Raw genomic sequence first — 68,944 nt, 5'->3', positions numbered from 1 at the left:
ATGATTCAACCCATCCAAAATAAACGGCGTGATTAAAAAGTAGTAGAGAATATAATAATACACAAATGATAAGAGAATCTATAGTAATCAAAACAAACAAAAAAAAGAACGAAAGATAGGACGAGAGAGCAATCGCCACCCATGGCGTTAGCGTCACGTGATGAAATTAAGATTTCTATACCTTCGGCTGTATTTTCCCAACAATGACGACAACATTTTCATATATTATACAAATGTATATAGTTATTAGTTATCATGTTATATCACCATTTTTTTTTCATGTTTTATCACCATTTCTTACCAAATTGCATTACTGGTCCATGTTAAGCTGATACATAAATTTTGTAAATAGTTTTATTAATGAAACTGGTCCCAATAACACAACATCCAAACTATGGAAACTAAATCGCGAACAAAGTGAAATTTTGACTTAGTTATATTGACTTATTGCTGTTAAAAATAAATATATACATATATTGATATCTTTAGAATTTTCTTAATTTCATATGTCTAAATAATGGCCAATGCGACCAATCCTTTTGCTATATAGCCTATTATATATATCAAGCTGGTAGGAGATAACTGTTTTCATCAAAACAATATGTAAACATTTAACTAATGACTTCTCTCCAAGTAAAAAAGGTAAAAAGGAGAACTAGAGTGTAGTGTTCTTTCTTATTGTATATAAAAGAGAACTAGAGCTGTTCAAGTCAATGAAAATGGAACTTGCAACAAAACTAGGGATACCATAATTTCCGGAATTGTCCGAGATCAGACCACAAGCCACAACTAGCTTTGCTCACTCTTCACTCCTACAAACTGATTATAATATTTATAGTTTAACTAAACGTCACTAAACAACTCTCTAATCCTACGCTCAATAACAACACTATTTTAATTACATTGCATGTGACTACAGCTTCAATCTGGCGATCATCGTGGCCTTTTCTCATGATATCAACTGCACTGCAGAGTAGCCCTCATTAATAAACATACAATAAAATAATATTAAAAACATTACTATAATATTAAATTTAGAAACAACAATGCATCATTCTATTATTTACATAGAAGCCAAAAGACTCATACAAAACAAAAGAGTAGTAGAGAGAGAGATAAGATCACAATGAGACGTCAACCACCACGTCCACGTCACTCACCACCGCAATCTTACTCGTCTCCCTCGTCATCTTCGTCGGAATTCGAGTTCAACGTCTCGATCTCGCCTCGGAAAGCTTCTTCTTCGCTTTGTCCCGCCGATGAGCTCTTCTACAAAGGCCAGCTTCTCCCTCTTCAGCTCTCTCCTCGTCTCTCTCTCGTCCGTACGCTATGTTCCACTTCTTCTTCGGAGTACACTTCTTCTTCATCCTCCTCAGCCGCAACCTCCGCAGCACGTGACTCCACTGAATCTAACTCCTCCACTGATTCCACCGCTTCTTTCCCTCTCCTCCACCCTCCTCCGCTTGATTGCTGTGACTCTTCTCGTCCTAGCTCCGTAACTGACGATGAAGACTTCTTCTTTAAACCTCCAAAGAACAAATCTTCCGGTGGTGGCTTCTCTCTCGCTAGATTCTCCTCTGTTTTCAAGAAAGACCCCAAAACCAATCTCCACCACTCATCCTCCTCGGCCGCCGCCGCAGCTCCGTCGTCAGTTAAACGAATGAGCTCCACCGCGAAAGAAGTTATACGCAAATACATGAAAAAGGTCAAACCGTTATACGACAAGTTCTCTCAAAAACAGAGCTCCGCCGTTTTAAAAACAGAGTCATCATCATCAACATCTCTCAAAAATTCCGGCAACAACATACGTGGAACCACCACCTCCACAACCACCATTACCACCGCCACCACCGCCGCTCCAACCGGTGTTTTCTCCAGCGGAGGTTTATCGATCTCTTTCTCAGGAAACCTAATGAAGTCCACGAAACGAGGACGATGCGCGGCGAGTTGCCCATCCTCGATGAGGTCATCTCCGAGCCACTCCGGCGTACTGACACGTGGCGGTTTCCCGGTACATCAAGGAGCTAGCTCTAGCAGCAGCAGCAACAACAGCAGTATGTCTTCTTCAATGGAAGAGTTACAAAGTGCTATACAAGGAGCTATAGCTCATTGCAAGAACTCAATGTTGCAAAAGAACTTGGTTAGTAGTCTCGAGATCTAGCTAGCTAATATCTTTTGGATCCATTTATCATGTTTTTTTTTTAAATTACATGTCTTAATTTTCTAGTGATCGTTTTGAAAGATTTGATCTACTCTTTTGTCTTAGTGTGAGGATCCAAATATTCGATTTAATTAACGATGTTATTGGTTGTTTTATACTCTGTTTGATTAACTTAACTCATAATAATACGTTGTAGTAGGTGAATCATTTTATAGTTTCATCTTTGTTTCATTTTCCTTTTCCAAATTATAGTGTTGTATAAATGTATACAACCAACATTGTTTCTTTTTGTTCCAATCTTGTTATTTTGTTTGATTATGAATTTATGGTTAGTAGATTTATAAGTAAATTTAGGGTATATAGTATATAGACGTTGTGAAAATAATTGAAGGAAACAAGAAAACGACGGTGGGGTTTATAATTTTAGAAAAATAATTGAAGAGTTGGATTATTGAGTACCTTCATCAAGTACTATTCTGCGAAACTGGTTCACTTCTTCGTACCTACCTTATCTTCTCTCTCCATCTATGTTTATTGTCGGTGTTCTATGTTGATGATGATTAATTAATGTACTTCTATATTTTTAACAACTCAACTGAAAAATATCTTGTATCAAACTATTATTTGTGGTTTTTGTGTGGACAAATGGCTCTCTAATTTGTGACATTGAAAGGAAAAAAAAGTCGGGCTAAAATGTGACGAGTTGATATAAATGATGACATTTGTATTCCAAAACATATATATTTTAGTCAATGTTTCTAAGAATGCTTTTAGATATGATGTAACATACGAAACGCTGAAAGTTATTGAAAGTCATGTTACTAGCTTATTGGGTGCACATAATGTACTTTTACATATATTTTAAGAAAAGAAAAAATAACACTTTGCTCGAATTGATTGATTGGAAATATGACATATATACAAAGAGATCGAAATAGGTACGATATTGTTTGCCATCTATGGTTTACAATTAGAAATTTTAAATTTACAAATAAGGAAAAAAGACATACGAAATTCTTATCTTTATAGTCTATAGTTATAAGAATTTTCACATACGCAAATAAGGAAAAGCTTCGAGAAAATATTTAAATCACCAGGTTTAAACGGTGACTAGGAAAAGACAAAAAATGTGGAATGATCAAATTAAAGTAAATGTAAACTTAGTTAAATAGGTGAAGATTCGGATGTTGAGTATGGCCAGTGTGATGATCATTTACAAAAAAAAAATACTCAAAAGAAATTTCTTTTGTTTGAACCCAAAATCCGTACAAAGTTTTTATATATTAATAAACAAAACAAAAAAACTGTTTGAATCTCTATAAATTAATACTTAATAAATTAATATATGTATTTATCTAAATAGTTTTTGAATTTTGACTCAATATATATACATTAATAAATTAATAAAGTTTTACAGTTCCGTCGTTATTGATTTATAAAAATTTCGCGGCAATAGAAATTTATTGTATATAATAATTATATCGTAAAAACCGCATGTCGTCACTATTTAAAACCAATCTATAGTGCTGTCCTTACCAATACCATAAACTCAAATATCCCAATGTTAGTGTGATTTGCATGACAGTACACATGTTTCTATAGATTTTGTTAGGGGTTATTGAAATGATATTATGATCTGCAGGTAGTACAATAAAAATCGTATACGTGGAGTAGAAGCTCAACAACATTAATCACATATGCATCTGTCTGGTTCTAATTGGATCGATGCATGTGCTCTTCTTTGCATTGTGAAGCGTTGGGTACGTAATAAAGATTCTAATTTGGTCAAAAGTCAAAGCTTCTATACACTTTGTTTATCTTATATACTGTACAAACTTAAATATTTACTTCTATGATTTTAATCATAGCTAATAATGTCTTCATTTATGGATGGGGGGCTCTTCATATTTTGTTTCTTGACCATCTTGATGGTATAAATACAAGCACAGTGAAATTTAATTATTGTTATGAATGGGGACCTCTTCATCATTTTTTTATTATTATTCAACATCGATCTTGAGTCTTATTTCTTATATATGTATACATTTTAATATTTTATATTAATAATTAGATATATATATATATATATATGTATAATACTAATTGTAAACACAACACCATTTAGTCAATGTTTTCTATATTGGTGCTAATCTTCAAGTTTTTTACATATTGATTTTTTGTTAAACTGCATCATGTTAGCAAAACGAATTAAAATTTCACAAATATTTGTAAATAGTCTCTCTTTCAATTTGTGTTTAGTTCCATATCTTTAGTTATGTACAATCACAATCATGACGTTTCACTTTGTCCATGTATGTAGTTGCCAATAATGGGATAATTCATAATTGTATCGTTGTTTTGGTTGGACCAATGCTCTAGTTAATCTGTTTAAATCAATCATTCATCTCTTAACTTGCAATTCCAAATTTATATGGATCTGTGTTTTGACACAACACGTCAGTATTTAAGCGTTTACACCAACTGATGTGCTGCGTTAACCGAGTTAATTCTATATCAGTTTTTGAAAACCATAGTATAACTTAATACTCTCTCTCTCTCTCTCTCTCTCTCTCTCTCTCTCTCTCTCTCTCTCTCTTACATATAGAATGATGTTTTGGAGTATATAGTTAGTTAATAGGGTGATTAATGATTAGTCGAACACAAGTAATAAAAAAAAAATACTCAGGGTAGGTTAGAAACTTGGAACAGTACTGTCTTTGCGATGCATGGAAATAGACAGTGACATGTGTTTAGTAAGATCTTTGGTACCATCGCCGTCTCAAATTAAATATTTGCAACCCAAAATTTAAAGAGTATGAGACTGATCGTCACTGTGTCGCTGTATAAGACTACTTTCGGCGACCAATCGCAAGAATTAATGAAATCGATCAGCTAACTTTAATTCATTTCAATTCCTTTTTTTTTTTTTTTTTTTGACAATTGTAATCTATTTTGGCAACAACTTTTATATTATCTTGATGAAAACAGTTCAGTTACCGGAAACATATATCTTTAACCACCGTTTCCATTGTTTTGATCGGCTTTTATATTTTTTGCTGTTGCATTCAGTCGTCGTCTACGACACGGTGCTGCGCTACACATGCCCTACACTGACTATATATAAAGTGTAAGTGAATTATTCTTATAAAAATGAACATATATATACATATATTATTTTATGAACTAACATGTTTAAGAAGAAAGGGAAAAATAATATCACCAAATTTTACTCTAACCAACATGGTATTTTCTTTTAGATTGATATGATTATCTAGCAATATTTAACCAAAATTACAAGATTAAAATATATAAAAAAGAAGCATTATAACGGTTGTGTAAATAGAAAAAAAATGAACAAGTTGGAGTTAAAAAAGAAGAAGCAATAGCATTATAACGGTTGTGTAATTAGCAACTTGGAGTTAAACATTACTACTAGATCGAATACTAGTTATAATAAGATTAACTCCTTGTTGCTGTTGAGTGTTGACCCTTGTCCCTCGAGGCCTCGACTGCTGATCCATTGCTAACTCTCTTAGTACATCATAGATGCTGATTTCCAAATCCGGACCTTTAATTTTTTTATTTTGAGACAATAGTTGTTTCATTCGTTCAAATTGAAACCAAGTATAAAGAGGACAAGGATTCAAAGAACATAGAAAGGCAATCTCCAATGCCACAATTAAATCTTAAGGTACATTTTTCCACCAACAAATCGATGGATTACATGATGATCACTTTCAAAAGACGAGGTGACGTTGATGAAGGAGTTGTAAGAGAAGCGATATATAAATTGTATTGGTTACCTAATGACTACTATATATACATATGTGGTAAACCCTCACATCTAATACAATTTAAGCATGCTATTCTCATAGGAGTCAGGGCCATGATTCTCGCCGAAGAGCTACTTGAAGTAGAGCATACGCCAGGATTCGGGAGACTTCGGTTTCATAAATGGCCAAGCTAAGGATCTTCCATGACCACAACCAAACCTTCCACAATTTGGAAGCAAACACAGGAAACAAAGGTTTGTTCATTATTTTCTGTATTAGTTCTGTGGTTTTTTTTTTTTCTTCGGTTCTGTCTCATGTCTATAAAACATGTATAGATTTTAGCTAGGATAAAACAGATTGATATTTTGATCCATGTAACATAGTAATATACACTCAACAATCAAAGGTAAAGACAACACATCATTGGTCATGCATTTATAGACATACTTCTCCGACGAAATTAAAATCATCAAAGTAAGTTTGGTTGTCCATGAAGTTAAACCACTCGTCGTACTCATTGTTAGGACAAAATATAGGTGAGGTAGATTCAGCCATCTGTCTCCACAAATCGGAATCTCTGTTTGCGTCTTCAAATCCGCATGGTATATCCTGTTGAGGATATTGATCAAATGTTTGTGATTTGGTTACCTCCTGAGTCACTCCGCCCGTGGTTGAGATGTGAGTTTGGTCGTTATTACGAAGAAGAGACTCTAGAGGAGATAACATATCGTTGTTCTGAAGAAACTTAGAAGTTATATCATCAAAGTCATCATGGTCGAGAAAGAATTGGATCTCGTCGAGTTCATTAACCTCTGGTTTTGTGTGCATAGACTGATCTTGGGGATGTGACCAACTAGCTGAGTCATGGTTGTCTTTTAACTCTGAATGCACTTCTTCGTGAGCTCCTTCACAGTTCTTTTCATGATGATCTTCTGCTTTTGTGCTTTGGTCATGAGTGCTAGAGATTGATGAAGAAGAAGAAGATGGAGTACTACTGAGTCGTTTCTTGAGATGAGTGTTCCAAATGTTCTTGATCTCGTTGTCGGTTCTCCCGGGTAAGAAGGAAGCTATCTTTGACCACCTGATCATATATATATATATATATATATATATCAATTAGTCTCTCTCTACATACTAATGTCTAATATAAGTATATTATAAGGAAATTAGATGAGTAGGGATATATGTGTACAAACTTGTTTCCAAGGGTTTGGTGATAGTGAATGATAGCATCTTCCTCCTCTTTGCTTAAGTTGCCTCGCTTCACGTCCGGTCTCAAATAGTTTATCCATCTCAGTCGGCAACTCTTCCCACATATCTCATCAATCCTATATACATATATATATATCAGTCATTTAATTAGTTACTGAAAACTATAAAGTAGTAATACTATTACTGAAACTTGCATGAATAAAATACTAACCAGCAAGCTTGGGAAGAGATCTCCAATTCTGATGGCCATGTTTTTGGATAAAGGTGATGAGAATGAGATCTTCTTGAGGGCTCCATGGCCCTCTCTTCACTTTGTTCTTGTCGCAGCATGGTGCTCTTCCTTTCCCCATTCTCAATAACAACAGTTATTTCTCTCAAGCTATCTTCACTTTGTGATCTTTCTGTTACACTGTAAATGCAATTGTCATGTTTTTTATTATCATCCGGAGCTCCTATATATATTATATAACCTGGTTCTTTACGTCAGATGTTCTATAATTATTAATTAGAGATTAGAGTTTTCACTCCATTCAATAAAAAACAAAAAAACTTATTTAGTTGAGCCTTGACCTTGAGGCACTTCACTCGCAGAGAGAGCCCAAAACTCCAAAAGCATGGAACGTACGGAAGTGAACGGTAATTTAACTGTTGATTATTGTGATTAACCTCAATTTTGATTTTTTTTTTATATGTCGGTGTACAGATTACAATGTCCTCGAATAATTATAGTGATTTTTTTTTGCTTGATTCATTGATGAGTCACGGAAAAATTTGTATATTAGCTTCATAGCTTGAGCATCATGACGGAAATAGTTAAAAATTGTTTTAACCTTTCTGAATTATTCAGTTTAAAATTATTTTTATTCAAGAAGATTTTCGACTTTTAATTTTTATGCATTCATCAATGACGGCAATACTTTAGATTATGATATGAACCAGCATTGTAAACTTCAGAGGATGTTTGTGTCTGTGTAAAAGGCCACGAGGGCCATGCCACAAACAAACGTAGCACCAATTGAAGTAATAAATAGAATAAATATTTATTCCTAATTGATAGTATTAGTTTGTTTATTGTTTATTAATCATGACACTTTTAAAAACACTTAATTATTACAAAAAAAAACCACTTTGCAGAGAGTTGAAGTCAGACACGCATAGAATTGTACAAGTAACACGACGTCGCGAGGAAGAAGTGCTAAACACACAGGTTTCTCACAAGCTCTTAATTTGCTATTTTTTATTAAGTCATACATGTTGACCCCTCCAAAGAACAAACTTGTTTATCTTGTACACGATTGTATGTGATTGGCGCCAATCATTACAAGTTTCAAGTTTATGTTTTTTATTTATCTTTGAACCATATGTAAACGTCACGTTGTTAAATTTTACCTTATGTCGAAGTTCTTGTATATTTTTTAATTTTTTAATTTTTTAATTACTAAAAGGTTCCGGGCATAGACTCAGGGCCGGCATTGATGCGGTGCAGGTGCTTTTGCACCAGGTTTCATTTGAAAAAAAAAAAATTAAAGCTTTGAGCCCTTAAGGTTTAATATTTTTTGATAAAAATGATTCTAAATTTATAAAATATACAATTAACACCTTAAAAAAATCAATTTTTTTTTTGCACCAGGTTCAACAACAACTTGAACCACGTCTGCCTAGACCGTATATCCCCAGAACCATAACATTTTATATGGTATCTTCCCAAACGCAGAGTATTTTATTTCATATGTATGTGTATTGTATAATATATATACAGGACCCTTCATATGTATTTTATAAATATTTCTGTACTTGTATATTCGTACTTACAAGCGAAGTACCTATGCTGATTTTGTTTGGAAGTTGGGAATGGGAGGCATGGAGTATTCGTACTTCCACACATTTTATTAGTAACTTTATTTGCTAAGAAGATTACCTCACTATAACACATTATTTAACCTCACTATATAAAAAAAAGAGTTAAAAGTCTTGAGAGTCTTGCTTGTCTAACCAAAATAGAGGATGGTATTCCTATTTTAGTACATCATGCATGCATTAGACCGATATAAAATTGCATACTTACGTGTTTAAAATAAATTAGATTTTATACGGAATACGGATGATCGATAGGTTTTTGGCGCAATCTCACATCGAAGCCTATTGGCGTGGGTTTGAAGTCTTAGCCATGCCATATGTCATGCCATATTTTAAGTTATAGAATATTCTGAAAAACCTCATAGCAAGAAGATGTCTATATCTCCCTAAAACTGAATTGTTACTGAATTTTTCTTCTGTATTGCAGCATAAAATCATTGAGAGTGTTCTAAAACGTGGTAAGAAGCTGGGCAGCCTAGTGGATTACAAATCTATCTACCCCATGAATAATAATACTTTGATGAGGCCTAAGTTAAGGCCAATCATATCAAATCAAAAAAATTTGGGACATTTTAAATCTTACACGAATCGGTTATTCTACTATATTCATTGAGATCGAAAAGCATAAATATGAAACTAACTTTATAAAATATAAAGTATTACATTTTCACGCCATTGGTATCAAGAAAAATGTTTAATTTTTAAATAAAGGTAAAAATATAATTTTAATATTATACTAATAAAATCTCTCATATAATATTAATTTCCAAAAAAAAAATTCTCTCAAATTAATTATGGACAAAAATTACTAATTAATTTTAAAAAATTGTAAACCAATCAAAAATTTTTAAAAAGTAAGATTTATTTGTAAGTATCCAAATTATTATTTTAATAACTATATTTAGAAGATTTTGTTAAAATTTTAAATTATGATTCTCCTATCATTTTTCTTTTATTGCATTTACAAATTGTTTTAAATTATCAGATAACTAGAATTTGTACCCGCGCAAGCTCGGAATTTTAGTTGAAAACTTTTTCTATTAATATAAATTTTTGAGCTCTCATATAATCATTCAAAGTTGTGAGGGTAAATATATATATATATATATATATATATATATATATGTCATGTGGTAATATTAGAAAAAATAAATGACACTATGACTACTTTAAGAGTTGATTTCTTATTCATATTTCACTAAAACATTTTTAAAAGCTTTGATGTTGATCGATTGTTGATCTAATTGTATATATTATTTATTATAGATGTTGATACTAACATAACAATATTTCGTATAAATTTGAATATACCCAATCTCATGAATATTGTTTAGTGTAACGGTAAAATATAATTTTGTCGTCATTATTGATGATGCACTCCTTTTGACATCTACTTTTTCCATATTCTATTAGCTCACATATAACACATATTAGACTGTAAAATAATTTTCAAGATATATTATAACTATTTTCTCTTTAATTACTATCTTTCAATACTTAAATTTGGATTAGAAGCATTTGATTCAATTTATGAAATATCAAGTTTGTTTTCCTTTTGGATCATGTTATAAAATAATATTTCACTTTTAATTTTTATTTTCCTGTTTAAATTTTATAAAAAAATTACAGATTTTTTTTATTCTACCATAATTTTAAATTTTACTTCCATTCTAAAACTCAATAATACATAATTAAATTAAAAAATATATATATTCTACCATAAATTGAAATTTTACTTCTATTCTAAAACTCAATAATAAGCAATTACATCTATTTTTTATTCTACCATAAATGTAAAATTTACTTCCATTCTAAAACTCAATAATACATTTGAAATTTTAAATTATGATCTCTTTAATAGAAAATTTTAATGATATTATTACCCCTAATAAAAAATTATAGTATTGTTTTTTTATTTTAACATTTTATTTATTTTACATAATTATTTTTATTTAAACTTTCTATTAATTATAATTAACATAAATATGCACTAAATGAATATTTGAAATTTATTTTAAAGTACAAAATTGAATCCATGAGATTTAAAAATAGTGCTCGGTCTAGAGATTTTGGATGAAATAATGCTGAGCCTACAGATTTTTGATGAAATTTAGTTAATCAGTTTGTCATTTGAATGAATTTTTAAAGGTTTAGGTAGTGAATAGTTACCACATACCCAATGATTTTGTAAGTTACCATTCAGATTCTTTCCTCGTAAAGTGGACTTAAAAAATTATATATATTAAAAAACTGAAAAAACAAAAGTGGACAGATAAATAGAGGGACCGCATTTAGAAGCAAAAGTGGACAGACAAAGTGGTTTGCTTTTGACTGACCAATCAAAACTTTTTTTTTCTTTTGATTTTTTTGTATTTTACCAAACTGCTTCCACCATTTACTCTCATATTTTGCTACAAAATTTCACTACAAACAATACACAAAAAATCTTCTCAACATTTTTATTCTTTGTTCAGCTTGATCATTATAAAAAAAGGTTATGTCATTAATCAAGGTAAATAATATCTATTCAAATCATGTAAGTTTATCTTATATATTCACTTATTGATTCATTTTTTATTTTTTTGCTTCATTATAGTGATGTTTTCTAGGAGAAGAAATACAAACAATGGATCTCAACCTTCTACAAGAACACGGGTAAATTTCTATACAAAATATTGTTTGATATTTTTTTTTAGAAAACTTAAAGCTTGTTAGCTTATTTCATGATACATATATGCTTTAAATTATGTAAGTAGAAAAATTTACCAATTAGTAGCCCATTGTGAATATTTATATATCAATAGTTTATAAGTTTAAAATTTTAAAATATTGTCAAATAATTGATTAATGGTTCAATTTTTAAAAAATAAATATAACTAACACAGGCCAATAAATTTTCACTTTTTATTAAAAATATGATATATCTAGCTTCAATATTGAAATAAAAAATTATGTATTTTTAAATTTTTAAAATTAGTTAATTATTGTCAATTTTCATATTTAATTAGTTTACAATTTCATAAATTAAATATTGACACCATAATATTAAATAATTGATGCATATGTCTAATAGTATTTTAAGTTAATATAGCTAAAATGAAAAACTAGAGTTTAAACTTTTCAAAATATGACATATCTAATATTAAAAATAACCAAATAGACTTAATGATATATATATATAGATATATATGGAATTAATGATAGAAAATACTTTAATAAATATAACTAACACAGATTAATAGATTTTTACTTTTATTAAAAATATGACATATCTAGCTTCAATATTAAAATAAAAAATTATGTATTTTTGAATTTTTAAATGAGTTAATTATTGTGAATTAATTTTCATATTTAATGAGTTTACAATTTCATAAATTAAAATATTGATACCATAATATTAAATAACTGATGCATATGTCTAATAATTTTTTAAGTTAATATATCTAAGATGAAAAACTAGAGTTAAAACTTTTTAAAATATGACATATCTAATATTAAAAATCAACAAATAGAATTAATGATATATATATGCATAAAGCTGAACGTCGGTGGTCTCCTGATGAAGAGAAAACACTACTTAACCTATACGATGAAGCATTAGGAATGAATCAATATAGGTTTAAAGATCCTGGCCAAGCGGATAGATCATTTATAGTTCGTAAGATTATGGTAGAAGATGGATGGTGGAATGATCGTGAAACGATGGAAATAAAATTGAATTGATCAATGGAAGAAAGAGTTCAAATTGATTATGGCAGAAGATGGATGGTGGAATGATCGTGAACAGGTCCTTATTTTTTCCAATAATGGTTAAGATTGAAAATTTATAGAAAATTTTCTTATACAAATTTTTGATTTTAAGAGTTTAGCAAACTTGCATTGAACCGAGAACCACCAAAAGATTGGGAAACCAAGTCTCGTTGCTTTGTTTTCTTAGATGTGGGTTCGCAGCGTCAGTATTTTGTGCAACAAAAAAGAGCTGAAATTCGAAATGAACAGTCACATGACGGTGATAACAATGATGGTTCGGAGCCAAATGAGGTTCCAGAAACTCAAGAAAACGAGGAGACGTATCATGTGAACATTTATGATGATTCACAACCATCATATGAATTCTCACGTGAGGCTACCGAATCACAGTCACCAATTCGGATACTTGATCGTAGTGGGCGACAACATGCAAGAGCTGACCCATCATCTAGCCGAAGAACTGGGTCAAGGGGACCTAGCGGAACACGAGCACTGCGTAGAAGGCAAACTTTTGAATCGACCATCCAAGAGACAATGTCATCCATTAGAGACTTTCAAAGGGAAACCTATGAAAGACTACGCCCTGGTGCCTTTGACCGCGAAGATTATACCGAGTTTGAAAAGGCGGTCGAGATACTTGAGTTATTAGATATTCCAAGATAAAATGATTTATACATTCAATGCCTCTAACTTCTGAAGACTGATCTCTTTTGGCGTAATTACTGGATGTCATCAACTCGGTTTCAAACCAATGAGGATAGGATATTGTTAATGGAGTCTCTAACAAGATTTACAAGACATGGTGAACATATAGGAACCACTCGCCCACCAAGTGGATCGTCTACACCTCGATCATCTGATCCATCATCTGCAGGCAGTATGTCTATACATATAAGACAGAGAACTCCAATATATCAATTGATCCACCAACTACTGGTTTTCCACGGTTTTTGGCTCTCGGTATCCTAATAAGCAAGGATTTTTAGCTTCTTATAGGTCAACATAAAATAGAGTTGTGAGATATCAAATGTCACAGTTCTATACTGGTCCTCCTCCGAGAAATAAGGAAGAATTGTTTACTAGGTCTCATGCATCTCTTCGATCTATCATTGAACGCACTTTTGGGGTGTGGAAGAAGAAATGGAAAATTTTAACCGATTTTCCGAGATATGATATGGATATCCAAAAGAGAGTAATTGTTGCAACAATGGGTCTTCAGAATTTTATTAGAGTTTCAAATTTTACTGATGCAAATTTTTGGAAAATTTTACAGAAACTCTAAGTGAGGATCAAGACAATGCATCTTATGAGCTTGATGAAGCAGAGAATGCAGATGGACAACACATGGCGAACATTCGAGAAACTATCGCAACTATGTTATGGGAAAACTAGAGTATTTGATTTTATATTTGGGTTTGTGATTTTTTATATTTTCATATTTTTATTATGTTGTATTAAAAAAATTATATATTTTTTTAAAAAATTATAATCATATTTGAAGAATAGAATAAAAGTAGTCTAATTTGTCCGCCTTTTATCATTCGGTTCATAAAACCACCTTTTGGATCCGCTCCAACCGCTTTGTCCAGCTGTTTTGTCCACTGTGTTTGTTGTGTCCGCTCCGCTTTGACCGTTGTTACCATTCAGACCCTTATTAGAATCTTTAAGGTCCACAAAATTAAAGTTAACATTATATATATATAGATACATATGATATCATAAATAAAAATGTTGATTTTTGTTTTGTATATGTTGTGATTTGATATTTTAAAAACAAAAATATATTATTGAATTTATAAAGAAAAAAATAAATGTTTAAAATTTTAATGTTGTACCTAGACGGATTGGTAAAACTTGAATTAAGTAAATTTAATTCTGCAGTTATTGTTGTGATCTTTAGAAACTTCTAGTAGAAAACACAAAACGTGAAATAGAAAAAAAAAAAAAAAAAAAAAAAAAAANGAAAAAATACGATTACGGAACTAAGTTAGGCAAAAAAAAAAATAACAATATCCCTATATATATATATATGTAAATATGCTTTTTCTACTCTCTCAGTTTCTCTATTTCTCTGTTTTTCTATTTCTCTCTGTGGCTCTCTCTTATCTCTTTTGTCTCTCTTGGTAAGAAAACATTATGACGTCGTCTGAGTCCACAATGAAGAAAGGAACAAAACGAAAAATCGAAATCAAGAAGCGAGAAACCAAACAGCAACGAGCGGTGGCTTGCTCTAAACGCCGTCAAACTGTCTTTTCCAGAGCCGCCGATCTCTGTCATCTCTCCGGAGCCAACCTCGCCGTCTTCGTAACCTCTCCGTCAGAGATCTCCGACGTTGTTTACTCCTTCTCCGGCTACTCTCCTGCCCAAGAGATCGCTGATTGTTACCTAAATGGCAAGCCACCTCCTAAGATTAAACCCCAATCGCAAGCGCAAGGGTTCTGGTGGGAAGACCCTGATCTGTACAATTCTTGTGATGATCTCTCTGAGTTAAACATCATCGAGGATCGTATAGAGAGAGCGAAGAAGCATGTGATGGCTTGCCTTGAGAAGATTGAACAAAGAGGGTGTCGGAATTAAACGGATTGAGGAAACAGACTTTGTGGTTCCTCTTCTTCTTCTGTCTTCGTCTCTCCTTTGTCCTCATGGTGTGCGGTGGTGCTATTGCTTCCTCTTTACCCCTTAGAAGCTCTTTTTCTCTATAACTTTGGATCTAGCTCTTCTTGTTCCTCGGATTTGGAATTGATATGGTTTTGTTTATCTCTCTGGTGTCTTTGCGTGAGGATAGCTATATCCAATTGATTTGTAGAGAACTGTAGAACTGATGTAGACGATTATAATGCAAGTGCTTGTGAAAGCGATTGATTATGTATGTGCTTCCTCCAGTGTCTTGTCTAATGTGTGTTCCTTGCATATATATATATATAGCTTGAGACTTGAGAGAAGATCAATGTTGTAAGGTTTATTTCGCTTCTCTTCTTGATTTTCCTCATTGCAAAGTTTTTTGTTTAGATGATTTTACACAATTCAGTGCCTAGGCAAAAGCTGTAGCTGATATAAAATAACCAATCTCGGATTGGACAATAACAGAGAATTGTGAGTAATGCTTTTCTTGACCTTGATGTTTTAAATCTTGATTATGAACAATGACCTTTCGAACTATGATCATGTTGTTTTAACATTTATATCTACATAGAGACTCCTTGTTGGGTGTTTATAAAAAATACCAACCACTGTATTCTTGTTAATTTTGCTTTTCAGAGGCTATTTTGAAGGTATTTTATTTGTGGATCTATTATTATGAGCAGCTCTCTTTCTAGAATCTTCTAATGTTGACAGAAGAATCTTGATGGTTTAGTTCCCTCCGATCAGTATGGAAACAATGTTTAAAAAAAGATTTATTATGTTGGACGTGTATCTGTGTGTTAGTAATTTTGAAGAAATACGGTTAAGTTTCTTGTCTCTTGCATAGATTTACAAACCTTACTCATAACTGATTTACATCGTACAGGAAGCTTGGAACAAAGAGGCTGCCTCTATTTCAGGTTTGAGAACAGTTTGCTTCAGCTAGACCCTAAAATGGGACTGATTGCTTCTAGCAATGGATGATTAAGAGATAGATGCACTTGGTACTCGTTTGTTTAAGTCTGTACCACATAATTTGTCTGCGAGTTTCCTTCAGTCTTTCTTGTTTTTTTGACAGTGAGTAACTTGTCATCTTTCTGTACACTCAACCAAAGAAAAAGAAAAAGAAAATTCCATTGTATAGCCCCAAAACCTCAGTAGATTATATATATTGAATGTTCTTAAACCCTAGAAAAATCGCGGCTCCTGATAAGGTAGTCATTTAATCTATTTTGGCGTCTATTTAGTTCTCTGGATAACTGTTTGTTTGGTTGGTAACATTTGATAAATTATGGAACTTTTGGCATCCTTATTTGCTTCTCCAATATTAATCTCTGACCATTTAGTTCCTATGTATGTCCTGTGTTTTGTTTTATGTTGTGTTACTTTTCCTTATACCATTATTATTTTTGATAGGTGGATACCATGATTATCCAAGCTATTGGTTTGTTTGATGATCTTGACAAAGAGCTCAACACATACGCTATGAGGGTTCGTGAATGGTACGGTTGGCATTTTCCTGAGCTTGCGAAGATCGTACAGGACAATACCCTATATGCCAAGGCTGTAAAACTAATGGGGGAATCGGATTAATGCTGCCAAGCTAGACTTCTCTGAGGTTAATCCCTGTTTACCATTCTCTTTTGAGTATCTATTTTAGGATATGGCTTGCTTTTCCTTGAAACTAGTTATGCCTTTTTAACACATATTTCCCTTGTCCAATCTCATTTCAGATATTGTCTGATGAAGTTGTTGAAGCAGGCCTTAAAGAGGCTTCTGTGATATCTATGGGAACTGAAGTCAGTGACCTTGATTTGCTGCACATACGGGAACTCTGTGACCAGGTTCTTTCTCTTGCTGAGTATAGAGCTCAGCTTTATGACTACTTGAAGAGCAGAATGAACACAATTGCACCAAATCTCACTGCCCTAGTCGGTGCTTGCCTAATTTCTCATGGTGGTAGTTTGTTGAATCTCTCAAAGCAACCTGAGAGCACGGTTCAGATTCTTGGAGCTGAAAAAGCCCTATTTAGAGCCCTCAAGACTAAACACGCCACTCCAAAGTACGGTCTAATTTACCACGCATCTGTGGTTGGCCAAGCTGCACCAAAGCACAAGGGTAAAATCTCTCGGTCACTAGCTGCAAAACCTGCTCTTGCTATCAGGTGTGATGCACTTGGTGATGGCCAAGACAGCACTATGGGAGTGGAAAACCGCGTAAAGGTGCTCTTCAATAATTTGCCTCTCCTGTCCGACCCTTGAGCGTTTTTGTTCTTTCATTGATTGTTACCATGTGGTGTATCTTTTCTGACAGCTTGAAGCACGGTTGAGAAATCTGGAAGGAAGAGATATCGGACGTCTGTCTGGCTCAGCCAAGGGAAAACCAAAGGTTGAAGTTTATGACAAGGATAAAAAGAAGGGTTCTGGAGGTCTGATCACTCCTGCTAAGGTCAGATTACTCCCCTGCTTTAAGCGGTTTCCTCAGCTTGCTTTTGTAATTATGTTTGAGAAACTTGTAAAACGTGGATTTTTTGCAACTAAGTTTTTAGATTTAGTGCTTGTAATGTTGGCTTATAGCTTAAAGCTTTTTATGTTGTCTTCTGCGGACTTACAACGCTGCTGCAGAATCCCTTCTTAAAACTCCCACAGGGGATTCAGAGAACGGTGTCAAAGAAAAGGAAGACAAAAAGAAGAAGAAGGCCGATGATGAAGAAGAAGCCAAAACCAAGGAGCCTTCAAAGAAGAAGTCGAAGAAGAAGAAATCAGAAGTAGAACCCGAAACAGTAGAGCCAGCAAAGAAGGAGAAAAGGAAGAGAAAACACGAGGAAGAAGAAGCCGAAATGCCTGCCTAGAAGAAGGAAAAGAGTGACAAGAAGAAGAAGAAGAAAAGTGATGTCTGAGGAGAGAGGTATGAGATAAAACAAAAATGATATATTTTACATGAAATTTTTGGCTCTTGATAAACAATATATGTGCATAATTATTCCGTAAAATTAGAAAAATAAAAAGATGACCATAGAAGAATTAAATAGTGAAAATAATAAATAAAAATAAAAGAAAATTTATTGTTTTTTTTATTAGGAATGATTTTTTTTTGGCCACATGACATGCATACATATTAACCTGTGAGGAATATAAAAATTGTGGCATTCATTCGACAAAAATTACAATAAAGTAATTATTACGAATTTGTAAATAAATTTACAACTCTATTTAAATGAATAAATGGCAACCTGACTACCAGAGTACTCCGTTCAACAGCTCGAGTATATGGTTATGGCTTGCTTAAACTCTGCCATGTACGGTGCTTTGATTAAGCAAGCTGCGAAGTAACAAGAGAGCATCAGTTTCAAGAGTAAAGTACTGAAGATGATAAGTTTGAACATGAAGTCTACCATATGTCCATACCCACAAGAGAACTCATTGTAGTCTCCTCCTGAGTCTATATATAAGCTTAGAATATACAAAACTGCCCAAGTTTTGTTGGCCGATCTGGTTATATAACAAAATTTGTACCAACACAATCGAAGAAGCAACATCGATAAATTAAAGACGATTGGAAAGGACTTACATAGATTTTTCAATAGATAATAAAAAGAAAAAATAAGCCGAACAGGCAACCGCAATATCTCTTAATTTCCCTATCAAACCATATTTTGTTACACTTGATTGACCTCCTTGATGGTAAGCTTCATCTCCAACATTTCACCACGCAAGGAAGAGTGAGGGATCAACATGAAATTCTCTAGAGGGGTTTGAAAACTCACTTTAATAATCCTCTTCATGTCTGCTGATTCGTTAGTCATATTGTTCCCATCGACAGTGTATGAGAGATGATATGAGAACTTTCCTAAATGTGGAGAAGATGGTGCAATGCAGCTTACAGTTACACACACACCGTACGACTCCCTAAAACACTGCACTGCAAACAATAACATCTTCATATGATCCACTTGGATATTTATCTTATCACTGATGTTCATCCGAACAGTAGAGGATACATTATATGTGAAGGATTCATATGAGGAAGCGGGACATGATCCATAACAATAGTGCCTCCAGACATTTATGTAGGAGCCAGTGTAGTCGCAGTCCAATGCAGGGCAGGAACATCGAGAGAAGCTGCATTCCTTTACATGAGTTGATTCTAACCCATAAGAGACATTATTAGTGCAACCAAACTTGGCGTTTGGGCATGGAATAGAGATTGATCTAAGGACACTCTCCATTGCTCTGTTTCGAATGTGGCCAATAGGCAAAGCACAATATGGGCATTTGTTACTCAGTTTTGGACAGCAAGAGGAACAAGCCAAATGTCCATTATCACATTGAAAATACAAAAAAACCAGCAGGGTTATGACTCAAAACCTGTAGTAACAACACATACCCGAGATAATGGAGGAACATACATGTATCTTATTGTTCTGTTCTTAATTCTGCGCTAAAGCTATAATCTTGATGGTTTCAAGAACTACAAGTCTCAACGCTATACTCTAAATCCTTAAAACGGAAACACTCCGAAATAAGAAACAATTCAATTCAATTTTAAGATAAGGGTGGAAACAAGACCTGGAAGATGGGAATCGTCAATGTTTCGACGCAAATGGGACACTCAAGAACCTCAAGATCCATCTCCATCTTCGAGCGTTTCTTCGCTCCATTAGTGGGAGATACCGAAGAAGAAGTTTGTCTTGTACGAAAGACATAGTTCTGCTGGAATCACTTCTTTGGCCCGAAGACGCCGGACTCGAGGCTCCCACCATGTCAGAAGCACTGCTGGAATCACTTCTTTGGCCTGACGACGCCGGACTCGAGGCTCCAACCATGTCAGAAGCACTGCTGTAACTAGCTGTTGAGATTTGAGTTCTTGATTAAATCCTGCAACAAATAAAGGAAGAATCTGTGAGAAGATGATGAAGAAAGAGACGAAGCTCCAAGCGTAGGAGAAGAAAAGTGAAGCAAGAAGAAGTCGTGAAACAAGTCAGCGACAAAGGAGAAGGAGAAGAGCAAAGTCAACATGGACTTTGTGTTTTTGTTATAATGCGCTGCAAAGATGAACAAAGGCCCAAATAAGTTTAAGTATAACTAAGTTGTTAGAATCTAAGGAAGTGTGTTGTGCTAGTCATAGTTAGAGTATAAGTGAGTTGTTGAATGTGTAAGAGTGAATCAAGGAACTAGAGTTCCAATGAGTGAGTAGAGTGGCTACTAGTGTGGCTTGTGTAAGAGAGTAGAAGTATGGCCTATGGTATGGGCATAAGTGTGTGTGTGGGCAAGTGGAGAGAAACTACTATATGTATGTGTGGTTGTGTTGTAAGAAAGCATCTTGAAGATCCGAAAATACAATGTAGCCTTTTAAGTGAAAGTGTTCTTATGATTCTCTCTAAAACAAGATCAACAGAGTGTCCAAAACAGAGATAGAAAAATGAGAGAAACTGATCTTACAAGTGAGAGTAAGATCTAAAAAAGTCAACACTAGCTCTTTGGCCTGACGACGCCGGACTCGAGGCTCCCACCATGTCAGAAGCACTGCTGTAACCAGCTCTTTCTCCCGAAGATGCCGAAATCGAGGCTCCAACCATGTCCGAGGAAGAGCTTCTTGCCTTAAAACGGAAACACTCTGAAATAAAGAAACAATTCAATTCAAACGAGGAAAACGTCTAATTACATAAATTATATAAAAATAAACTTTATATTGACCGTTATAATTGAAAAACAATATCTTAGAATAGACAATTAGAGCAATTCCACCGTAGTCACGCCCAAACGATTCTCAAAAAGCAAATAAAGAAATAGATTTTAATTAAATGATTTCTTTTTATTATTTTTTAATAAATGAACCAATAGAAGAGGGGCTTATTTCGCTATGATAGAAGATTGAAAGAAAATGCTGAGATCACATGCCTGATACAAAATATATGGGCAGTAGAGGAAGAAACAAATGTGGAGGCGAAACTTACTAAGTGTCGCCGGGAGATTATTAGATGGTCTAAAGAAAAGCATCTCAATAGCCAGAAGGAAATGGAATTGCATAAATAAAAGCTTGAGGAGACATTGACAAACCAGGAAGAGAATTTGGAACTGATATCCTCCTTAAATATCAAACTCCTAAAGGCATACAAAGCTGAAGAAGACTTTTGGAAACAACGAAGTCGCCAACTGTGGCTTAAGCCTTGGAGACAAAAACTCGGGTTATTTCCATGCTATAACCAAAAGAAGACAAGTGGTTAACAAATTTTCAGTTATAGAGGATGACAAAGAGGTCCCGGTGTATAAGGAGGAACAAATAGCAGAAGTGATTACCAAGTATTTTGAGAACTTGTTCACCTCTGAAGAAGTAGCTAGAGCTGAAACTGTAAAAGAGGCAATCACCAAGCAAATCACACCTGAAATAAACCAGTCTCTAACATCGATCCCATCACCGGAAGAAATTAAAAGAGTTTGCTTCTCCATATATCCAGAAAAAGCTCCCGGTCCAGACGGTTTCTCAGCTAGTTTCTTTCAAACACACTGGAGAACAATCGGTCCAAACATCATCTTGGAAATCCAAGGTTTCTTTCTGTCAGGAATCATGCCATCAAACATAAACAAGACTCATGTTAGGCTCATTCCTAAGATCCAAAACCCCCAAAAAATGGCTGACTATAGACCAATAGCACTCTGCTCTATTTTCTACAAGATTATTGCTAAGGTGTTAACAAAAAGGATACAACCGTTCCTGCAACAAATGATTTCGGAAAATCAGTCAGCTTTTGTTCCAAAACGTACAATTATCTGATAATGTTCTCATAACACATGAAATCCTACATTACCTCAAAACCTCTGGAGCAAGAAAGCGATGCTACATGGCGGTTAAAACTGATATGAGCAAGGCGTATGACCAGATAGAATGGGATTTCATCAGACTCGTCATGGAGGAAATGGGCTTCCACCAAACTTGGATCGGGTGGATCATGACATGTATCACCACTGTATCGTATACCTACCTGTTAAACGGGTCAGAACAAGGGCAGGTGATACCAAGAAGAGGCATACGACAGGGAGATCCATTGTCACCGTATATCTTCATCCTATGTAGTGAAGTCCTATCTGGTCTTCGTACCAATTCTCAGCTAGAGAAAGTGTTGCAAGGTGTGAAGGTGTCAAAGAACGGACCCCGGGTGAACCACCTCCTCTTTGCAGATGACACCATGTTTTTCTGTAGATCTGACCGCCAAAGCTGTGAAGCACTGATGAGTATCCTGCAAAAGTATGCAAAAGCATTAGCACAAATGATCAACAAAGCAAAATCTGCTGTTACTTTCTCAATAAAAACAAACAAACACACAAGAGCCACAACAAAACAGATACTAGGCATTCAACAGGTTGGGGGTCTTGGCAAATATCTGGGTCTACCTGAAGATTTTGGTCGAAAAAAGAGAGATATGTTCAACAACATCGTGGATAGGATCAAGCAGCGCTCACTCAGCTGGTCCACGAAGTTTCTCTCTACGGCTGGAAAAACCACTATGCTCAAATAAGTGTTAGCTGCTATGCCAACCCACACCATGTCTTGCTTCAAGATACCAGGCTCTCTATGTAAACGTATCCAATCTGCACTAACACGGTTTTGGTGGGACTCCTCCTCGGATAAGAAGCGTATGTGCTGGATCTCCTAGGACAAAATGGTAAAATCAAAACGGAATGAAGGGTTAGGCTTTAGAGAGATCTCATCCTTTAATGATGCACTGCTAGCAAAGGTAAGTTGGAGAATTCTTACCAAACCATCATGCCTCCTGGCCAGAGTCCTACTGGGGAAATACTGTCAATCATCCTCTTTTCTAGAGTGTACAGTCCCTACATCTGCGTCCCATGGCTGGCGGGAAATCTGCATTGGTCGTGACCTAATCAGAACCAATCTAGGGAAAGCTATAGGCTCTGGAGAACACACTCAGGCTTGGGGAGAACCATGACTATCTCTGACTGAACCACTGACACCAATGGGACCAGCACCGGCACATTGTAGTAATATGGTCGTTGCAGATTTGCTACACCCAAACACCAACCGATGGAATGAGGGAAAGCTTCGTCTAACCTTCCCGCAATATGAGGAGCAAATCCTAGCAATCAAACCAAGCAAACTAGGAGCAGTAGACCGGTATATTTGGCTTCCTACGCCATCGGGGGAATACTCTGCAAAATTTGGATATCATGCAATAATGAACCAATCAGGAAATTCAGAACCCCAAACTGACCCGCTAAAAGACTTTAATTGGGAAAAAGATATCTGGAAGATCAAATGCTCACCGAAGATAAAAATTTTCCTCTGAAAAGCTATGAGGAATGCCCTGCCTACGGGGGAGAATCTAAAGAGCAGAGGGATAAACCTTACAGCTTCATGCCCTTTCTGTGGACAAGAGGAATCGAGCATTCACCTATTCTTCCAATATGCTTTTGCTCGACAGGTGTGGAGCCAAACCCCGATAGTACATCCACCCGAGCCCTCTCAGATCATTAGCTTCCGAGTGGGTGTTGAGACAATTGGAAAGATGAAATGCCTACCCCCAACCGGAATCATTGATGGTTCTATTGGTGCCTGGATCTTATGGATCTTGTGGAAGACACGAAATAAACTAGTGTTTGAGCAGAAATCGATCGCAAGCATGGATGTTGTTTCTCAAGCAGTCGCTTATGCCAGAGAATGGTGGATCGCTCATGAACTGTCGATTAAGACCCCACCCAGCCAACTTAGACAAGCCACGAGATCAGTAAGTGCCGACCTCACCCGGTGTTTTTCTGACGCCGCTTGGAACGAAGAAACGAAAACGGCGGGGCTTGGATGGGTGTTCCTGGATCCAATCACGCAGGTCGAGACCAAGGGATCAGATACAGCCACGCATGTCAACTCTTCTCTTATCGCAGAGGCACTTGCGTTGAATCGTGCTCTCCAACACGCCTCCGATCTGGGATACCGGAAAACTTCTTTTGCTTCAGATTCGCAGACGCTAATCAAAGCAACAAACTTGGAGATCCAACACAAGGAAATCCACGGGATTCTACACGACATCCTGGAAAGATCCCTGCAGTTCGAAGAGATAAGCTTCACCTTCGTCTCTCGTGAGATGAATAGGAAAGCGGATGAGATTGCAAAAAACGCTCTAAATTCTTCTACTTTGTCTATGTTTATGCATTTATGTAGTCCAGCCACTGAATTGATTGCAACCTATGTAACCACTGAACCGAGAAAAACTAACCCGGTTTAACTTCTTTAATGAAAAAGATTTGGATTGACAAAAAAAAAAAAAGATGATCGGGAACTCAAAGAGCAATGTTTCTTAATTTGCTTAACTAAGTAACGTTTCTCTTTCTCTTTCCTACTTTTCCTCGTATTTATTATTATTTATAATGAGAGTCACTCCTTCAACAACCCTTTTGGACATGCCCTAATAGGTTTATTCGAATTTTGGTGACAATTAAAAAACAATCCACTAGAATAGGAAATAAACAACTAATATAATCTTAAACACTAAAATTGTGGAGCAAATAACTTCAAATTTAGGAAAACGTCATTAATATATTATATTAACCAAAATGATGTTTGTCATATTGATGTGTTATGTCACATTTACCATAAACCATTAATATATTAAGTGAAATAATATATTGTATTTAGCAAACATAACACATCATAAAATACAATATATACATTTACCTTTCTTTTGTCTATAATCTCCGAAACTGTAAAAGTTTGATATGATGCATCAAAATCATACTTTTTAACTTGAATCTCGAATAAATAAATATTTCCAACAATTGAATGGACACATGTGCGAACGTCTCTAACTCTTGTTCGTCCAAATCAATTTTTATCCATTACAAATTATTTACAAGTAAAGAGACATATAATAGTTGACTTAATTTGTTCATATGGACATTTTCTAGGTGATGGTAAATAATATATTTGTAACGTACAATATACACACAAGTGTTAAAAATACACTTTTAATGGTAACATATATAAAAAATTTGTATATGGATATAAATCATTGTATTATAGGAAAAAAAAATATAAATAATATACATTAAATTTTAATATATTTTTATTTATAATAGCATATTATTTAATGTTTGTACTTTGGCGAAATTAAAATTTCATGTTTATGCATACTTTTTATAAAATGGATATGATCAAATTTAAATAAGATAATTTATATGCAACTAATATATATCATATTAGTTTTTAATACTATAAAGAGTATTAAATGTCAAATTAAAAATAAATAAAAAAGTGGTATGGTGATGTATTAAATTCTGCATGGTTCCTTCAACTACTATATATAGGATTCGACCTAGGTCAAGAGTTAAGACCAAATAAACCTATTCCCCTTTTTGGTTTGCCGGCTTGTGCAAGAGCTGAATTCAGTTTAATTCTGAACCCAGAAGATAACTCACGTACGTTGTTACTCTTTTAGTCGGATTCGTGTGATAGTTTGCGTTTGGAGCACTGAGAAAGCATCTTAGCAAATTGTTGTCTGTATTAACGACGATGGAACAACAATGGTATATGTTGCTTTGTTTCGTTTATGTTTTTTTTTTCTTCTCTCGAATCCCTTTCTGGATATGATATTATATAATATATCCTTGAACCCTAATAAATCCTTGACCCCTTAAACACTATCATACGTTCTTTAAAATTTTTAATTTCTTTTACAGCGAAAGTGGTTGTGAATGTTTGAGGAATGGAGATGTTGTGAATGAAGACAGAATCAGTGAGTTGCATGAAGGTTTGCTTGTGCATATAATATCTTCTCTTCCGACAAAAAGTGCCGTAGCCACGAGTGTTTTGTCTAGACGTTGGAGACATGTTTGGAAGACGGTGTAAAATCTCAAGTTTGATTCTACTAAGCATCACCGTACCTTTACAGAGGATGTTTACAAATTTTTTCTGTTACATAAAGCTCCGTTTCTAGAGAGTTTGCATTTGGAAATTAGAGATAGATATGGTGCTTCGAATGTTGGAATATTGCTCGTAATTGCATTCGAACGCCATGTGCGTAATTTGGTACTGGATTATGTTGGCAGTTTTTTCAGTTTTCCGAGTGTTTTCTGCATTGATAATAATACACTCGAGTCCTTGGAACTCAAGAACTCCGTTATTTTAGATTTTCCATCTAGGGTTTGTTTGAAGTCCCTAAGAAAGCTGCACCTTTACAAAGTACATGTTAATAATAAGGAAGACTCTTTTTGCAACCTTTTATGCGGATGTCCTAGTCTTGAAGATTTGGTACTTCATGGAGGCGAAACTTCCTTTGGGACTTTCACTATTGCGGTGCCATCATTACAGAGACTAACCATAGATAAAGAAAATTACTATGGAGGTGCTGAAGGTTATGTGATAAATGCCCCTGCTTTGAAATACTTGAACATCAACGGGCTGTTTTATTTTGAGTATTTTCTGATTGAGAAAGCGCCAAAGCTGGAGGAGGCAAAAGTCAGTGACGTTTCTAGTATAGACAATGAGAACATTATGGAATCACTAACCTCAGCCAAACGTCTTTCCTTACGGTTCTCACCCTTAAAGGTAATTATTAGATTTAATATTTTGTTTGCTATTGGGCTAACATTGTTTTGTGTACTAATGTTGCCTCATGGACAGATCAAGTTTCCTAGTGGTAGCATTTTCCATCAGCTAGTATATTTGGATCTACATACTAATAATAGGAAGTGGTGGAATCTACTTTCGTTCATGCTTAATGCTTCTCCTAAGTTGCAAATCCTCAAGCTCACCGACGTGAGTAATTTCATTACTAATCAGCTTCCTTTTTGTTTGTTGTTGTTGTTGTTGTTCAAAACTCCACTTTCATGTACTTTGTTGATTAAAATGAGTTCTCGTTTGGCCATGAGTTCTATTGATAATAGGATGCTAAATCTTGGTTATATGTTGAGGAAGATATTATTCTAACAAAAGCTGAAGTTATGTTTTTGTATTGTAACGACCTTTCTTCCAGAAGAAATGAAAATCTGAACATTCAAGTTGTGTAAATTTGATCCAAACCACAAAGCATGCATTGTCAATTGGTCACAAAGCCAAACCAAACTTGTTTTTTCCGTTTGGGATTTGCGCAAACAAGAGTCTATCGGTTCCATGACTCTTTTGACCTCTAGGTGATAGATAGATCTAAACCAGTAGATAACAACAGCTTTACCACCTAATACTTTTGTTGAAATTAAACTGAATTTACATTTGCTGTAATTGAAATCTTTTAATTTATGTTGTATCATCAAAAATCACCAAACTGCTTTTTTTTTTCCCTGAATAAAAATGAATTTTTTTCCCCTACAGAAAATTTTTGGATCAAAAGGCACATTAAATTTAGAGAAATTTACAATTACAACAGTTATATTAAACCTATTCAACGACTGCTGATACAACCATTAAATTCTCATTTTTAAGTGTGATTGTGTAATGTGATTAATTTGTCTGAACACTAATTATCATCAATACTCGTAATTTTAAATCTTTAACTAAAAAGTTGTTAAAAAACAAAAATTAGTATTTATATCTCTTCTTCACACAACAAAGCAAGGGGAAGGAAGCTCCAAAGCTCTGTAAATTTTACCCAAAAAGTTACTGTCAGATATAAGAAGTTAGCAAATTCTAGAGCACGAGTCCAGCGAGTTCGCCACCACGAGTTCGGCTAGTTTGCCTCTTCCCTTCCATAGCGTGAATTTCATTTCTTCTTTCGTCTTCCACGGCAAGAAGACACTTACCTTTTCTTCTTTTTTTATTCTACAGTTTCCCTCAAATTCATAGACCTGGATTTGTGCTTTTAAGCTCATCCTCTATCTCTTTGATTCATAAGTGAAACAGAGAATTAGTAGTGAGATCTAAGTCCTGTAGCAATTAGGAACTTCAATCTTCAGTTTCATCTTACTTTGAATATTTCCTTACATTGTTTCCGATTCACAGAGTGAGACTTTTCTATCTTTGGTTTTTACTTCAGTCACTTTCTTGTTGGATATAATTCTCTAAAAATAAACTGATTTGAGTTCTGAAATCAAGTTTTTAATATAATGGTATAATGTTACAAATGTTTAAAAGAAATTTATGCAAATAAGAAATTATATTGAAAATATGTTTTTTAGCATAATAATATAATGTTAAAAATGTATAATAGAAATTTATGCAAAAAGAAAAATGAAACTACAAATTATTATTATATATAGTACATTTTATAAAACACAAATATACTACATTATAATAACTTTTAAACGTATATTATGAAAAAAAAAAAACAAATTCAAAATTAAAAGTGGATATAATAAACTGATTTGAGTTCTGAAAATATTCAGAGAGGTTGAATTCTTTTTTTCTTAATTCAGAATTACGATTCAAGAATGTGAGAAAACAAGAGTGTTGATTCTTTACATGCATACATGATTTTTTTTTCATTTTGTCACATAAGGATTAAACTTAGCAAACGCTGGAAGATCAAGAGCTCTCTCTCTGCAACTTCTCTGTCCTCGTGAATCTTTGCGACTAGACTCTCCAGTGAAGTGAAATTAGCAAGGCAAGAACAGAAACAATATGAGCCAACAAAGAGTATAGCATTACACTACAGAGTCATGAATAATGGATAATGAATTTGATGATGATAACCTCATGGCGTCTATAGCCAACGATTATAAGTCGTAGTTCTTTTCCATAGAAATCTTCAGTGAAATCGTGAAGCAACCATGGCTCCTAATTAACTAGAGCTAAGTTAAAGAAAACAACCAGAAGAAATGAAAAAATGTGAAAGACAAACGAAAAAGGAGAAACAAAAGGTAAATTTACTGAGCAGAGAACAAAGGGTAAAGTTACTGAGCAGAGAACACAAAGGGTAAACTTACTGAGCAGAGAACAAAGGCTAAACTTACTGAGCAACGATAATTTCTTCTTGTTCAACTAGCTGACGGTTAGGCTGCTGGTCAAGGCGTCTCAGTCTCCTTTCTCCATGCAAAATGTAAATTTTATATTCTTTCTTTTTTTGTTAAATTTCTTTCAGTCACCTCTTTGTATTACCTGTGGCATAAAAAGAATTGGGAGTAGAGTGTAAGGTGTTAGCATAACAGATTATTTGAAGCAATATTCCACAAACAGAAGGTGGAGATAGAGAATCTTGTGGCAACAAATAAGAGAGCAATCATGGGATGAAAACAAATGCTTATTGAGGAAAGTGCTTAAAATGAATCAATAGAGAAAGCAAGTCATGGCAATGTAATAGAATAGAATAGAAGAAAAACCATGGCTCACATTACTAGTATTCCTTTCTACAAAAATACTCATTATGGCGTTGCATTTTTCAATCAAACCAAATCGTCACCAAAACAAAAGCCAAAATCAGAAACAAGTAATCAATGATATTAGGCTCAACGGTATCACATTCATCAAAATAATCAAAGCTTCATCAAAATACTGTGAACGCCATTACAAAGAGCTGATGATGGAAAATAACAACCCCACTAGACCAACAAAAAATCAGCAGCAAAATCTACTACCACATAGATCAATCAACACAAGCCTCTCTCGATATTAATTATTCACAGACATATATAAATCGAAAGCAAAAGTAACATAGATTCACAAACAAAAAAGAAAACTCTTAAACTGGAAACATTTGTCAGTTTAACGAAACATGTTCAATCATGTTCATTCCAAAAAAAAAAAACAAAAAAAACTGGGTGCATAGTCTTTTTCAAATAGCAAGACCAAATTTTACACTAGATGAAAAAGAATAGTATCAATGCCTTACCAGCTGTGATTGTAGAATCTAGAGATGATTTATAAAAACCACAAATCATGGCCAAAAGAGAACTCATTTTAGTCTTTTTAGTCTTTACGCTTATACAAAATTGATCAAGTTTTGTTGGTTGATCTGAGTCTCGTCATAGAATGAAATTTATACTATACAACTCAAAGAAGCAACATCGTTAAATTAAAGACGATTGGAGGTCCTGCCTACATAAATTCTTCAACATACAATAAAAAACAAAAAAATAAGCCAAACACACAACCGAAATGTCTCTTAATTTCCCTATCAAACCATATTTTGTTACACTTGATTGACCTTCCTGATGGTAAGCTTCATCTCCAACATTTCACCACGCAATGCAGAGTGAGGGATCAACATGAACTTCTCTAGAGGGGTTTGAAAACTCACTTTATGAATCCTCTTCAGGTCTGCTGATTCGTAAGTCATAGTGTCCCCATCGACAGTGTAGGAGAGATGATAAGAGAACTTTCCCAATTCTGGAGCAGACGGTGCAATGCAGCTTACAGTTACACACACACCGTACGGCTCCCTAAAACACTGCACTGCAAACAATCTGTCCGATATATCATCCACATAGATTTTTATCTTATCACTGATGTTCATCCGAACATTAAAGGATATATTATACATTAAGGGTTCATATAAGTGTACGGTAGCGGGATCGGAATTATAAGTATAATAGTGCCGGCAGATATCTTTGTAGGAGCCAGTGTAATCGCAGTCCAATGCAGGGCAGGAGCATCGAGAGAAGATGCATTCCTTTACATGAGTTGATTCTAACCCATAAGAGACATTCTTGGTGCAACCAAGCTTGGCGTTTGGGCATGGAATAGAGATTGATCTAAGAACACTCTCCATTGCTCTGCATCGAATGCGGCCAATAGGCAAAGCACAAGATGGGCATTTACTCAGTTTTGGACAGCAAGAGGAACAAGCCAAATGTCCATTATCACACTGAAAATACAAAAAACCAGCAGGGTTATGACTCAACAAAACCTGTAGTAACAACACATACTCAAGATAATGTTGGAAAATACATGTATCTTACTGTTCTGTTCCTAATTCTGCGTTAAAGCTATAATCTTGATAGTTTCAAGAAGTACTACAATTCCAATCAATAACGTATCTTACAAAACTATTAAATTCAGGTGGAAACAAGACCTGGAAGATAGGAATAGTCATTGTTTCGAAGCAAATGGGACACTCAAGAACCTCAAGATCCATCTGCAACGTCGAGCGTTTCTTCGATCCATCAGTGGGAGATACCGAAGAAGAAGTTTGTCTCTTTCGAGAGACACCAATACTCCTGGAACCAGCTCTTTTGCCCAAAGGTTTGTAAATATTGACTCGACCCATGTCAGAGGAAATCCTAACTGGAGAAGATGGCAAGAACCCTTAATCCCTCTTTCTCTGTTTCGGAAGTGAGCTCCTTTGGCTTTACTCATGTCAAGTTTATTCCGACAATAAATATATATTTTACATTATGGCCATGAATGGATGGATGCTATTTTTAAAATCAGTTTTTGGAATTAGTTTTTAGATTTTAGTTTTAGATTTTACTATTAGTTTATTTTATAAAAAATCTCAAAATAATAGTTTTTGGTTTCTGAGAACAATTAATGTAAAGAATCAAAAACTAGATTTCTTATAATATAGGACACCTAAAAATCTAGAATGTGAATTGGCTACTACAACAAAAAAGTTTTCCTAAATTACCAAAATTTTAAAATCTTGATTGGTACAAAAATGAGTTTTTGAAATACAAAAATGAGTTTTTGAAAAACAAAAACCAAAATCTCTTTCAAAATCCACAAAACATTCAAGGCCTAAGTCTTTCGATTAGAGTTTGAGTTGGAATTTTGATTCTTTTTATTTTGGATTAAAAAAATCTATGAAAAAGGGCACATTTACAGAAGTAGTATAATAAATGTAGTTATATATATATATATATATTAATTTAAAATCTAAGTTATTTGGTGGCTTCCTTAGATCAATGTTTTTTTTTTGTGGATTTAATACTTTGGTTCTTGATCTTATGATAAAGTTATTTATTATGAATAAAGTAATCCTAAATAAGAATAAAGAACTCAATAGTACGATAAATATTACAATTAAGTAATTTATTAAGAATTTTCCAACTTTTCGGACAAACATAAAATTACAACACTAAAATTGAAATGAAATAAAATTGGGCTTGTTTTCATCGCAACGCTATACACAATATATTAATTATACTTATTTAAACAATGTTGTTAAAGTTTAACCCTACTACTATGTGGTATATTATAAAAATGCCATTACATTTTAATTAATTTAATAACTAACAAAAAAAAGTTTATATTGTTTTATTTCCATAATTATTTAATAGATCTTATTTATTGTTTCTGAAATCTTCGGAAACAATAACAAACTATTTAAAACAATTATAAACTTGAATTTATTTATAAAACTAAGATTAAATATTTGCATACCTAAATCATTTAATAATGACAGATTTAATTTAAAACTAAGATACAACATTGCTTATATTTTTAAAATATCTCTATATACTTATTTAAGCAATGTTGTTAGAACTTTAACCAGCTTTGATGTGGCGTATTACGAAAAATGTTATTGGATTTTAATTAATTTAATAACTAACAAAAGAAAAGTTTATATTTGTTTACAAAATAATAAAACAATATTTTCAAAATTATTTAATGAAATTATTTAACATATTCTATTTATTTGTTTCAGATTTCTTAGTAAACAAGACCATACTATTTAATTGGCTAATACTTGTTTTTTTATACACGATATTCACTATATAAACAATACTAAGTGTGTGAAGTGATCTTAGTGTAGTGGCCAAAAGTAATTCCTTAATGCACAAGGCACCATCACACCAGAGATCGAGTCGCACTCTCTACGAATGAAGAGATTAGGCTAATGGGTCGATCTGTTGTGGCCTAGTGGTTGACAAAAAAAACAATAAGGATAAGCAACTGAAAAGTAAAGTAGAATCCCTGGCTTGTGTAGGCGAGCTAAACACTAAGTGTATAATGTTGACAATATACATATACATAATCTAATTGTAATTTTCACATATAAATTTAATATATACTAACATGTTATACCAATAACTACAATGGTGTTAATATATTAACACCAAACACTATTGTAAATTTGGTATATTAAGATCTCTAAACATGATCACATCGATTTGTAATACCAGATCCGGGTCAATACATGTTTTGTTAGTTTTTTTAAAAACTTTACCAAATTTATAATTAACGAATTTGATATTGCACCCAAACCAAAATAGTATTACCGACTACAGGTCAAAATTGGAGTATGAAATTAAGTAAATTAAATATATAATTTTATAAAATGTATAGAATAAATAAATTGCCTATTATTTTTTTTTCAATAAATTGCCTATTATTATTTTGTAACAAACAAATCTAAATTTATGTAAATATTTCCCCACGCTGTACAGCGTGGGTCACCATCTAGTACTAGATTTATAACATGTGTATTATGCGAGATTATAATTTATTTTATTAATGTGAACCGTTGAATATAATAATAATTAATCAATATTAAAAACATAAATCTATATAGATATCAAATTTGTTTTATTAAGCGATATATAACTTATCTATTTCTTGTAACTTTTGTCACAATTAATTTGTTCTTTCTTTTCTGGTACACACTCATCATCTCTTGCATCTACTCTCTTTTCACATTTTATTATTTCACTTATAATTGATTATGAAGACATATCATAACTATTTTTCATTTTTACGTACTCTTTTTTCGTATCGATTAAGTTATTATTACTTACTAACATAGACATAAAACACTTAGAGAATATACTAACCCTTTGTCACGAAATTTCTTTAAGAGTATTGTACTACACGTAAATTTTGCTTCTTTAGTAATGAATCTCATAATTGGACTCGTTTTTATCCATAAATATCATATTATAACATCAAATATTATATTTTCTCTTAACTGTTTGACAAAAAAATAATTATGTATTTATGTTCACATATATAAAATTTTCTACCTTAAAATATGTGTAGTCTACTATATTTCTATATAGTGTTTTTTTTTTATTCTTCTAAATATACAAACTCATAAGATTACTCTAAACTTTTAAATAAGTGTATTTATCCAAAAATAAAATTCTTTTTAAATTTTAATTAAAATTTTACAATCTACCACTACTATTATAATTTTTTTTATTACAAATAGCTTTCTCAAATTTATTCTTAGTATTTTTCACTAGTTTTTTTTGGTGTGTGTGATGTTCAGAATAAGTTTTCTTTGATATGCTTTATTTCAAGTAATCTTATTCATTTCTCTTAAATATATATATATATATATATATATATATAATTTTAATTTTTAAGAACTTGATAAATATTTTCTCCTTTTTTGGATATACCTTTTGTTTAACAAATTCCACCATTTTCCAATGTTGAAAACGATAAATAATATAGATCACTGAAACTATTTTAGTTATTTATATTATTTAGAATTCTAAATAATAATATGCACCAAATCCTTCTGGTTTTAATCGGTGACATAAATTTACAATTTAAAACTAAAGATTGAATAACCTCTTAATTTAAAAAACTTTTAAATTTTTGTGTTTGTTTTTTTTTAAACTTATTTTCTTTATTCTAATAAATGTAATTCTTGAAAAATAATTGTTGTTCCATTAAATATATGATAGCTTTATTTTTCACCTATTTCTAGTCTTTTACAAATATTTACACAAATATTATATGTTATGATAGAAATATCTAATTTTTATATTTTTGTAATCTCTATTCATATTTTACTTTGATATATATATATATATATATATATATATATATATATTGGTTGTATTTTTCTCCTTTCCGATTTATATTTTAGTTTAAATCATTGTTTTAAATAATAATAAAATATTAAAAAATGAGTGAACTAATTGATGTATATTTCACTTCAGATTTTATTTTTCTTTGAAGATATGGATTAATTTGTTAAAATTAAAAATAAGGAGTGATGAGCTGGAGCTTGAAGAAGAAAAGAGAAATACCAACTTTATATATATTGCAAAAAAAATCTGTATTGCACTTTTATTTTTCTTCTTCTATTGTAGCTAGGATCCGGAGAACATATTGTGATATCGTCCAACAACTGTTTAAATGAACAAACGGCAACCTGAGTTATTTTCTTGCTCAAATCTGTGATACACAGTGCTTTGATTAAGCAAGCTAAAATTATAGATCAATTTGATAGAAGATGTACATTAAATCCAAATACAAACACTAATTTCAAATACAACCACAAATCTTGGCCAAAAGAGAACTCATTTTAGTCTTTTTAGTCTTTACGCTTATAGTACTAAATTTAGTCTGGTCATATAATGAACTATGTACTAACTCAAAGAAGCAACATTGAAGGTCCTGCCTACATAGATTCTTCAACATACAATAAAAACAAAAAATAAGCCGAACACACAACCGAAATGTCTCTTAATTTCCCTATCAAACCATATTTTATTACACTTGAATGACCTTCTTGATGGTAAGCTTCGTCTCCAACAAGTCACCACGCAATGAAGAGTGAGGGATCAACATGAACTTCTCTAGAGGGGTTTGAAAACTCACTTTAAGAATCCTCTTCATGTCTGGTGATTCGTAGGTCATAGTGTCCCCATCGACAGTGTAGGAGAGTTGATATGAGAACTTTCCAACTTTTGCAGAAGATGGTGCAATGCAGCTTACAGTTACACACACACTGTACGACTCCCTAAAACACTGCACTACAAACAGTAGTTCATTTGTATAGTCCACATGGATTTTTATCTTATCACTGATGTTCATCCGAACAGTAGAGGATGCCTTATATAGTAAGAATGCATAATGGTGTAAGGGAGTGGAACGACTGGATATATAAGAATAATAGTGCTTGCAGACATTTCTGTAGGAGCCAGTGTAATCGCAGTCCAATGCAGGGCATGAGCATCGAGAGAAGATGCATTCCTTTACATGAGTTGATTCTAACCCATAAGAGACATTATCAGTGCAACCAAACTTGGCGTTTGGGCATGGAATAGAGATTGATCCAAGAACACTCTCCATTGCTCTGCAGCGAATGTGGCCAATAGGAAAAGCACAAGTTGGGCATTTGTTACTTAGTTTTGGACAGCAAGAGGAACAAGCCAAATGTCCATCATCACACTGAAACACACAAAAAAAAAAAAAAAAAAAAANGCAGAGTTATGATTCAAAACTGTAATAACAACACATATTCGAGAATGTAACCTTTGTAACACAGAGAACCGAAACACAAGTGTCCTACTGTTCTGTTCTCAATTCTGCACTAAAGCTATAATCTTGATAGATTCAAGAAGTACTAAAATTCCAATCAAGAACGTATCTTACCGAAACACAAGTGTTTGTTTACTGTTCTGTTCTTAATTCTGCGCTAAAGCTATAATCTTGATAGTTTCAAGAACTACAATTCTCTAGATCTTCAAAAACGGAAACACTCCGAAAGAAGAAACAATTCAATGGAATGCAGTGAAGGGTGGAAACAAGACCTGGAAGATAGGCTTCGTCAATGTTTCGAAGCAAATGGGACACTCAAGAACCTCAAGATCCATCTGCAACGTCGAGCGTTTCTTCGATCCATCAGTGGGAGATACCGAAGAAGAAGTTCTTTTGCCCAAAGATTTGACCATATTATGTTTGACTCGACCCATGTCAGAGGAAGAGGCTTTTAACTCTTGGAAATCCTAACTGGAGAAGATGGCAATAACCCTAAATTATTTCTCTGTTTCGGTAGTGAGCTCCTTTACTCAGGTCAAGTTCATTCCGACAATAAATAAATAAATAGTATTTCGGCATATATTTATTTTACATCTTTTATTTTTTTGATCAAAATGTTACATGTTTTCTATTCTATCGTTTGAGAGAGTTTGAGTTGGGATTTGGATTCCTTTCATTTTGGATTCTATCGTTTAACATATAGATGGATTTAGTAATACTTTAGTTCTTGATCTTTTGATAGGGAACTCCATAATCTTTCGTGAGATCTTTATTCCATCATTTTTTTCAGTTCTTGATAACTTTGTGATTACTTGAATAAGTCGTTCCCAATCTTATATCACTCTAATAGCAATAATAACCCATTCTTAAACCTCGCTTTTAAAATTAGATTTGAAAACAAAGGAAGTTTGAATACCATCCTAGGTGTAAAAACTCTCAGCTCACTCACCTTTTGTTTCACGGATGACCTACTCATCTTCTCTGACGGCTCACCAAACTCAGTCCAACAAATCCTCAATGTCCTTTATGTGTTCCAGATTCTGTCTAGAGGAGTCTTGTTTCTTTGCTAGTGGTATGACTTCATAGGTAATCTCAGCTATTGAAGTCGTTTCAAGGATTCCTCAAGGACTGCCAAGTACTTATCGTTTGTTGGAAGGTTGCAACTCTGTAATCTTAAGGATTACTAATTTCTGGTGTGAAGTTTTTGTTTTACCTAAAAGATGCATAAAAATAATCAACTCTATGTTGTAGCTCTATGATGCACGAGCTTCATGCGAATATAAATATATCAAGATTTTCTTATCTGCTAAGGAATAAAATTAATTGTCATAATTCCTTTTAATTTTTCTATAACAAGGAATCTCAAGATGTTCACATTAAAAATAAAATTAAAAGATATTCACCTGAAATCACATATTAAAGGAACTGTTTCAATGAAATTATAACGAAACAACGTTATGTTTTGAAATTTGAAGTGTTGAAACTTGTAATGTACCTTGGAAACTAATTTGGTATATGGTTGTAAAATCATTATTTTTTGGCCCGAGTAGCTTCAGTTCTTGACTTATTTTTTTGTAGCTCACATTGATGTAATTCAATGTTTAATTCTCTTTTTTTTTTGTGCAACCAATGTTTAATTAATTCTCTAACCAATGCGTGCTAAGTAATTGATTAATTGTAGTGCTTCTTATATTGTCAATATCTATAATGTCACTTGCATTAGACGACTGAGCGTTACAACTTACAACCAATACAACCAAAAATCCTTCTTCGTTACAAATATCTTAGAGAACATATCCCAAATAAGATCTGCAACATTAAAATCAAAGAAAACAGAATACAACAATATGCCAAAAAGAAAAGTCCTTAAATTACAATGGTTCATTGGTACGTACAAAGAAAAGGAAAAACAAAATTATAAAGTGAGTAGACTTCTGAAGTAACAAACACAATGACGCAAGCCTCTGTCATCCTCAAGCTGCTCCTCCAATTTGTTGGCTATCACATTTGGAAGGAACTGAAACGCTAGGATTTTCATAAACATCGCTTCAATTTACCTCATTCTAGAATCATATTGACCGGATAATCAGAAGTCGCCTCCTTCCCATCGCTTCAATTTAACTTAGTTCTACTTTTGCATGTGATAAATAACTTCCTAGTTTTAACTTAAGTTAAAATTTGTATAACATTTAATTAAACCAAAAAAGAAACTAAAAATTACAATGGTAGCCTGGTAGGGGTCGTAGTAGATTTGGTATAGAGTAACGGAGATCACGTGTATCACCAATGGTACCACTTGTTCGATTAACGTATTAAGTGTAGTTCTTTTAGTTTTTCTCGGATATACGCATAAGTGGTTATTAAGGAATAAGGATGGACAATTGGGCATGGTGAATTTCACATTCCCTATAGGAAAAAAAAATGCACATAAAAAGAGAGAACGTGGACCTGGGCTAGACATATGCTATGTTGGACCATTTCTGCCAGTATATTAGCTTAGAATAATACTAACGAAAAAAAAAAAAAAAAAAGTGTCTAGATTCAATGTACCAGAAACTAAAAAACAAGAACTCAAAACTTCAAGAGTTAAGTTAAGGGATTACAAAAGATCAGCTTTAAATGCGGAATTGTACGGTAAAAAACGTATAAACCTAAAAAAGCCGTCTAGATTCAATCATTTAACTCCCAAGCATCTCGGGGTTCTCTTTTCACACCAAAATCTTTTTTCACATTGTATATATATACTAATACGATTCTTTCTCAATTCTTGGAAAAAAAATATCTAATCTCTCACTTTCTTCTTCTTCTTCTTCTTCTCTAAAGATTGTTGCGTCAGGCTAAAGATCAAAGATGGTTTTGTGGGTATTTGGATATGGTTCTCTAATTTGGAACCCAGGTTTTGATTTTGATGAAAAGCTCATTGGCTATATCAAAGACTTCAAACGTGTCTTCGATCTCGGTATCTACATTAAACAACACAATGTTCTTTTTGTTTCTTGTTGATGAAAGAATGAATCGAATTGTTTGTTTCTATTTTTTATTTCTTTCTATGTAGCGTGTATTGATCACAGAGGTACCCCTGAACATCCTGCTAGAACTTGCACTTTGGAACAATCCATTGGAGCTATATGCGTAAGCAATTACATGTTTTTTGTTCATAACTTCAAGTGGGTCGAGTATTTTGATGTTTTGTTTTTAAATCTACAATCGAGGCTTTAAAATGCACCATGTAATTTACATAGAAATAAACTTAGTTCAAGGCAGATTCTCATAAAACATCCATATAAGTCGATGAAAAAAATGCTATTTGAAATGTGATGTTGATTGTTACTTTTTGGGCAGTGGGGTGCTGCTTATTGTGTTAAAGGAGGACCAGAGAAGGAGAAACTAGCCATGGAGGTAAAAAGAAAATTTATCTATTGTTTGGTGTGTGTGTGTTCTGTTAGATTTGGCTCATGTTTTTTTTCTTGCAGTACTTGGAAAGAAGAGAGTGTGAATACGACTCAAAAACCCTTGTCGAGTTTTACACGGTAAGGAAACTTGTTGTTATTGTTGTCTTTTTCAAATCTTCAAACACTGTTCTTATTTATTAGATTTGTATTCACTGGATGTAGGAAACTGACACTTCCACGCCAATCGTAACCAGAGTTATTGTGTATGTTTTTTGATCAAGAATTTATTCCCTTACCACTCATGAATGGTTATAATTTGGAAGATTCAATGTTAAAATCAGTTTGGTTTCCTTGTGCAGCTTCACGTCAACACCAGACAAAGTGTCGAATAAATACTATTTAGGCCCGGCACCATTGGAGGAAATGGCGAGGCAAATCGCTACAGCTACTGGACCATGTGGGAACAACAGAGAGTATCTTTTCAAGCTTGAGAAAGCATTGTACGACATTGGTAAGTAAGAGAGAGAGAGAGAGAGAGAGAGAGAGAGAGAGCTTTCTTGATGGATTTATATTAAAGAATCACAACTCTTTGGTAATATGATTATGATGATGAAAAATGTTGTGTGTTAACAGAACATGCGGAAGAGTATGTGATTGAACTAGCGAACGAGGTGAGGAAGCAACTCGATTTGCCAGAGGAAGTGAAAACATTGTTGAAGCCTGTGGTTTCTCGTGTACTAGTCAAGTCTCAAGCTCATGCTTCTTCCACTCGGCAAAGAGTCTTCGCATCATGAAGCCAGCTAACAATAAACAACATTGTGGTGATGAGGCTAATGTTAACTCTTATCTTTCAGTTTATCATTGAATCTCATTCTGAGATCATTGAATCAAAGGTTTGATCTAGAAAGTAGAAAAGAAAACTCACCCTGACATGTTTTCTTTTTTTTTTTATCTGCATTTATGGAGAATATCTTGACATATGATAATACTCAATTTGTGAGACGAGCAACAACAAAATCTTTTAGCTCTAGATTTTTGTCACATAACTCTAAACATGTTAATTCGTTTTGTTGTTATTCTGGAGAAATTACATTAATGGGCTATGCCAAAAAACACTATAGTGGAACCTTCTCATTTCTCCTCCAAATAAGCAGTCAAACCCAAGGTGATGTTATGAGATTTCTTATTAGTGAAAACAAAGTGTTGACAACTGGTATACAATTTTTCAATTCAACATGTTTTTGTTTCATGGTAAATCAGTAAATCAGTCAAACAAAAGCCTAAACCTTCCAGAATATCATGCCAATAAAAACTCTCAAAGGAAATAAATAAATAGTCAATTTTCTATTTTTTACCTATCTCGAGAATTGGAAAACTGAATGTTAAAATGTTTTCAACACGATATACGATTTTTTTTTCAAAAAATTATTTCATATCCTACATATTTTGTAATTTTAATTATGTAATTATAATAATATTCGAAAATGTCGTTTATTCAAAAATTTACAAATATGTGGTATGTATAGTTTATGCAAATGATCTAGAGTTAGAGCTTGAAAATGGTAAATTTAAATTGTATAAAGGTTTTTTTACATGTGTCAAAATTTATTTAATTAGCTAATACGTGTCACAAAGTAATTAATTATGATTTCTTTTCATTTGTTGGATTTTACTGACGCTTATCTTTGTGAAATCCCGCATGTTTATGATTTTTTTGTAAGATGGGGAATTCCTAATTATGTATGTATTTCATGCATTAAATATAAAGATATTTTGTTATTTTATGCATGTGTCAAATTTTATAAATTGAAAGACTAGTGTCACAAAATATATTTTAAGAATTTTGCCATTTGTTAGACTTAGGTGATACTTATCTCTGTGGGATCTAAATTTATTACCGGATTTGCACCAGATTAGAGAAATAATATGAAATATCCTTTTTGGTGTACTTTTTTCAAAAATATTGATTTTATTTATCTATTTTTAATATATCCTTGGTTAAATCTAAAAACATATAAAGTTTTATAAAGTTTATCAGGTACTTCTGGATTAACTAGTTCTTGTAGACTTGATTCAAATATTTATAAAGTTTTATATGATTTTAAAAGGTTAAAAAAAGTTTTTAAAAGGTATGTAAAAGATATTTATACGACATTTATAAAGTATAGATATAAAATATATTTACACACATATTAAGATAGTTTGTATAAATTATAAATATGCACAAATATTTGTATAAATAACAACTTTTAGTGTCTTTTTCATAAATTTTTAAAGAGTAAACATTTCTGAAAAGTGGTACTAGAAAGAGGGTATTTTTGAAATTTCCAAATGTCTTTTTAGATATGTGTGTTTCTTATACATTGAATATATATATATATATATATATATATATATTTATGAATAATCATTTCTTAATTTTGAATAAAATCATAATAAAATCATTTATTAACACTTTACAAAAACTGTATGTAGTATAATACTCCATCCGTTTCAAAATATATGATGTTTTAGTTAAAACACGCATATTAAGGAATAATTACGTTTACAAAGTTTAACCAATCATAAACAAGACTGCATAATAAAAAAATATAAAATTAATCAAAAAATTGCATAGAAAGTTGTAAACCTAACTGATCTATTACCTAACTGATCTATTAATCAAAAAATTGCATAGAAAGTTGTAAACCTAACCAATCATGTGTCAAGATAATTTATTACCTAACTGATCTCACAAACTAATTTAACTAGCCATTTGTCAAATTTTAAGAGACCCATCTTTATGCAATCCTAGATTTTTAAAAATTAGTAAAAGCATTTATGTATTTTTCACGTCCATTGAATATTAAGAGATTTTGTTCCTTTATATAAAAAATCTTGCCTCTTGAAATCTCAATAAAATAGGTGAACCTTTTTTAAATATTAATTCTTGAAATCTTATTAGCTTAACCAATGAAACTAGAGTATGTCACATAATACTATATTTAAAAAAATCAAAATTAAAATCAGAAAAATAAAACAGATTAAGTAAACAAAATCTATATATATATATATATATATAATCACTCTTTCATAAACCCAAATCGACATATAATTACATTTAATTTTAAAATCTAAAATTTTAATCACTATTTTATAAAACTAATTCAGATATAATTTTGTTTTAGTTGTAAATTTAAACCCTAACCACTTCTTTATAAACCCACGATCTAGAATTTTTTTTTAATCATAAAATCCAAACTCTAAGTCTCCTTTATAAACTCAAATCGATATAAAGTTTTGTTTTAACTGTAAAATCTAAACCCTAATGCTTATTTATAAACACAAACCAAAATATAACCTTGTTTAATTGTATAATATAAACTCAAACCGATATTTAACTTTCTTTAATTAAAAGTATACAAAGTTGTTTTCTTAATTTCTTTTATTTTTTTCTGATTTTAATTTTGATTTATTTTTAAATATAGTATTGCGTGGCATATTACTCTATTTTCATTGGTTAAGTTTATAGCAGGTGAGTAAGAAATGATGAACCTAAGAACTATTCTTATTATAATGATGGAAAATTTCATTTATTCATACTAACTAGGATTTACCCCGTAGTACACCAAGGGACAATGTTTTGTATTTTATTTATTTATATAAATTTTTTGATTTTGTATCATGAGTAGACTGGGTTTATTTGAATTGAAATATATATGTTACATCATTATATAAATATATATGTTACATTATGGATACCATTAATTTTTTTTTGTTTTACACTCTCTTTATTAAAATAATATGATTTGGGGGATATATCTAATATTCTAGTACCATGGTGTTAACAAAATATATTAAATTAAGAATTTAAGTCATTGTAGTATTGGATTACAATGATATATATATATATATATATATTTTAATATTGTTTCAAATTCATCCCTTCATATAAGTTTGTCCCGTGTTATTTAAAATCTTTTTAATAGGTTATATTTGTAATTCATTGTTTGAATATTATTTGTATCCAAATTCTGATGAAAATGATTTGAATATGTTATGCATTTTTAGATATCTATATATATTGTTATACTTTTATATATGATTTTAAAATGTTTGATATATATATATATATATTGTTTTATTTGCAAATATTTATTGTACATGTTATGGAATAAAGACTAAAAAAATAGTTCGTAAAAACTAAAATCATATTAATATTATCACTTTTGCCATTATAAAATGGTATACTAAGCAACTTAGGTTTTTAGTCATTATATGGATTAAGATATAATAGATTCGACTTAAGCCATTTGATGTATATGGATGGAGAGATCCTCAGATCCCAAACTGCTTATGACTCTTCTCAAAGAGAGGATTTGTTACTTTGTTCTGAAATCGAAGACATTTTCAGAAGCTAAAAACAAATCAAGAGAGAAGTGGAATGATATTATATGTTAAGAGAGAGCAAAACAGAATCACTTACAGCAGTCTTCTTCTTTGGTAGTCACCTTAGAGTTAGACTACTCTTTGGGGCCTAAAAACCAAAATTGAATTGTAAATTCTTAAGAGTAAGAAATCAATCATCATAGTTAGCTACAATGACACACATAAGTCCAGATTCAATTACACATTTCTAACCAACAAAAGTTGCAAAAACTATATTATCAAACTAACATAATCCACAGCTATCAGTTTGATTTGAATCTCAAAAACAACAACTGTTTCAGACGTGGGTAGAAAAAATTACTCTAACCCATGTGAACAAAAGGGGGCCAATTATAGAGGTAATGAGAATGAAGTATTATTTATAGTGTTTATGAAAATGGTAGGGTTTTACTCGGTGGTGGATTAGAAAGGACTTCCCAATCTTGATGAGCAAGTTTATAAGATCTTGTAAATGAGAATATGCTTGCAATCGATTTTATTATGTTAAAGGTTGTGGTTGTGCATAATCGATTTTATTGATTGCGGTATCATTAATTAGTCATATTCGTTATGGTAATCTAGGAGAATATCACCTAATTTTGTTTAATTGTTTTGAAGGGCCTTAAGTTAGATTAATATCCGCAGTCTTTGCAATTAATTCTCTGAATTTTGTTAAAATCGAATATTACCATATCTGAGGAATATCTTCAATATTGTTTCTGCAAACGACTAAAGGTAGTTGTTAGGATCCGAATCACTGATTTCGGGTTGTAAAATATAAATTGAACCAACCTTATTTTATAGTTACCGAACTAACCTTAATGACTTTGATTAATAGTGTTTTAGACAATGGCATTTGTGGAAATCGTTTGTAAAAGAACAGTAGCACAAAAATGTAATTCAAAAATGTTAAGATAGATTAAAGCTGGTTTGTGAATGTCTTATTAATCGAAAGAAGAGTACTTATAACTTTTTTAAAAGAAGACCACGAAAAATAAATGTAGAAACCAGATTAACAAGAATTTGCTGCGAAAAATAGAGGATACTATTATAAAATTTCCAAAGTATCTCATTAATCAAGAACACAATATATATATATATATATATATTTTTAAAAGACTGGGAATGAAAAAAAATAAAAGTAACGGTCAAACTTACAGCTTAAAAGCCATATTGTTGCAAAATTTGGCTCGAAAGAACAACGTAGATATAAACATTTTTCACTAGTCAAAGTGAAAAACAAAAAAAAACCTGTGAGTGAAAAAAGAAAAGAAACGGTCAAAATTATTGCCCATATACGATACTATCAAAATTGGCGCATATGAATTTAATATATGTTAACTTTTCACAATATCTTATTAATAATTTTTTTTTGAAAAAACCCGCGAAACAAAAAGTTAAAAAAACGGTCGGAACTAAATTAACGAAAATCTGCAACGGAAAAAACAGAGTATGTAATAAAACCTTCTCAAAACCTCTCTGTAATTTATTTTTGAAAAAAACCCGCAAAACAAAAAGTAAAATAAACAATCAGAGCTAAATTCACGAAAATCTATAGCGAAAAAAAGCAGAGTATCTAATTAAACTTTCTCAAATCTCTCTGTAATCGAAAAACAAATAAAATCACAACAATTACAAATAAATGATAATTAACACAAAAACACTCCTAAACTACTAAAGAAACATCTAATACCCAAAACAAGCTTTATCCAATCAAAAACATTTTAACTCACACAACATAAACCAGGAGATACCGGAGTCACACCCTACCGGCGGACAAGTAAGGACGACTTAAAAACCAAATCAAAAGGAACACGCGTCAGCATCTAATAGGATGAAATATTACTCCTATCGTGGTCTCTTCCTCATCTGATCCCTATATCCGGACTCCTCCTCATCTTATTAAATCGGGTTAATTGTTTTCGGGTCCGCCCTTTTTATTTTTCTCACATCTTTCCTTCTTCTCCTCTCCTCTTCACAGCGCCGGTCAAATACTTGTCTCTCTCTCTCTCTCTCTTTCTCTCACTCTTTGTCTTGTCTCCCTCTCTGGAACCTGTGTGTGTGTGTTCTGTAAGAGATGGACACAGGTGGTGCCGCGTATAACCCACGCACTGTTGAGGAGGTGTTTAGGGATTTTAAGGGTCGTAGAGCTGGCATGATTAAGGCTTTAACCACTGGTAAAAATTAAACAAATTTCTCTAAATTAAGTTAAAACATTTTTCTCACTGGAAAAAAAAACTCACTTGTTTTTTTTTTGGGATTTTGATTTGCCTTTTTTTTTTGTGCAGATGTTCAGGAGTTTTACCGACTTTGTGATCCTGGTGAGTGTTGTTGTCTTTGAGATTCGTTTTGTGGGTTTTGATTTTTGCCGATTAAAGTTTGGGTTTTTTTTTTTTTTTTTTTTAATTCAATTTCCTTCGTTGTGTTCTGTTTTTACAATCTGAATGTTGTCTTTAGGGTCATAAGTCTCTCTACTCTGTTGAGATTTTATTTGAATTGCGTTTGAGAGTCTAAAATTTTGATTTTTATTTGACTTGGTTTGATTTTTTTAATTTTTGAATATTATAAAATTGTTTTGCGATCGCTGTGTGTGTGTGACAATCCATCGCCGGCGAAAGTCTGTTTTTTTTTTCTTTTTGGAATTTGCTTCGTTGTGGTTTGTTTCAATCTTAGTGTTGTTTGTTTCAGTGAAGCATTAGGGTTTGTTGTTTCGCTTCTCTGTTTGTGATATAAAAAAATCGTACCTTTAGTCAGATTTTTTTTTTTTTTTGTCAGCTTGAGCAGAGTCATAAGTGTTGATTTTTGTTTGACTTTGTTTCATTTAGGATATTTAAAAAAAAAATTGTTCCTTCTGTATGATCTGTTTCTGTGAAAAATCATGATTAAGGAATTAGGATTACCTCAATTTTTTTTCCTAAATTGTTAATACATGGGAGGGAGAACAGATTTGGGGGGTTGTGGTTTGTTGAAACTGCTCTTTTGATTCGTTTTTCTGAGGTTTTGTTCTTGGTTCCTTGTTCTTGTATCTCCTTGGATATTGTCATTGATTTGCTATTGTAATCAATGACTCGAAGTCAACAAGAAGGAAACAATTTTGTTTATGTTCCTCACAGTTCAGAGTCGCTCCTATTGTAATTGCTTCCTTGCCTACCTGTATTCATGAATATAGTTGTTAACTAGTCAGATAATCTTTGTGTGTGTCTTTGCTTTATGTCATTTAGCATAGTGTTTTTGGTGCTCTTTCCATTATGAGATTTTTATGTTTTGAAATGTGACAACTTGGTTATCTTAATAGGAACTGTTTGGTCTGTTTTGTCATAATTGATTGTTTGTTTGTTTATTCAAATTTATGAACACGAAATCAGTTTTGATACTCTTGGTTTTTGCGTGTATATGTATTCTGATTGTCCTCATTTTTCTTTTGTGATTACAGAAAAGGAGAACCTTTGCCTTTATGGGCATCCCAATGAGCACTGGGAGGTGAATTTGCCAGCTGAAGAGGTTCCTCCTGAGCTCCCAGAGCCTGTCTTGGGTATCAACTTTGCCAGAGACGGGATGGCGGAAAAGGATTGGCTGTCCCTTGTTGCTGTCCACAGTGATGCCTGGCTTCTTGCTGTTGCTTTCTTTTTTGGAGCCAGGTTTGGATTTGACAAGCCCGACAGGTATGTATCTACTTGTCACACTACACAATTCATATGACTTTTACTCCTTTTGGAGTCTTTATCTTCTAGCATCTATGTTTCTTGGTGGTATATAGATTCAAACCTCTCACGGTTTGATCTTAAGGACCTAGGTTCAAGGTTTATGTTGCTCTCTGTGATTGATGTTCTTTCACATTCGTTGCAGGAAGAGGCTTTTCAATATGGTGAATGACCTCCCAACAATTTTCGAGGTTGTGTCTGGTACTGATAAGAGACAGGGAAGGGACAAGTCCTCTGTTTCCAACAACAGCAGCAACAGATCCAAATCAAACTCCAAGGTAAAAAAAAGTTTGTTGTTCACTGTGGTTCTTCTCTACAGTTTTTATTGTCCATCTAGCTTGATACTTGTTCTAACTCTGGTATCTCTGTCTCAAATTACAGCGAGGATCTGACTCTCGCTCCAAGATCTCAAAGGCAGCGCCCAAAGATGAAGAGGAGGAAGAGGAAGGTGTGGAAGAGGAGGAGGAGGAGGATGAGGATGAGCAAGGGGAAACACAGTGTGGGGCATGTGGTGAGAGCTATGCAGCTGATGAGTTCTGGATCTGCTGTGACCTCTGTGAGATGTGGTTTCATGGAAAGTGTGTGAAGGTAACCCCAGCCAGGGCTGAGCACATCAAGCAATACAAGTGCCCATCTTGCAGCAACAAGAGGGCTCGTGCCTAAAATTCATTTTTGTGGCCGCTTCTGTGTATCTCTGCTTTGCATATGATGATGAACAGCTTAACTGTTTGGTTAGATCAGATATTGTCATGTGATTTGGTAATCTTAGGCTCTTTCGCCGGCTTAGGAAAGACATCTTTAGTTTTCTTTGTTACATTTGGCGATTGAGGAATAACTCTTTTGTTTAGGGGTTTGATCTTTTGGTCTGTTATATGTTTGTTTATTAACAATTCTTGAACCCAATCAAAGTATTTGGTTAGGTGTTTGTCATTTCGTTTTTTTCATCTTCAAATGAAGAAACTGTGACTACTATGAATGATTTATTATAAATCACGACTGCTTCTTTGTTGCTAGGCGCTTCAAGAACTCGTAGGTTGTGATCATTGTTGTTGCGGACATAGACATTGAGACCCACCTTGGTCCTAACCCTCGGTAACAAGCCCCAAGTCCTCCTTCTCTCATCAAGCTTTTTACTGACTGCATCACTGTCATTGCTCGTCTCCTTCCGTTCTCTTCTGCATCTAAGACTTGCAACCGAGTTTTGATTGTATCTACTGGCATAGTTACTAAGGCAGAGCAACCGCTTGCTGTGGCTGCACTCAATGCTTGAACTACCATTGAGCCACCAGCATCTTCCTTGTGGGTGTATGAGCGCTTGAACGGAGTCCAAATTGATTTATGAGCCAAAGAATAGGACGCCCACCATACGGCGTTTGAAGGCGCGTAAGTCAAGATCGAGATCCCAAATCCTCTGTAGAACCCTCTTGGCCCATCAGTGTAAAGGATCTTTCTAAAAGCATCGAACCCATTTGTGTATCTGCAAGAGTTCATCACTCCAGGAAGATGCTTATTCATGGACAGATCACCTTGAACCATAAGCCGTTGACTCACGACATCAATCGGGGTCCAGACAATCTGAGCAGCCACGGCCGAGGTCAAACCAGCCGCACCATTAGAAACAGCCAAAGCCGTAGTATCCGACAATCCTAACCTAACAGTTGCTTGACCTACACTACTCTTGGTAATCTCTAGAGCTGTCATATAGAGAGCACGAGCCGGGATGGTTCCAAGCAAAGATGTTCCAAACCCCTTGTAAAAACCTCTTAGACCCTCAAACCTAGCAATGGCCAGAGAAATGTTGGCGCAGGAGACACGAGTCGGAGAGACTTGCTGCCTTGTTTTGAGGACTACGATAGGGTAAAGAGCAGTGGATACACCAGAGAAGAGAGCAGCACCGAGGAAGAAAAACCTCGATTTATCAAGCATTTGCCAATCTATATCCTTAGGCATATGTACCTGAGATGAAGATGAAGTCGTCGTTCTTCTCTTCTCTTCCATCAAAGCACCAAAACTCATATTTTCAGCTAATCTTTTCTTTTAAACCAAATCAAGATTCCAAACTGGAACTTCTCAACAAACTAAGAAAGAGATGAACTAAGTTGATCAAGAAAGAGAGAAGGGTTCTTGTGAGTTACCCTTCAATCAATAATGTAATGATTATATCTTGTGTAGAAGAAAGAGATATATATATAGAGAGAGAGTTGAATATAAACAAGTAGCTGTCTGTGAGATTTGAGCATACAAGAAGAAGATCTCTGTGGGTTTTATTAAGCTTCAAAATCTGTGAACTCGAGAAGAGAATATATTTAAAAAAGATTATAGTGAAAAGAGAGAGGGGCCAAAACGATGGGTCGTGTGGATAACATAAAAGGAGCGGCCTTTAACAGGACTCAAGAGGTGTGAAAGAGAGAGAGACAGAGGAGTGAGGAGGAGGAGGAGAAGGAATGGGACTGTACACGTGGCGGACGGTAGTTGGTTTATGTTAGAGAAACTCGCAGTTTTTAAGGTTACTTGAGCCTGAGAGATGGAATGGCTTCTGTCGGATTTGCCCACTTGTTTTAATCTTTCTGTGGGTTACATTTCGTTTTTTTTTTTTGTGTTGCTTCCTGTGGATTTCTCTCATTTTGATTTTCGAGAAATCATGTATTTATCAATGTGTTATAAAAAAGGAAATAATGTATTTATCAATAACTTTTTAGTTACATTTTGGAGAAAATTGGATGTGTATATAACTATATATTCATGGATATTAGAAACTAGTTACTCGATCAACTGTTTAAAGGAATCTCGTTTGTTCTTTTGAGTTTGGTGGGCAAAATTTTTAATAACTCTTTTTTATAAATGCAAATTTAGTGGTTTTAGATTTTAAATGAAAGTTTAGTGATTTTAAATGATAAGTAAAGTGGATAGTGTTTTGAAATAGGATTAGTTTAAATCTATGATCTATGCTCTAGACTAGTACTTCATAGTTTGTTTTTACTTTACAATTATTTTTTAAATCAACAATCCCTATGATCCAATGCTATTTTTATATATTATTCTTATTGTTAGATCGTTCGAAACTGTGTGTTCACTACGGTGAGTATTGGTGGGAGATATGTGAATAACCAACTGATCCAAACAAGTGGTTCTACTCATGTGACAGATGTGGTTCGACCCATCATGTCGACCGCGTACTCCGTAAACCACCTTACATGAAGCCAGGACAATAGTTTTATTTTATCTAGCGGTGAGTTCCAAGTGGTTTCTAACAACCATATATCTCCACCGTTTTGCACTAAGTGTTCTTTCCGGTGCAAATATGCTTTTGTTCTGAAGAGCAAGGATGAGACTATGTTCTCTAGACTGTGTCGATTCTCTCGTGATGAGTATGCAACGTATGAAACTGTAATCTGAATAATAATGGTGTGGTTTTAGTCACAATGACTTTTGCTTTTCATATTGTGTCTTAGTTCACAACATTCAATGATTTAAGGTGAAAAAAAAGATTTCTGATTAGTACCCTTGCAGATGTTCCTTTCATGACCTAGCAAAATTTTGATGACAACATGAAGATCAAAGGCAGAAACAAAATTCAACAACAATTACGTAATAATAGTAACCTAGTCTTCTGAGCTAGTACTTAATGCGAGTCTTCTCCTGCGCCTGTGCAACATATTACTCCAAGCTCTGAACATTTTGGGACAAAGATAGGGATGTAATTGCATGGTTCTTCTTTCTTCACGTCTTCCTCTACACTCTCTTTTGGGAAGTTCAGACGATTTTTGGTTATCGAGTTTGTCTGTCTTGACGAATAAAGCGATGAAGAACCCTTCTTTGTCCTCTACCGGATCCATCCTGAGTAAATGTTCCGCTGCAAGCCAAAGCCAACATGATCAAAGTGTTAGAAACAGAGTCAATCAGGAGAAACCAGATGGTAAGAGAAACTACTTACATCCTGAAAATACAGGTAGACCACGACGCTGCCACTGAGGAAACGGGGTAGCGAGTTTGAAGCCTAAAGATGAAGCCAGAGGTAAAACAGATGAGACCACATCTTCGTTTTCAATTTGGTGGATGGAGCATGTGCTGTATACTACTCTCTCAACCTGTGGAACTACAGTGTACGCATAGGTTGAGTACTAGTTGAACATACAACTCTTTAATTCTCATTAATTTATATAGTACAGTAAGCTTATATGAGTGTCCATATGGTTCATGCATTCATGGAGGGAATTTAAAAAGGCAAGTAAAACCCTTGTTTTGCTTTAGCCAACATGAGACAAGTATGTAAACTCACATGAGAGTGCATGGGCAAGAGCCTTCTTCTGGAAACCAGCGAGCTTGTGCAGTCTCATGGTGTCATAGTTCATGTTATCTACGTGAAAATGCGTCTCAAAGGTTCAGTCACTACGTAACATAACACATACACACAGAGAAGATCAATTAATACCTGCTGCATGTGAAGGAAGGAGATGGTCCAAACGATCTGTAATGGTGCCAGAGCCAGAGCAGGAAGGATCCAACAATATAGCTCGAACCTGCAATAGTCAGCCACACACAAACATGAGGAACAACAACTTAAAATGACTACATCTGCTTTTGAGCAAAGAGTGACTCTTCAGGGTAAATTATCGCAACAAAAGAAAATGAATAAACTGGACTTGGTGACATAATTGCAGCTATCTCATGGAGTTCTATAAAGAAATTACCCAAAACATTGGTGTGCGAACTTTTCAAAGAACAAAATGAAAATAGACAGCCACATCAAAGTCCAAGTAATGCTTACCTTTGCGAAAGATGAATCTTTCGGATTTAGTCCCAAAAAGTCACCATGACAAACTTCGATATCTACAACTTGGGGTTAAGAAAAGCAGTAGTGGACAGACAAGATATGAGAAGCATTCATCCAATCAATATTTAATACCCTTCAGTTCCATGTGATTCAACGCACTCGGGGACTAACTATCAACCAGAAGCAGAGAACCAGAAACCTAATAGGGTTATATATGAACGAATGGCAGAGAAGGATACTGGAAGCACCAGATAGCTTTATAGTATCTTCCAAACGCTTTACTCGTTCTTCATTTAGCTCGCATGCTATGATTTTTCCTTGTCCTTCCATAAGAGCAGCAAGATGAATAGTTTTGTTTCCTGGAGCTGAACAGGCATCAAGAACCTTGACAAAAGAGGAAAAATAAAGCACGATAACCAGGCAGACAAGATAACTTTAATGGATTCCACAATCACCATGACAAGCACCAAATGCAACATTTTATTGCCAACTGGAAAAATGAATGTAAGAGCTGTGGCCTACCTCCCATCCTGCTTCTGGCTGCAGTGCTGCTGCTACCATCGAACTTGCTTTCCCCTATCGTTGAAAGGAAAAAATCTCAGTAAAATTATACACACATAAATAGAACTCACAAAGATCATTGACCATTTACCTGCAAAAATATACGCCCATTCGCCACCAATCGATGAGCATGCAAATCGCTGCCAGGGGGCAACACCAACAAGTCAGGAACTGTCTCATCCTTTTGCACCTGATTTCATAGTTAAAAGGAAAATAAAAGGTGTTTAAATGAAATCTGGAAACTAAGAGAGATTGCGACATCATAGAAAAGAACAGTTCACACTACACACATCCAAGATTTTAACTTTACTAAAACAAAGATGCGAGAAAATTCCCATGGTCTAGAGTTAGAGGTCCCTCCCACTATCACTGAGTCTAACACCTATGTTAAAATTTAAAACTCACCCTGTGAGAACTAAACAACAGATCTAGCATATTCTTCAAGGTTAGAATATACCGTATAGTGTTTCTCCAACTCCTGCACTGCGGAATCTACATCCATCTTAAGTGTATTTACACGAACATAACGTGGTTTTAAATGACCTGCATCAAATTCCAAATTCAAGATACCATAACATACTCAAAAGCCAAAAAAAAAACACATTTATGCTGAGGGTATCAGAATACCATTAAGCTGAGAAACACCCATCAACTGCTCTACGCTTTTAACTTTCTTCCTCACTAAAAGCGTAGCTAAACCCGACAATAAAGCATCTTTACGCCGCATAAGAAACTTCTCAGCATCACCAATTGATGGAGTATCCTACAAATGAAAAAAAAAAAAAAACTCCATTGAGGTATATAACCAAAACATTAAATCATATTACACAAAATTGAGTTGAGAGCTATTATTATTACCTTGCCAAAAAGGATATCATAGCAAATAATGTAAACCAATGGCTCTTGTCTCTACAAACAAAACAAAACTCAAACATTTAAGGTAAATGGAAACACAGCACTGTCTTTAGCAAATTAAGATGAACACATACAAACACATACCTTCCATTTGCTATTCAATACATTAGCAATTTCAAGAACATCTTTAATCACACTAAGATCTGCATACAGAAAACAAAACTACTTCACATCTCTCCTCAATCCCAAAAAAAAAAATCAAATTTTAAAACTATGAAATTTAAACATACGTTTGAGAGTTTCGCAAACAAGAGCAAAAGTGGCGCGTTTATTGCGAACGGAAGGGCTGAAGACGATTGATTTGATGGAAGCAACGGCTCTGCGCTCGGCGTCACCACGGAGAACTGTCCGGAGTACATTAGCTGCTTCTCTTCTGGCGTAAAGAGCTGATCTCTCGGCGGCGGTGAACTGTTTCTTGGTAGCAGCAGGAGGCGGGGTGTTTGGCTTGTGACTCTCGGCGCCGGAAAATCGTTGTTTTGCCGGCGGCGTGTTTGGTTTGTGACGACGAGCCATGATGATAATTCTCACAAAAGCTCTAAAACCCTTCTTGTGCCCTTCTTCGTCTTGGCGACCTTTAAACGCACCGTTTCTAATAACCGGTTTATTAAACCGGACCCAAAACTAAATTAGTAACTAAGTATGTAATTTCTACGGTAAAATCTTTATGGAGATTTATTTTCTTGCGGTCTAAAATTTTATTAAAAATCAAAGAATTTTTTATGCAGAAACATAGCATTGTAACAACGTACAAAATGCTCATAAGTCATAACAAACATAAGATGACTACTAGGTGATACCCGTACTACATCATAGAATTATATATTTTGTTAATTACTTTTTTTTGTAATTTGTATTTTTGTAATATAGTATTTTATTTTGACTTATTTTCTTTGTTAGTGTTTATTTATATATTTAGGGTTATACAATAAATTGGAAATCCTAATAGAGTAAGTAGTTTGTAAAATGTAGTTTTTCACGAAAACAAACACACCGTAGTATTGTATAGTAGTTTTGTAAGAGAATATACACTCTGCAATATAGGATAGTAGTTTTGTAAGAAGATAGACACACCGCAATATCAGATAGTAGTTTTGTAAGACGATGAGTTTTTCTTTATTTTGGTTTGTATTCACAAGAAAAGAAGTTGCTTGTTAAATTTTAGTATGAGATATTTCAATGGTTATGAAACCATTGTATTTATACTGAGATTAGGTATATTTAGGTTATCATTTAGAAATTAACAAAATTGTAAAAAACCAATTTAATTTATAGTTTGATAAAAGTATCTGTTTTAACGGGTTTAACTCAAACTTTTTTATGTTTTAAAATTTTGAAGCGTAAAAATATTAATATTACCTAAATATTTTATAGACTTTAAATTTATTATAATATTTTAAACTTTCGACGGAGTTAAAATATTTATTATAATTTAAACATTATAAAAATTTAAATATTTATAATATCTTAAACTTAAAAAAAACGTAAATATATTATAATATGTTTACTTTTTAAAAGTTTAAATATGCTCAAATATAGAACCAAATTAAACTGTTAAATTTGGATACCTGATAAATCAAGATTCCTCCTCATTTGTACTCAAAACATATTAGTCATATATTTATAGTGATTATGAACCATATTCCAAAATATTTAGTCGATGTGAGATATACAGTACACATTTTCTGTAAATTGGTTTACAACTTTACACATATATAATTTATGCGTTTTTTATTCTTTCCATTTATACTAATCATAATTAATTACTATAATTTCGTTAAGGAAATATTGAAAAATCTAAACTAAATGATGATTTTTTTATATAATTGTATTAAGTTGATTTGTTGTTTCCGTAAATATCTCATAATATAAAAGCAAATCAAATAAGTTTACATAAATATACAATTTCGTATTTAATCTATTGATTATTTTGGAAGCAACAAAGTCACAATCCATAAGTATTAAAGATTTCTCATTATTATTAATATTCGTAATAATTATAGGGATTAAGTATGGTAGTAGTTAATATTTGATATTACTGAAGCCATTAAATACTCGGATACCAGTTTCCTTATTTATAGGGATTATACATCTGTTTGGCGACATGAAGTCATGAATAATTACTCTTGAACTAATAAACATACCAGATCCGAATATTATAATCATGGATTACAAACGGATCCGCGAGTTTTATTTTTTCTATTACCGGGTTAAAGAGGATCCGCGTCCCGACCCGGTCGTAATTAAGTGGGCGATTAAGGGGTATAATGGTCATTTATTGAAATCTAAACTATAGGGTAATTTAATTAAATTAAGTGATTCTCTAATCATTTTTAGTGAAAAACATACCAAAACAAAGTCATGGTCTAATTTGAGTCTAGTGGGTACTTCTGCTTTAATAGTATAGATTACTTGTCTATTTGAAAGAGAAAACATGAAACTGAGATCCCCCATCACTTGCTCAGGTAATGCATTGATCTCTTGCAATCCATGCTCCACCACACATATGAGATTCATTAACCCATGAAGCATGAACATTGCATTTCAGGACTTCTAGTGAAGGTTTTGACCATCTTATTAATTTCAAAATTATCCTTTTCCTACATTTTGAAAAATTGAGAGATTATGTATAATTTAATTTATAGAAATATATATATTTTTAATTTTTAGAATATATATATTTGAAAAATATATTCGCTATAATCAATATTTTTCTAAAACCAGATGCTTGGTCAAACCAAATACTTGTATCGTTTTTCCAAATGCCTTAGACATTTTATATAACGCCCCCACGACCAACTCTCTTACTAGGTCCAATGTACACTTCCAGTCCATGACCCACTCATATTTGACGGTTGGTTTGCTACGTCCAGGAGGTTTTAAAAAATTGTTTACTATTCTACAAATCATGACATGATATTTCATTGTGTTTTACTCTCATTTGCACAGTTTCGCCAATCAATTCCCGGAAGGTCATCCATCCTGACAATATTCCAACATAAGCACGTGTAACTCTGAAGTTCTCTCAGGATATTTGACTGAAAATATAAGTGCATTTTGGTAACATAGGTGACCAAATCAATTCTTTTAAACATCTTCACAAAGTCGGGTGTCAACAATTTACCCCACTAATAGGTCACATTTTTAATAAAGCTGCCTTTAGAATTTCAGTATTGGATTCGACAATCTGTATTTCAGTATTATTACACAACCACGAAAATCATAGCCTAAAAAAAGTAATGTAATATATCCAGTTTCACTACTACATTACGTCGATGTCATTTATTCATAGATTTCAATATTTTAAGTAAGTTATACGTTTTGGAACAACATCTTGAGAGTGAAGGGTCCAACGAGTTCAGACGGACCGTTCCACATCAACTCGGCGTTCTGTTGATTAGCCTTCTCACTCGCGTGTGAGCCATCAAAGAACATATAGTCACTAACGTTTTCGCATAACTCGAAATCACGTGATGTTCCTGATTTATACCCACAAGTACTGCTTCCCCTAAACGGTCCACTTCCACAACAGGCCTTCTTCACTTCCTTAAACCCTATAATAACCAAAACAAAAGACAACAAAAAAAATCACGATATATAAAAGCATGCATTGTATTTGTGCCTAGTACATATATGAGATCTAGATATAGCTTGATACCGTATTTTGTAGGATTCTCCATAGCTTCTGTTCCAGCGGAGTAGGAGTCAAAAAGGGAGTACTTCAATCCGGGAAATCGACGTTGTATATCTCTCAAAACATTAGGAATTCTGACGTTGTGAAGGTTTATCAACTCGGTGATCGGCTCAAAACATGATCCTATTCTTGTTGGATCCAAGGTTAGCATTCCCGGAACACAGTCGAGTCGACCCATGTTCATGATCCCAAATTTCTTCCCTCCCATTTTATAAATTTCCTTCAAAGAACAAAAGAAATAATTAATTATTTTGTGTGATCAACATTATTTTTGTAACAATATGATCATTTCAAAGCAAATAATAATATTATATATATATATATATATATATAAGTACCTCGATCACAGTTGTAGTGTTAGCGATAACATAATCTACAAATTGGTCTTTGCTATGGGATTGAAAATAGGAGATGTTACGGGAGAAAGGATAGAAATAGTCGTTAGGACCGATATGAATGAGATAAACAGCTCTCGAGATTATCCTTTTGGTCTCTGCATCTCCTAATTTCTCTTTAAACATCGTCTCCACGTTCTTGAAGTTCTTTAACTGACTTCCCAACGGTATCACGTTCTAATTAAGAGACGAAGGAAAAAATTTAAAACAACTTAGAGAAGAGATATAAGTGTAAGTTCAATATATCAACCTTTTTGTTAATAAAGACTAACATATCTCCAAAAATCAAATTTATATGGTTTCTTTGTTTGTATGCAAATAATGTTTTAGTATTATGATAATGAAAGTGCCTGTAGTTGAAAAGTTTCAACCAAAGCTCCGGCGCCGGCAGAAGCGAAATTAACACCGTACGTAAAAAGATTTACGCTATTTCCGGGCTGTAGATACGGTTTTATCAACGGTAGCCATGCATATTCCGCTAGATTCATCACAAATAATAATGGTAGTAATAATATTAATTACCATTAGATTCAAGTAAAGATTTATATATAAAATTTTCAATACATGAGTGTTTTTGATTTTACCGATAAAATCTGGAATCAAACGGCCATCTGAAGTTCTCCCGGTTGGGAACTTGAATGTGGTCTGACCGTACGGCCAAACATTAGTCTGAGCAGCTCTGAATGTGTTGATGTAATTATTGTTACCAACGTCGAACAACTAGTCTCCAAACACAAACAATGCTGCTTGGTTTGTTAACAGACTTTTTTCGCAGCTTATAGAGTTGATCTATAAAATTATAGTAAAAAAGAGTAAGAATATTGAATTGAATCGAGCAATGTTTGCCATATACGATCGTATTTTTAAGCTAATTTTATTTTGTAAGAATGTGTGTGACATATACCTAGAACACCTCTTGTGAATTTATATAGATCATAAGTGTTAGCGAGTCAAGGCTAGCTTGAAAAAAAAATTAAGAGAAATCATCGCAAACGTTTCTGAACAATTTCCCACTTTGATTTTGTAGATTAAATTAAGATATTTTCTGGTCTGAATTTGATTTTAATATGTGAGGGACCTATATATAAAGTAATAAAAATTGAGGTAGTCAGTCAAACTTCGTACAAAAATATGCTTGAAATAATAGATATAAAAAGCTGTATATCAGTTTCTTGTCTTTCACGAGATGTCTGGTCAATGGAATGTTAGTTGTTATCATGTGAACTGATTAGTTTAATCAAATCAATAAAATTTCCAAATCTAATCCTATTGTTTTTTCAAATTGTTGTGACTGGTGAGCAACTAGGCTTTAACTATGCCTTTGGACCCGGTGATGCTGCACCGCTCGCACATGTCTAGAGCCGGGACCGTATATGTTACCTAATACTATGTGAAAAGAGCGATTATTTTCATCCAAAGAATGAGTTATACATGGAAGGATGGTTTTCTACGAACTTAACATCTATAAATTTTGTAGTTAGCTACACATTAACTGTCGTCACCGAACAACTTACTCAAATTATTTGCTTTTGGTGTGTGTGCTTATTATATATCCCACGAATTTGATAAGCATTGCAAAAACTAACTAAATTAAAGGTACAACCGATATCAATCCAAGTTTTATGTGAACTTCTAAAATGTCAAAAACTAACTAAATTTGGCTCTCTCACTTAGTAATTTTACGAATGTGCAACCCATGATGTGATTTATATAGTTGAAGTCGTTATCCTCCAAGAAGATAGATATTGCAATTTTCATAGTACCTAGACAGTAGACACACTGAAACATATTTTACCTATGGAATCCTTAGTTACTTTTGTAAGTTTTAACAAGACTTTATATAATGAAAAAAGAAAACTCTCCTTAGTGCACAAGTCATTGCGAACCTATAAACAAGTTCGCTTGACTTGGAAAACTCGAAGTGTTCTTTACTTGCCAATTAAAAGATAAGAAGGCAAACAAATGTTGAAAAGTAAACTCAACAGTCTAATCCAAACAGAATCTATCTTTTGTCATTTAATTTCAGTCGATGATGTCTTTATTGCTTAAACTCATTTCATACTTTGAAACAAAAGTAAATTTTTTTTTTCAGAAACAAAACAGATCACATCAAGACATGAGCATAGAGGAATATTGCTAAATATGTAACAATATTGATAAAATACAAAAGAAAAAAATAAAATAAATAAATTGGTTGTGGTAGCGTAACTTAAGCCTTAAGTCCCTTGCACACTAGAAGAAGACTTATGAGAAGACTTCCAAAAACAATGAGGACCAAGACACAAGTCAACCACTAGTCTTTGTCAAAGAGAAAGACTAACGACGTCTTTAAAGTATCCATCTTCCTATGTAAGTTACCTTTTGAAAATATACCAACGAATACACATTTCTTACAAACACTAAAACATTGAAGCTTCCTTTAGAAAGTTTTAGTCTTCAGACCCAAAAAAGGGAAGAACACACGTTCGTATATGTGTATAGATAGTGGTGAGTATGAATGATGCAGAGGCAAACATGGCGAGAAGTTTCAGCGATGATACTCACTCAGGGTTCGAGCTGCCAGAGCTAGACTTGTCAGATGAATGGATGGACGATGATCTTATGTCTGTCGTTTCTGGGATGAATCAATCTTATGGTTATCAGACTAGTGATATCGCTGCTGCCTTATTCTCAGGTTCCTTTAGCAGTTTCAGTTATCCCGAATCTCCAAGTACCAACACTTCTGTTGCCGCTACAGCCACTGCTTCTGCCGGTAAGTTTCTCTTTGATTCATATGAATCTGTAAATTTAAACAGTCAAAGATTCAGCTCGACCTAATATGTAGCTGTGATCCAAAGATCTGTCACATGTGTATACACTCCTTTATACATGTGTCCATGAAAAGCAAAGACACAAACCCCTGATTATAACGTAGGCTGATCCTAGACATTAGGACTTGAGCCTAAAACTTTTAGGGTAAATTAAATCAAAATGTATATTTGGAGTTTACAGGTCCTTCTATGCTGAATCTGTTTTCGCCCCTGTTTCCTTTTCCTTATGCAAGAAAACCAAATTAAGAAAGAAAAGAAGAAAGTTAAAGAGAGAGTTGCATTCAAGACACGGTCTGAGGTGGAAGTGCTTGATGACGGGTTCAAGTGGAGAAAGTATGGAAAGAAGATGGTGAAGAACAGCCCAAATCCCAGGTAAGGAACACCAATTTCTCAATTCCTAATCACATCTTTCAAATTCAGCCCTTTCATATTCTTGAGATGAGTCAGTTTCCATGTTTCTAAATTACTCAAATATTAAAGAAGCAGACAACTGTGAGAAAACAAAAACTGCAAAATGACATGCCTGTTTAAGTTGAACTGTTTTCTAGGACATTGCTACCATTTCTTATGACCTGAAATCAATTACACCAAGAGTACCACTGGTTAATTGTAACTATTTCTATCTAATTTGCAGAAATTACTACAAATGTTCAGTTGATGGCTGTCCTGTGAAGAAAAGGGTTGAAAGAGATAGAGATGATCCTAGCTTTGTGATAACAACTTACGAGGGCTCCCACAATCACTCAAGCATGAACTAAGTCAAGATTACATTGACTGAGAAAAGATAGTGAACCCATGCTATACAGGGGATTCACCTTTTGAATCAAATTTTCTATGGCTGAGAGAAAAAATAAAAAAGTGCAAGATGGTTATGTTAAACTGCTTCTAGTTCTTTATATTCATTGTAAATTGTTTCACATGTCACAAATTTTGAGAGATTCTTGACATTCCGAAGCTGTAGTACTTCTAATTCTATAGCATCTCATTTTGTTATAAGTGAGAATCGGTGAATTAGAAGTTCAAAGCTGCTCATATTATATCAGAAATTAGCAATCGTGGAATAACAATGCAAATATAAGCAGAAAATAGAACAACTGATGAACACAAAAGTATTTTACCAGCCATACATATGCATATGGCATCAAGAGATTTAGTAATGGAGAAGCTATGCACAAAGAATAGATTCTAGAGCAGTACAATTTAATCAAAATCCAAAAATGAGCCACTACGAAGAATAATAGAGAGGCCGCTTACCATGTAGCATTTACCTTGAATATATATAGCCTTGACCCTCTCGAGTGAGATGGGGATGAAGCTTTCACCTTTAATATGCTCTTATGAATGCCCTTGTATCTGATGTCATGTCTTTTCTCAACACAGTGATCCTAAAGGCAGTACTTACACCAAAACGGACAATCATATATTTGAGACACCGGAATAAATAAGATTCAAGTTTTTAAAAGAAACAAGCATAGATGAAAGATGAAGATCTTGGATCCAAATGGAGTATATTTACCAAAAAATCATTTCTCATACACATTGATAAAACTGATAAGTGATAACATCTGAATCTACTTTTTGTTTTATAATTTAGAAAAAGAGCAGATGGCATATTTTCCATCATGAACAAGACTTCTTTCACATCAAAATGACTAGCTCTTAAGCAGAAAGTGGAAACAGAGAAGTATGATAATATATGCCGACGGAAATGTACCTATCACGATCTTTCTGTTAGTTCTTTTGAAAAAATCACGTCCGAGTTTCTTGTAAAAGAAACAGAGGTATCAGAGCTACTCGAATCACCTTCTTGATGGTGCCCATCAGATGTTATACTCCACAATGAGTCCAAGCTATATCTGGTTTCTTGTGGGGTTGATACGATAATCTCCTTCGACTCTGAAGCTTGACACTTAATGGTTTTATCAGTACCACTTGCAATTAACCAGCGGTATCCAGACTGTTGCTGTGCTTTCGTACACCACGGATGGTCTACACCAGGCTCAGTTTTCAAACCCGCAAGACCAGTGCTAGTGATTCTCCACAACTGCGTATCATATCCAAAGGATTCCTTATTTCCTACTTCTTGAGCCAAACTACACACAGATAGATTTGAGGAATCCAAAGACCTTTCAACTTGAATCAGAGCAAGCATAGATGCACCAACAGGTTCATTATTTCGGAATGGATCTCTAAGTAACACTTGAAGAGCAAGTGTCAACTCTCTCCTTAACATATGACCCTTTCCACTAGAAGCTTGATCTTGATAGGCATGGTGCACTGATATTTTATTTCTCATTTGCTTGCGGGTTTGATCTTTGTTGTCTAGCATTCCATGGTCAAGCCTTAACCACTCATCCAACGATAAGGAAAAACTCATCAACTCTAGAGCATCAGACTGATCCATGGGTTTTGGTGAAATGCCTGACGGTGGATCTTGGTCTGACATGCTGCATTGAATCTTTAATCCTTCTACAGCAAGAAGGTATATCTCATCAATAGCTAAGGAAGCGATATCTTCAAGTGGTACGTAACTTGGACACATATTGGATCCAAAGCCTCCAATTTCTTCGTTTGAAGGAAATAAATCCAGCTGTCCTGTTGGCTTCTGAACCACGACACGTTTACTAGTGTCGGAGCAATCATGTCCAATTCTGTAAGTCATGAAAAAAAAAAAAAAACATATGACGACTATGTCTTTTAAGAATAAATTTGGAAAAGTAGAAATCTAATGCTTAATGAATCAACATGGTGGAAAGCATCTGAACCTCTCAAATCTTGCATCATCGACAACTTCATGTATCGTCTTCCCCATGATATCTTCCAAAGGCATTAATGCATTAACATTAGAGCAAAGTCCTTCAATTCCAGAAGCTGCCAGACTTTGAAGTATTTCAAGGATATCAGAACCTAATTCCGATACTAACACTAGCGGGATTGAAACTTGCATGATCAGATGTGATGCATCCTTACACTTTCTGAACAGTAAAGGATTCATGGACCGGATAGAAACTCCTCCTTTTTTCCAAGAAGAAGGACCAATATTATCTCCAAATGGCAGCAAATCTAACCCCTCCTCATCCGGAAGCTCTATTGGACTCCCGAACCCATCAGAGCAAACACATAAAGAGTTCTCAAAACTGTCATCATCTAAATCCCAGTCTCGTAATAAAGTTTCAGTTTCCAAGTCTTCAAGTACCTTATCCTTACTTCTGTCTATTAACAGCTGAGATTTTCCCTCACGCTTGTTTTCCCCAACACCCAAAGAAGTTGCGGAGAATGAAAAATCATTTAATTCCTCATCAATATCAGACACATATTCTGCGTCTCCATCTAAATCTAAGAGAAAGTTTCCAGAAGCCGAAGCTTCCTTTTCAAACTCTCGAAGCAGAGATCCGCGAGGAGATGTAGGTTCACCATCAGAGGTATAAAGATAAGAACATTCCTCAAGTTCAAGCATTTTTAGAAAATCATTAGCTACAGACTCAGTAATGTCATCCAAGCTAAGTGACTTCGTTGATATTTTTGCAGCTTTGTAACTAGATTTAACTTCCAAAAAAAACTTATTCCCAGCAGAATCTTCCATGGCCAATGGAGAATTAGTCTCGGATGACTCAGAAATTACCTTGCTACTGAAAGCTGACTTGGATGCTTTATCAACTGAATGTTTCGGCAATATATCACTTGGTTCGGCCAATGATAACTGATCAATAAAATGGGATTCTTCGAAAAAGAATTCATCTTCATCTTTAAGTATCTCATGGACATCAATGATTTCAATTCTCGAGGACTCCGTATTTGGATCAGTGTTCTCTTTTAGACTGGATCTTTCTTGCTGAAACATCTCTACTCCTTTTTCAGTGCAAGCAAATTCAGTGTCGCCAGAGTCATCTTCTTGCTTATCATCAGTCTCCAAACCAAGGCCCACTTTAGTTTCCCCCTTGTGTTCATATTGGATCTCAGTTCCTGTTGATCTTTGTTGGTTTTGTTCGCTAAATTTTTCATAGAGAAAATCGATTGACTTGGAAAGATCCAGACTCAGACTTGGTGAGACTTGATTGAAGACCTTTCCATCATCAAGTGACGAAGACCTATGGTCCATACTTGGAACACTACCAACCCGCTTCAGCATAACATTTCCACTAGTTGAATCACAGACTGAACTAGTGACAACTGAGTAATCAAAACTAAGATTCAACACTGCAGACTCTGCCAGACCTGATAGCTTGAAGCTCGTATTCCACTTTCTCGAGCTTCTTGCACCTTCAAGTTCCTCCAGAGACAACGGTAACATCCTGGTGAGATCAACCCAATGCTTCCCTAAAATAAGCCAGGGAGCATCAACAGGAGAGACATAAACCAAGAAAAGCTTCACTTGATACTTAGCAGAACGATGAGGCCCATGTTTGCTACCGTAAACTGAACATCTATGCATCAGAGTCTCTTCAAACTCAGCATTTCCTTGCAAAACATTGCAAGGTAGAGTAGACATAACCTCATCTTTCCTCTTCCACTGCACAACTAACTTATTGCCATCCATATTCAAAGGCAGCCCTTCAATAGAATGAACATGTAGAAGAAAACAAACATCAAACCTACGCTTCCCAAAATGAGCTATAGCTTTCAAAGGTCTCTTCCAATCCCATGGTACCAAAGATTTCTTCTTCTTATTAGACAACACTAACCCAATCTCTGTAGTTCTGGAAACAGATTTAGATCGAACAGGAGGAGACAACGAAAGAACTGATCTTTCGGGTCTGTTGTTCAGGTAAAGAGCTTTACTAACCTCCTTAATGTCTCTCAAAAGCTGCCCGTTATATGAATCTCCCGTTGATTCCTCTCTACTACCATTCACAGACATTGCTTACACTCTGTTTGATCAAGTCATTGAAATTGAGCAAGACCCAGAACGTTAAAAATGAAAACTTTGAAACGGGTTTAGCTTCTATAAGCAAACAAAACTAACTAACCCAGAAGAAGGGAGGAGAAGTTGTTCTTACCAGTTTCCAAAGGATTTTTGAAAAGGCGTGGAAAACGAAACAAATTAGAAATCTTTTGGGGATTCTAAAAATAGAAAATTTTTGATGACTTCACGGGAAAAGCGTGAGTGAATTGATGAGTTCTCCGGTAGGGTTTCATTTGATTCGGGTGGGTCCAAATTGGAGTGTTGTTGTTGGTGGTGGTGGTGAATGCAGTGACGTAACCATGGAGGGAGAACCAAAAAAAAAAGATGAAGAAGTACTAAAGTGAAAGCGAGATAAAACAAACTGTGTGTTAAAAAACGGCATGACCACTAGAAGAGAAACGGCGTGCATTTTTCATTCTACACACTTTGAATTTGCCATCATGGGCATATGAATTTGCATTTTACGGATCTTTAATTCTAGATGATGAAAAAAATATTGTTTTATTCTTCTTCTATGGACTATATATAAATATATAATACAAGGATTTGTTCGTTTTCCAAATACTGTAATGTGTTAGATTTTTTTCATTGTTTTTTCAATGAAAAAATCAACAAAAAATTAGCGGACAAAAGAAAAAAAAACAGAAAATTATAATAAATGAGAGTTACTAGATTAACCCAAATTAAGGGAATAATTGCTAAATTAACTCTTAAAATATCCTATAGTGCTGTGTTAGAAAAAAAAAATACCAAAATACCTTTCATATTTTTTTCCAACGAGTGGGAGGGAAAATTACAAAATCTGTGGTAAGCGGTGACAGATTTATTCGACTGTCACAATTTTTTTTTGTTAATGGCAGATTTTATTTGGCAGATTTATTTTGGTCCACAGACTTGTAAAATCAGTTGTGACAGCTTTTTTTTACAGCTAAGTTTTTTCCACACGACATACTTGTTTTTAACGACACAACAGACTTGTTATTATTTCGTTCGGTTTGTTATAATTTGTGGCCGAATTATTGTTTTAGTGGTTGCAGATTTTTTGGTTAAAAAAAATATGTGTAAAGTGGCAGATTTATTGATAAAAAAAAATTACTAGTTTAACGTTCAATGATAGCAGATTTTGTTTTAGTTACAACAGATTTTAATAATTTTACCAAAAATCTGCCGAGAGATTAGGCATGGGCACTAATATCCGTTACCCGTATTCGACCCGTTACTCGGCTCCTACCCGTTCCGAAAAAAGGGTACCCGCAGCTTTAGGGTCGAGTAAAGGGTATTATAATTATATTACCCGTGAGTAAGAGACGAGTATAGGGTATTAGTTTAGTTTTCAATATCCGTCCTATTACTCGTCCCTTTACCCATTTTGGTACCCGACCCGTAAATATCCTTTAATATTTTGTATTATTATTATTTATTATTAATTTATAAATATATTATAGAGTTAAAGTTAAAGCCTAAGTTCAACTTAGTCCAACTGAAATGATATATACGACGTCCAATTGAATTAAAATTTTATTTTTATTTTTTAAGTTTGTAATTTTCTAATTTTTGGACCTATATATTGAATAAATTTATGAATTTTTCCTTTTCGGATTTTGGAATATGAAATTATTATTGCAATTATTGACAATTTTTTTATCGGATATTCATTTTTCCGGGTAAGGGTAAAGGGTCGGGTATTTAAAGGGTCAACTATTTTTTCCGGGTACCCGTTATTTAAGGGTCGAGTACGAGTAATTTTTTTCTATTAACGTTAGGGTCGCTTTGGGTCGGGTAAAGGGTATGAGAAAATTCAAGGATACCCGTCCCGTGCCCAGCCCTACGAGAGATAGCAGATTTTTTTTTATCAAAAATCAAAATTGCTAGTTTGACCTACATTCTGAAGCACGTTATGACATATTTATATTATGTTTGTTAACAGTTTTATTTTAGGAAAAAATTATTGCTAGAATGACCTTACAAATTTGTTTAATGTTGTGACCATTGTTCAAGAAAGCGCTAGGCGGTATTTGGGCGGTGACCCAACGCCTAGCACCTAGAACGCTTAGTCGGGGCCTAGACGGTTTTTAAGCGGTTTAGGCGTTTACAACATAAAACATTTTATATATATAATTATATTAAAATATATGTTATAAAAATAAAAAAAAATTATAAATTATAAACAATGGTAAGAAAAAACATTTATTTAAGTTATATTAACAACATATAAATGTTTATAATTACATATATATAGATATAAAACATAATAATTTAATTATATGTAATTTAAAAATCAAAAATAAATATTAAAACAAAATGTATATAATTTTAAGCGGGTTAGGCGGTCATCTAGACGTCTGCTGAGCGCCTAGCGCCTAGACGGCGCCTAAGCGGCCGCCTAGACCGCTTTCTTGAACACTACTTGTGACAGATTTTTTGTTTCATGGACACAGTTTTTTGGTTATGAAAGTTTTTTTAAAGTATATAGTTACAATTTTTTTTGAACTAAATAATGACGGACTTGTTTCATAGTTCCAGATTTTTTTTTAACTAAATAATGGCAGACTTGTTCATGTGGGAATATGTTCAGCTATATTAGACAGACTTATTATAGGTGTGACAGACTTTTCATTTTAATTTCCATATATGTCACGTAGACATTAAATTCTTAGGGTTTTGCATATTTTTTCGCCATCTTAGAAAGGCACGACGGCACCCCTATACTCATTGAACATTGTTTTTTCTTTTTGGATTCACGGTAAATTATAACTTCTTCTCTCCTTTTGCGATCTTCTAAACGAGTTTTTGATTTGTTGGGTTTCGCATGGATCACGTCATTGTGGTATGTGGCAAATGGATCTATGATGAAGCCAAGTGGTTGTTTGTTGTTGATAATAAGAGAGGTTGTCGAATTCTAGACTGTAACAAGCAAACGA

At 33.7% G+C, this 68,944-nt stretch overlaps 12 protein-coding genes and 4 pseudogenes across 15 annotated transcripts; 8 read left to right on the top strand and 8 right to left on the bottom strand.

Annotated features, from left to right (window-relative positions):
* Positions 988-2,375, top strand: LOC104736655 (probable membrane-associated kinase regulator 1). Its single transcript, XM_010456674.2, has one exon. It carries the CDS (start codon positions 1,127-1,129, stop codon positions 2,159-2,161), a length of 1,035 nt encoding a protein of 344 aa, XP_010454976.1. The 5' UTR covers positions 988-1,126; the 3' UTR covers positions 2,162-2,375.
* On the bottom strand, positions 6,370-7,496 carry LOC104736654 (annotated as a pseudogene).
* Positions 14,859-15,695, top strand: LOC104736652 (agamous-like MADS-box protein AGL97). Its single transcript, XM_010456672.1, has one exon. The coding sequence runs from the start codon at positions 14,890-14,892 to the stop codon at positions 15,328-15,330; it is 441 nt and encodes a 146-aa protein (XP_010454974.1). The 5' UTR covers positions 14,859-14,889; the 3' UTR covers positions 15,331-15,695.
* Positions 15,839-18,403, top strand: LOC104736653 (annotated as a pseudogene).
* Positions 18,529-20,953, bottom strand: LOC104736650 (E3 ubiquitin-protein ligase SINA-like 7). The gene is made up of 3 exons (XM_010456671.2): positions 20,848-20,953; positions 20,049-20,252; positions 18,529-19,734 (listed from the first exon to the last, which is right to left on the bottom strand). Exons 1-3 carry the CDS (start codon positions 20,951-20,953, stop codon positions 19,034-19,036), a joined length of 1,011 nt encoding a protein of 336 aa, XP_010454973.2. The 3' UTR covers positions 18,529-19,033.
* On the top strand, positions 23,687-24,613 carry LOC104738219. Its single transcript, XM_010458424.1, has one exon. The coding sequence runs from the start codon at positions 23,687-23,689 to the stop codon at positions 24,611-24,613; it is 927 nt and encodes a 308-aa protein (XP_010456726.1).
* LOC104738218 lies at positions 25,897-27,392 on the top strand (annotated as a pseudogene).
* LOC104736649 (E3 ubiquitin-protein ligase SINA-like 7) lies at positions 30,307-31,596 on the bottom strand. Its single transcript, XM_010456670.2, has 2 exons — positions 31,328-31,596; positions 30,307-31,120 (listed from the first exon to the last, which is right to left on the bottom strand). Exons 1-2 carry the CDS (start codon positions 31,520-31,522, stop codon positions 30,446-30,448), a joined length of 870 nt encoding a protein of 289 aa, XP_010454972.1. The 5' UTR covers positions 31,523-31,596; the 3' UTR covers positions 30,307-30,445.
* Positions 35,704-36,993, bottom strand: LOC104738217 (E3 ubiquitin-protein ligase SINA-like 7). The gene is made up of 2 exons (XM_010458423.2): positions 36,747-36,993; positions 35,704-36,384 (listed from the first exon to the last, which is right to left on the bottom strand). Exons 1-2 carry the CDS (start codon positions 36,906-36,908, stop codon positions 35,704-35,706), a joined length of 843 nt encoding a protein of 280 aa, XP_010456725.1. The 5' UTR covers positions 36,909-36,993.
* Positions 39,242-40,859, top strand: LOC104736648 (gamma-glutamylcyclotransferase 2-1-like). Its single transcript, XM_010456669.2, has 7 exons — positions 39,242-39,433; positions 39,530-39,606; positions 39,817-39,873; positions 39,948-40,004; positions 40,089-40,129; positions 40,226-40,377; positions 40,500-40,859. The coding sequence occupies exons 1-7, from the start codon at positions 39,325-39,327 to the stop codon at positions 40,658-40,660; spliced, it is 654 nt and encodes a 217-aa protein (XP_010454971.1). The 5' UTR covers positions 39,242-39,324; the 3' UTR covers positions 40,661-40,859.
* Positions 46,200-48,900, top strand: LOC104736646 (PHD finger protein ALFIN-LIKE 4). Its single transcript, XM_010456667.2, has 5 exons — positions 46,200-46,450; positions 46,562-46,594; positions 47,707-47,935; positions 48,120-48,252; positions 48,356-48,900. The coding sequence occupies exons 1-5, from the start codon at positions 46,351-46,353 to the stop codon at positions 48,635-48,637; spliced, it is 777 nt and encodes a 258-aa protein (XP_010454969.1). The 5' UTR covers positions 46,200-46,350; the 3' UTR covers positions 48,638-48,900.
* Positions 48,854-50,527, bottom strand: LOC104736647 (solute carrier family 25 member 44-like). Its single transcript, XM_010456668.2, has one exon. It carries the CDS (start codon positions 49,988-49,990, stop codon positions 48,965-48,967), a length of 1,026 nt encoding a protein of 341 aa, XP_010454970.1. The 5' UTR covers positions 49,991-50,527; the 3' UTR covers positions 48,854-48,964.
* On the bottom strand, positions 51,353-54,762 carry LOC104736645 (probable 28S rRNA (cytosine-C(5))-methyltransferase). Of its 2 annotated transcripts, none has more exons than XM_010456666.2 (13): positions 54,455-54,762; positions 54,309-54,367; positions 54,168-54,218; positions 53,937-54,072; positions 53,767-53,852; positions 53,401-53,499; positions 53,271-53,324; positions 52,988-53,132; positions 52,743-52,804; positions 52,407-52,494; positions 52,254-52,331; positions 51,909-52,070; positions 51,353-51,827 (listed from the first exon to the last, which is right to left on the bottom strand). In XM_010456666.2, exons 1-13 carry the CDS (start codon positions 54,735-54,737, stop codon positions 51,577-51,579), a joined length of 1,554 nt encoding a protein of 517 aa, XP_010454968.1. In that variant the 5' UTR covers positions 54,738-54,762; the 3' UTR covers positions 51,353-51,576. The 2 variants fall into 2 exon arrangements, with proteins under 2 accessions (XP_010454968.1, XP_019089929.1); XM_019234384.1 differs by having other exon boundaries at positions 51,909-51,971.
* Positions 57,340-59,179, bottom strand: LOC104738216 (annotated as a pseudogene).
* LOC104736643 (probable WRKY transcription factor 50) lies at positions 60,496-62,100 on the top strand. The gene is made up of 3 exons (XM_010456662.2): positions 60,496-61,062; positions 61,354-61,492; positions 61,755-62,100. The coding sequence occupies exons 1-3, from the start codon at positions 60,804-60,806 to the stop codon at positions 61,876-61,878; spliced, it is 522 nt and encodes a 173-aa protein (XP_010454964.1). The 5' UTR covers positions 60,496-60,803; the 3' UTR covers positions 61,879-62,100.
* Positions 62,386-66,333, bottom strand: LOC104736644 (protein PLASTID MOVEMENT IMPAIRED 1-RELATED 2-like). Of its 3 annotated transcripts, XM_019234680.1 has the most exons (4): positions 66,118-66,333; positions 63,886-65,988; positions 62,835-63,771; positions 62,386-62,505 (listed from the first exon to the last, which is right to left on the bottom strand). In XM_019234680.1, exons 2-3 carry the CDS (start codon positions 65,976-65,978, stop codon positions 62,838-62,840), a joined length of 3,027 nt encoding a protein of 1,008 aa, XP_019090225.1. In that variant the 5' UTR covers positions 65,979-65,988; positions 66,118-66,333; the 3' UTR covers positions 62,386-62,505; positions 62,835-62,837. The 3 variants fall into 3 exon arrangements, with proteins under 3 accessions (XP_019090225.1, XP_010454965.1, XP_019090226.1); XM_010456663.2 differs by lacking the exon at positions 62,386-62,505 and having other exon boundaries at positions 62,612-63,771; XM_019234681.1 differs by lacking the exons at positions 62,386-62,505; positions 66,118-66,333 and having other exon boundaries at positions 62,612-63,771; positions 63,886-66,111.

Source organism: Camelina sativa, chromosome 13, assembly GCF_000633955.1.
Source record: "Camelina sativa cultivar DH55 chromosome 13, Cs, whole genome shotgun sequence".
Classification (NCBI taxonomy): Eukaryota; Viridiplantae; Streptophyta; class Magnoliopsida; order Brassicales; family Brassicaceae; genus Camelina; species Camelina sativa.
Note: the sequence above shows the minus strand (reverse complement) of the source record. Positions and strands in the feature narration are given on the sequence as shown.

Coding starts and splice junctions, on each gene's coding strand:
- LOC104736650 (XM_010456671.2), bottom strand. CDS start 20,953: ATGGTTGGAGCCTCGATTTCGGCATCTTCGGGAGAAAGAGCTGGTTAC. Junction 20,253..20,847: donor GTCGTCAGGCCAAAGAGCTA/GTGTTGACTTTT, acceptor TATTTGTTGCAG/GATTTAATCAAGAACTCAAA. Junction 19,735..20,048: donor CAAGACAAACTTCTTCTTCG/GTATCTCCCACT, acceptor ACAGGTTTTGAG/TCATAACCCTGCTGGTTTTT.
- LOC104736652 (XM_010456672.1), top strand. CDS start 14,890: ATGACGTCGTCTGAGTCCACAATGAAGAAAGGAACAAAACGAAAAATC.
- LOC104736646 (XM_010456667.2), top strand. CDS start 46,351: ATGGACACAGGTGGTGCCGCGTATAACCCACGCACTGTTGAGGAGGTG. Junction 46,451..46,561: donor GATTAAGGCTTTAACCACTG/GTAAAAATTAAA, acceptor TTTTTTGTGCAG/ATGTTCAGGAGTTTTACCGA. Junction 47,936..48,119: donor GGATTTGACAAGCCCGACAG/GTATGTATCTAC, acceptor CATTCGTTGCAG/GAAGAGGCTTTTCAATATGG.
- LOC104736644 (XM_019234680.1), bottom strand. CDS start 65,978: ATGTCTGTGAATGGTAGTAGAGAGGAATCAACGGGAGATTCATATAAC. Junction 63,772..63,885: donor GATGATGCAAGATTTGAGAG/GTTCAGATGCTT, acceptor CATGACTTACAG/AATTGGACATGATTGCTCCG.
- LOC104736643 (XM_010456662.2), top strand. CDS start 60,804: ATGAATGATGCAGAGGCAAACATGGCGAGAAGTTTCAGCGATGATACT. Junction 61,063..61,353: donor TACAGCCACTGCTTCTGCCG/GTAAGTTTCTCT, acceptor TCCTTATGCAAG/AAAACCAAATTAAGAAAGAA. Junction 61,493..61,754: donor AAGAACAGCCCAAATCCCAG/GTAAGGAACACC, acceptor TCTAATTTGCAG/AAATTACTACAAATGTTCAG.
- LOC104736649 (XM_010456670.2), bottom strand. CDS start 31,522: ATGGGTCGAGTCAATATTTACAAACCTTTGGGCAAAAGAGCTGGTTCC. Junction 31,121..31,327: donor TGACTATTCCTATCTTCCAG/GTCTTGTTTCCA, acceptor TTGTATTTTCAG/TGTGATAATGGACATTTGGC.
- LOC104738219 (XM_010458424.1), top strand. CDS start 23,687: ATGAGGAATGCCCTGCCTACGGGGGAGAATCTAAAGAGCAGAGGGATA.
- LOC104736645 (XM_010456666.2), bottom strand. CDS start 54,737: ATGGCTCGTCGTCACAAACCAAACACGCCGCCGGCAAAACAACGATTT. Junction 54,073..54,167: donor ATGATATCCTTTTTGGCAAG/GTAATAATAATA, acceptor TTTCATTTGTAG/GATACTCCATCAATTGGTGA. Junction 53,853..53,936: donor GGGTGTTTCTCAGCTTAATG/GTATTCTGATAC, acceptor AATTTGATGCAG/GTCATTTAAAACCACGTTAT.
- LOC104738217 (XM_010458423.2), bottom strand. CDS start 36,908: ATGGGTCGAGTCAAACATAATATGGTCAAATCTTTGGGCAAAAGAACT. Junction 36,385..36,746: donor TGACGAAGCCTATCTTCCAG/GTCTTGTTTCCA, acceptor TGTGTGTTTCAG/TGTGATGATGGACATTTGGC.
- LOC104736647 (XM_010456668.2), bottom strand. CDS start 49,990: ATGAGTTTTGGTGCTTTGATGGAAGAGAAGAGAAGAACGACGACTTCA.
- LOC104736648 (XM_010456669.2), top strand. CDS start 39,325: ATGGTTTTGTGGGTATTTGGATATGGTTCTCTAATTTGGAACCCAGGT. Junction 39,607..39,816: donor AATCCATTGGAGCTATATGC/GTAAGCAATTAC, acceptor CTTTTTGGGCAG/TGGGGTGCTGCTTATTGTGT. Junction 39,874..39,947: donor AGGAGAAACTAGCCATGGAG/GTAAAAAGAAAA, acceptor TTTTTCTTGCAG/TACTTGGAAAGAAGAGAGTG.
- LOC104736655 (XM_010456674.2), top strand. CDS start 1,127: ATGAGACGTCAACCACCACGTCCACGTCACTCACCACCGCAATCTTAC.